The following is a 72,089-nucleotide window of genomic DNA, read 5'->3' as shown; positions in this document are numbered from 1 at the left end:
GTACCATAGATATCTCAATAAAACACATCAAAAGTAACTATCTATAGCTTGTTTTGACATGTCCACTTGTGGGTTGTATCAGCTTTAACTAAACATCATTTTTTTTCCTCTGTCAGTACAAACCATTAAAAACATTCAACAGAAAGAGCAAATAGAAATAACCCAGTCCTGTGTTTGCCTATTTTCAAATAAAAGGAGATACAGAAAGGAGTGGTCACTGCAGTTGAAAGTGCATTTTTCTGATTCATATATTTGCTGTAACTATTTGCATAGGATTTAAATGTCTAAGAAAAATGCCCAACCATTTTTTAGAGAATGCTGCATTTGAGAAACCTGAAAATGCTAATCTGATTTCATATTTACAAAGGTTTGTTTACTGTGTATGTGATCAATTCACCAAATGACGGCAAACTTTGGTAAATACAGTTTTGATGCCGAGACTCTTTGACCTTTTTATGAAGGAATAGAAAGCTTATCTGCTCTAGAACCAATCCTAAAGGAGCACATTGTGTTGATTTCATTTGAGATCTTATCCTTTCTCTCCCTTTCCTTCTCTCTCTTTTTCTCCCACCCTCCCTTCCTATGAACACTGAATGCTAAGTAATTTCCTTGTCAAGGTTGCTTATCAGGACTAGATTTACACTTGATATCATTTTGTAAGCATGTAGCAAATGGTTCATGCATTAAGAGAAAAAGGGAGCAGACAGTGTTTGTGTCTGAGGAGGAAATGAATCTCAAGAAAAAAAAAGGCTGTTAATTAATATCCTAATAAAAATAAATAAAAGATCATTCAATCATAGAACCAGAACACACCTAGGAAACAAGCAACAAAATCAAGACTAAAAATAGGCCTGCATGTTCTTTATTAATTCTGAACACTCAGAGGCACTTTCTGTTCAGTGATGGAGTGCAGGTAAATTAAATACACGATGGAGGATCTTTCCTTAACCCCCCCCCCAAAAAAAAAATTAATTGCAAAAAAAAAATCATTGCAAACATTACAGTGCATCAGCATCTGCATCAGCATTCCATAGCAATGTTTAAAATGACAATGCTTGTCTTACAAGAGAAAAACATGTTTAAGGCTTCCTTATGCCTAACCCAAGGTTATCATTTGCAAAGACTGTGGGCAAGGACATTGGAGTCAGCCAGTGGGAAGGACTGGGAGATGATCTGTACTGACGGGGCTTAAACTTTCAGTTTAAGGATTCCTATATTTTCAGTGATTTTTGCTGGAGAAAGTGGGAGCCCAAGGCTTATTCCAGGCAAGTAGAAGTCTAAGCTGTGGCCAGCACCCACAATAAAGGCAGCAATAACATCTGCTTTAGTGCCTGAAAATGAGAACCACAGATGTTTTCTGCAGAACTACATGGCCCCCAAATGAAGGATTCCAAATCCTACGTTACAAAGAGACAAATCTGTAACATATTACTACTGAATTACACTAATGTAACTCACATAACCTGTTAAAACCTATCACTGAATAAGAACACCCATAGTGTTTTTCTCATTACTGAGTCCTAAAATGCATCACAAGTATTTTGATAAAGGTATAGGAATGTATTATATTGGGTTAGGCTAAGTAATAAACATCTGGCACCTTAGGTCCTCTGCATTAAATGCCCATTGTTTTGCTCTCCTCAGGCTCCTGTACTGCCAAGCAGCCAGTTCCTCCACAGGCATGAAACCATTTAATGTGCCCATCTTTGGGGACAGCATACTTGGGAGCAATGCTCTCCTGCCCTCTGTGCTTAACCCTGGTGAGTGAGCTCACATTGTCCAAAGCCATTCAGGGCACCAGGTTCCACTGTCTTCCTTTATCAGCTTAGGTTAAACAAGCAAAAGTGCAGTGATCTCACTTTGTCTTTCAGATGTGATTGTCAGTGGGTGAGAGGGATCTAGGGACAAATGGGACCCAATTCCTGCAGCACTGGCAAAGAAATCTTTGGAGGTTTTCTTTGCTGTATAACACTGAAATCCTAATTTTTCCTAATTTATGTGCGACAGCCTGGAAGAAAGGGAAATGTAGATCTAGTTTTCACTTTTCTGATCTCTTGCTTTTCTCTGCTCCCCATTTTTTGTCCTGCAACCTGCATTATTTCCTGATTCTCATCATTACCTCTCTCTTTCAAAATGTATTTCTGTTTTCACTGACTTCTGCCTTTTATTAATTTTTCCTTCTCTTTCCACAACTGTTCTTTTAGCCAAGTCTCATCCTTTGCATCTCCTTGTGGACTGACTCAGATGGGAACCTGAGGATGAAAATTCTTTCCAAGGAAGGTACAGAAACCCAGGGATCTCACAATCTGTCAAAAAGAAGTTGCAGCAATGCAAGATTTCCAGTGTCCTCTCCATTAAATCTCCCAAGGCAATTCCACGAGTGAGGCGGAAGGAAGGTAGCCATGACAACTGAAGGCTTAATAGTATCAAGTGCCTTCTGCTGATGAGCCTCTTCCCGATCCCAGAGTGGAAACTAATGATGCCATCTCCAGGGTGATGCATATCCTCCACTATGACCCATGGACTAGAACAGACAAGGGACAAATCTGACATAAAGAGAAGCATTTTGAAAGCAAGTCAGATAAGATACAACATGAACCATAAACTGAAAAGGTGATATCATGCCCTATTCAGATCCCAGACAGAAGCAGAGGTTTAGCTTAGAGCATCTAGACTAAATATGTAACTCAGAATTTGTGCCTGTCCCTCTCAGGTGACTGAAAAGCTACCCAGTCTCTGTCAGATTGGCATCTGTGCCTCACCAGTCTCTTCAATGCAGATGACACTGAAGGTACCAATTCTCAAGCAAAGTGCCATTGCATGTGTCCTGATTCCCTCCCCCACAGCCCTTACTGAAAAGTGAATGTGATGTTGCAGAATGAGTATCTACATCTACAGTGTGGTTGCCTTAGAAGAAAAGCAGCATGAAAACTGTAGGACTGAAAGTGAGTCAAACAACAGAGCCCACCAGTGGGACACTGCTTCACAGAGACTGTGAATTCCCAGCCATTCCCCTCTTTCTTGCCAAATTTTGTTAGCCTCTAGTAACACTGTAGGGTCATATAGTGCCAGATATGACCCTAGAAATTCAAGTAATGCCTCTAGTGTGTTGCTGTGATGCAGCCTGGCTGATCAGAGCCCCAAGAAGCACACCAAGAGAAGGTGAGCAATGGTTCCATGAGGCAAACCAAGGAAAGAAGCCAAACACTCCTTAATATGATTGACTTCTAGTAGTGGACTTCAGTCACTGAGGAATGGAGAATAGACTAAGCAAGAGAAGAAACTTTATTTTTTAATAGCTTGATTAAATTGTGCATGATTTAAGGTGCTTCTGACAAGAAATGCTCTTAGGAGCTCTACTATTACATCACACCAAGCAGCAATGGGATAAAGGTTAAAGTACTTAGATTCCAAAATAGTATAAAGCCATGATCAATCAAGTGGGAACAAGCCCTGTCTAACATGTCTGCCCATCTTCTTAATAGTAGAGTGGTACATAATGCAAAACTAGATTCTCCCAGTTAATTTAGAGTGTGGCACTGGCACTGTGCCTTATACTGCCCATGGTAATTTCTGAACCTTATATGGGGAGCCAGATAAATCCATGGTTGGTCAGCTGTGATTTTAATTATGATTTCAAACTTATTCAAGTAAGAACTTAAAATATGTGCTCAGGTAGTTTCTTACCTTTCATGGAAAAAAACATGGCACAAACTCTAAATAACCCTTTGCTGCCACCTTCTTCAGGAGGCACCCACATTTCATTGATTTACTCTTCTGATATCTAGGCATTTCTTAGGGATTCAGAGGTCACCTTTCCATAGATTAAAATCCCTGAACTTACTTTTCAATAACATCTTCTACTCCACATTGAAATTCATGTTTATGAGAGAAGCCTTCAGAAGGTCCCACTCAGAGGTTTCCTTCACTCCATATTACAGGAATTTCCCTTGTGGTCAGCCATGTAACAACTGCCACACTGCCAACATCTACTCCGGCAAATTCAGGTGGATAGGGAACATTTCTGGGCCCCAAGGTTGACAGGACTGCCCATCGTGCTTTCCATGAAGGCAGAATCTTCCCTCCAAACAGCAGCCACATTGACACTAACAGATTAACAGCTCTCCTGCCTGTGTCCTGGCCTGCCTAGATCCCTAGGAAAGGGCCTAAGAAAAATAATACAACATAGTGCTACCATTTCATCTGATCTCCAGTTCTGGCAATCAGTAGATAAAGGTTTCCATTGACCAGATTTGCTCATGGATTGTCAGTTTTAATAGCCACCGCTCTCCATTTTGGCTCATTTGGAATTTTTCTAGCCTTTTTGAACCTATTGCATTTCCACGCTTCACCACATCCTGCAGCAACAGGTTAGTATGGTTCTATTGTGCAAAAAAATCACCCTCTTAGAATGTTGAATGTGCTGCCATTACAAAAATTGTGACTCATCATTTCCTCTTCTTCACAGCATTCATGTGTGTTTAGATCTCTTATCATATATCTTCTCTTGTCCAAATTAAAGGAACTTTGTCTATTCCACCTCTGTTTGTATCCAAGCTGTTTGATTGCTCCAGTAATTCTTATTCCTTTTCTTATTACCTTAGACAGGGAGCTACCAGAAGTTCATGCAGTACACAAGATACAGAACTGTCATGAATTTAAAGTGGCAGCAAGATACTCTTCATTTTTCTGTGTTTTGGGTTTGCGTGTTTTTTTTTTTTGTTTTGTTTTTTTTTTTTTTGCATTCTCTATGCTGTTGGCTTATTAAAACTAGTTGAAGATGTTAAAATCTTCATTAATTGAAACAGTCTTCAGAAACCGAGGTGAATGAATTCTGATCACAACCTTTACTAACATGCAGTGAGAGACATGATCCTAAGATGCTCTTAAAAAAGATTTCAGCACTTGCTTTATACTCTCAGCCAGTCAGATGCTATTAGGTGTTACAAGAAGAACCTCCTCCTAAAAAAGAAATGGGAAAGCTCTGACAGACTTCATTAACAGACAAACAAACCTACTTGACCTATTTTCATAGTCTTCAGATAGAAACACAGTGAGCTCTTTGCCCATATCTCTGCTCTCATCTCCATACTTTCTATTGTCTTGGGATGACTCTGAAACCATAGGAGCATGGAGTGAATCTTGTCCAGCTGGCCCCAACAGCTACATTGGCTCAAAGAGACCCAGAAAGACGCAGATGTCTTTAGCAAGTGTAAAAAGGCTTCACCCTTACAAAGAATTTAGAACATTTTCGCACCCTATTAATTAGCTCAGGGAGAAAGTATTAGGCAGACTTGTGTAATTGTGCTGGTCCACTAATGTAAGGAATAGTATTTGTTTTGACTTGTGAGTAATATATGATACATTTTTTCATAATTATGAACTTCATCATAAGGATAGGCAAAGAGATTTTAATCTCAAGTTGATAAATTTTGCAGGGCTGGGTAACAGGTGGAGCCATTTATCTCTGTACTAACTCGATCGTGTTTACAAACCAATTGACGAATGCTTCAGAGGAGCTCCTGGCCAACCTTGTTACTTATTTATTAACCACAAGGATCCATGGGAATCCAAACTGGGTTTGCAGCACAACCTGGTTATTCAAAGCTGTAGCTCTGTACAATTCCCTCTTCCTCAAAATAGAGATTTATCCCTGCATGCCTATTAGTTACAGTGAACATTGTCTCAATGGTCAGAAGTCTCAATTATCCAAACAAATCCCTCATGACATCGGGATAATTGAGCTCAGCTACTCTTGTGGATAGGTGAAATACCAACATTCCCATGTAATTTCTCATTAGGATTTAAGTGAGCTTAGATTATATCTTAGAAGTCTGTCTTTGATCATAGAGCTATAATGCAAACATAGTGATGACATTATTCCCACACAATTAGTCATTCCTCTTAAAGTGTATTTTAAATATTAAGGATGATATGTCTTCTTGTAAACTCTCCCCGGTTTACCCAGAGAGCTTAACTACTAAATCAGTACACCAGAAGACTGGGATGGTGACAATATATTTTTAATGGGAAAAATGAGGTTTCATAATACAGTGTAAATTTCAGCAAACAGTAGCTACTGTGAATGGAAGCAGGAGAGAAAATTAGTTTAGGATAATAACACATCAAGCTTCATGTGGCTGGAAGATAAGGCATTGCCTCTGTGGACACAAATAAATAGTATGGCCCCACTGGGAAAAGGCTACCAGGTTGAAAAACAATTCTGAGGAACTGTACTGTCACTGGGAGTTTCTGGGACAGTGCAACAGGCACAGGGGATGATGTTCAGGAGTGGAAGTTGCCCAGTTTTCAAATGTAGATAAAATATCTAATCTGTTCCCAAAGTGGCTCTCTGGGTGACAGCACAACTTGACCTTGGGTGCCATGAAGAGCATGAGCAGAGAGAGCCAGAGCAGGACAACAGTGGGGTTTGTTCATGGAGTCCCAGATGAAAAAGGTGCAGAGTGGGCAGTCAGGTGTAGGGCCTGGGCACTGCTAAAACACACATGCATGGCTTTAAGCTCAGCTTATGGCACTGCTAGCCACAGTTTGGATATATAGGACAGGGGGCAGAGGTCCGTGCTCACGGCAGAGGTATCAGCTCAGGAGTAAAATGGAGAACAGGTGGATGGTGGGAAAAGAGGAGAGAAAAAGAGGGGGAGGCTGGAGATGGGACCAAGGGCAGGTTAACAACCTCAAAGGACATTACTTGGTGTACCAGGGAAGCAAGCCCAGCAGAATGTCCCAGTTCATGAGCCTTCCCACAAGCTGTCCACCTGACTGCTGTGTGCCCACATTTTTGCAGAACTTTTATAGCTAGACTGGGACACCCTTGTAGAAAACACTGCTATATCTCACAAGATAGGAACACTCCTGAAAGTGCTCTGATCACTGGTTGTTTTCAGCGTGTCATTGGTCACTTGACACCCATTAGCCAGTCACTGAGCTCCCTGCACACACATAACAAACATTTCAAAGTCCTTCATGGACCTGAGGTCTTGAACCAGACAGCCCCAGAGAGAGCTGGATTCCCAGGGTGCTTGGGGGAGCATTGGAGTGTCTTTCAACCCCATGGCAGTGCCATCACACACAAACCTCTCACCAGCAGGCTCACACACACACACACACATATCCACCAGCAGCTGTGGCTGCGTCCAGCTCACAGAAAGATACCAGAGGTGCCTGGGCTCTGTCCACTTTGCAAACACCTGAGTGGACTGGAAGATTGTCAGTGGTCTGAAGGGATAGAGACTGTCTTCTGAAGCTCCATTACCACCCACCCTACTGGAGCAGGGTGTGCCCCAACCCTGCTGTTTCCTGAGGCTATGGAGCAGGCAGAAGGAGTACTCATTTTGCTCCCACCACTGCTCAGCTTGCTCAGCCATCTCCTCTAGCTGTTAGTGAAGCAATGAGGAGGCATAAACCTCTTCCCACAACAAGGAATATAAAACACCGCTGGAGTCAGCATGTCTTGGAGAGAGGAGGCAGCCATGATAACAGCACAGAGGCTGGTGAGAAGGCCGTGGGTAAGGTCTTGCCACCCTGGTTTTGAAGGGCCTAAGGAGATGATTACAAAAGGGATTGCTCCTGTGCCAGCTATCCCTGCTTCAGTGGTTGCTCTCTGGAGCTTTTCTTCACCTCATCAGTGGAGCTGTTATTTCAGAGGCTGGTGAATGACAATAGAATATCAGCTGGAAGAACCTGGGCCACCTGGCAAACATTCTCTCAGGGGCAAGAGATTACCCACTGTTTCACTGGGATTTTTTGGTCTCATACAGAAGTTTCCATATGAAGAATATGCATCACCTTTCCGCTTTGAAGCTGGTCAAACTGTCCTTTAGGATGTTTCTGTGAGGATGGCTGACAGAAGAACTTCATCTTTTGGAGATTAATAAATGGCAGAGGGCAGCAGATGCTGCAAAGAAGATAAACTAGCCATCTTAAATTGTAACCCCAAGACTGAATTTAGGTAAAAACAATCAGGAAGGGTCTGGTTTGGGAAAGCCAATGGCTGTGAAGATGAGCATGAATGGAGGTCACTTGCCTTCAGTGGCAGATTATAACTTGTCTTCTAAGGAAAAGAGTTATAGGGACTTAATGACTTTCTGGAGGCCTTCAGCAGCACCAGCTGCAGAAAGCTTCACCCATCTTCTAGGGGGGCCTTTCTTTCACTGATTTCATATGGTGGCCATCTTAGACTTGATATCTTTTAGGCAGGTGAAGTAAAATGAGCTGAATCTCATCCCAGGATCCACCACCTTAGGCACAACTCCAAGTGAGGCAGCTACACCCAGGCAAACACAACTCTGACTTTGCATCTTTTTCTGGAGCAAGGACCTGATCAAGAGGGGGGTGAGGTGCATAAAGCAGTGAGGGACCCTGCAGGTCCTCTCAGCTGTTTCCATTCACTAAGCTCCTGGAGAGCCCCAGTGGAAAATGAAAGCTGACTTTGCTCCTCTGCAGTGCCCTCCAGGGAGGGCAGGAAAGCACCTACCCTTCTTCACAGTACATCACCCCTCAGGCACAAGACCTGGCTGTCACCCAGGGATGTCGTTCACCTTTTTGGTACTTCAGATGCATCTATATTTTTGAATCGTCCAATTCTGTCAAAGTTGTGGGGAGAAATAAGAGAGGCTTAAAATAGCTAAAGCAGAAAATTCCCCAACTGTCAGTTTTATAATTCTTAAATCCATTCCAGGAGAACTAGCTTTAGCCCTATTTCCTGATCGCTTGAAAAAACTGAGACGATCAATTAAAGTTTTCCCATGCACCCTCTTGGACAGATGGTTGAACCATTTTAATTAAGTGTATGTATTGGACTGACAGAGTTGATGTATCTGACGTGACAGACATTTTCTGTGTTCATTTAGGTTTTTAATCTTTCACTCTCTTTAGTATGCCCAGAACTGTGCTATTTGCACTGTGCTCTCAGAAGAATTATTCAATACACAGTCGATCGCTTGGATTATTAGATTTTTCTTGCTTGTTATTGTTGGGTTTGGCCACAGTGAATGCTCTTCAGTAACAATTAGTTACCACTCGGACTCTAATAATGAAAGAACCTAACATTTTGAAGTCTCTGTTGGAAGATAAGTGGCCATACTTTTAAAAGATATTTAGATGTCAAGAAGCGCAAATTAAGGCATACTGAGATTTTCAAAAGTATCTAGGTACCCAGTACCTCAGATTTCAATGGCCCTGAAATGGTGTTGGTTTTCTGCAATGCTAAACTCCTAATCCCTGTGCAAGTCTGCGTTACTGCAGTAGTAAAAAGTGGCTGTTCTTCCATTAAAATATTTAAAATAAAATTAAATTAGCCTTGCTCCAAGAGATTTTGAAATGAGACACATACTTCTCTTTTCCTATATCTGTTTACATTCTGTGGCCTTGAATGGGGTGGAAGATATGGCATAATGGCACTGGTGGCCTTCAGTGTGAGAACAGGATCCCATGGAGTGTAGGATTTCCCTTTACATGACTTCAGTGGTAGGATCTGGGTTAGAGCAAGTTCCTAACACACAGAGATAATTTCACAGCTAGAGGTGTCTTCCTCGAGTTTATCAGTCCATAAGTTTATTACAGTACAATATAATAAGTTGTAATGCATATATGGAAGCAAAATCACCAGCATTTTTTATTTTCTTCTTTTGCAGTGGTATTGATATAAATATTAGACATTGCTACAGTATGTACAAGCCTTCTGACTTTCCTGGGTTTCTTCACATGACTCTGTCAGTCCTGTTTTAATATTAATAGAGATTAATAGGTAGATTTGGTATTAATAGAATCTACTCTCTCTAGGTTTCAGTGAATATCAATCAATACCTGCAAAAGTACCATATACTGGAATATTGTAGTGGCTACAAATACTCTTCTTATTTCCAGTGTCTTTACTGGCTGACATGAATGATTGTTTTCACCTAAGATAAACTCCTAGGCTCTTACACGTTTCATGGCAGAAAAAGCAATGTCTCTTGCTGGTAAGAAAACCATTCTGGAAAAGTACTTCTACAGAGACCTGGTTGACATGCTCATTATAGAAAAAACAGTACTGTCTTTATCCTCGAGACGTTCCAATGTCCCATGCCTAGGATCTATCAGTTCTAGGAAGTAAGATTTTTTGAATGGTCTTTGAAGAAAAGCAAGAGGAAAATAGTAAAAAGCATGAATGTGGTCATGCGTTTGATGGTTTTGGAAGATAAAATATTTGTGACATAGCAGACAAGTAGAAAGGGAAGAATAGGGGGAAAAAAATCTGGTTGTTCTGTTCAAGGACAGAACACAAGAAAACCTGAGGTTTAAAAATAAGCGTAGTCCTTCCTGGATAGGCAGAGTGAGAGAGAGCTCTAGGTATATCCAGCTTTTAATAACATGTATGTATAGCCCAACCAGTGCATGTACAAACCCTGCACTCCTTCACAAACTTCAAATACCTGCAGGCATAGATAAATACTTGGATAAGCACATACCTCTTTGCTTGCTTACATGGGAGATTTTGTTCATGCAATAAAGGCTGAGTGCTTTTTTTGCAAAACCTCATTCTGTATCTGCATAAGGGAGTGTTCTGGGAAATTCAAAATAGCCACGCATCAAAAGTCCCAATAATGTACACTATCTAAAGGCTTTTGGAGAGTGGGCTAATGAACTTATCAAATCACTGAGAATTGGTTTTGAGAGGTCTGGTGGCAGGGGAAGGGAAGGAGAAGGGATGGAATATCCCTTTGCTCTGCAAAAAGTGGTAAAAAGTGTGATCATAGAAAGTGCTGATTGAAAAGCAGAGAACTGAGCAAGCTGCAGCCCTTTCCTAGCAACAAATCGGGAATGTTAATATTCCACGCAATATTGCACTAGGTGTGATATCCTGTACTCTCAGATCCACAGTCAGAGGTTTGGTAAACAGATTCAGTCCTGACCAGAATCAGCAACAACACATTTGATTTTCTAAGAGCATCTGATCTGATCTAAGAATATCAAAAGGAGCCAGTAGCTCAGACTGACATTATTACACAAGCAGTCACATTTTGATATTTAAGCTTGTACATTCCTTAAGCTTCAGTTGAATGTCTTGGCATTGTCAAAAAAAAAAAAAAAAAGAAAGAAAAAAAAAGAAAGAAAGAAAAAAACAAGCTATACTTCTGATGAAAGCAGCTGTCATTCAGCACTAGGACTTGCCCTTCGAACAGCTGTACTTGATCTCAAAACTCTCACCTGCACAGCATTGTAGGCTGAATCAACTCAGCTCTTTGTCTCACTACCTCAGATAAGCCTGTCATCAAAGTGAAGAGATAAAAAAGAGACAATCATAACTCTAATGTCATATTTGACAGAGGAAGCTGTTAGTCAAGTAGCTTTAAACTGTTTCTCCTCTACACGTATCGAGTGACGTCCTGGCACAGCGACAAGAACTTATCACTGTACTTTTTAATATGAGAAAGAAGAAAAAAAAATACCGGAGCAGATGTGTCATCCTAGACACACCTTTTAGTGGACCTTCAAAGTGAAGAACTGGAGAGGCCCTTTTGTGAGACAGGTGTCACAACAACTCCATCGTCCCAGAGGTGCCTGCACAGGCCACTGCAGACAGCACATGGCAGATATTAGAGGTAACTACACTGACAAGGAATTGGCCACGAGAATGTGCCAAGAGAACAGGTTTCCTAGGGCCAGATCCTGAATTTGCTACTCAGGCAAAATGCTAAGTAGTGTAGGAACTGGTCCAAAGGCAGCTTCCTAATAAGAAACTGAAAATAGCTTGCTCATCATAGCTGGCATTCCAGGAAAGGTGAGGAGGAGAGCGAGCCCCAGATGTAAAGACTGGGCTGTAGCAAATTTAGGCTGTTGGTTACTCACAGGAGAATCATTAACTGATCCATCATATCAAATAATTATCAAACCTCTATTTCTGTGTCACTGAAGTTCTACTTTTAGTAGTGCAGCAGCTTCAATACTAGCATTCGCATTTATGCACTGCATTAAACCCAGGGATCTCAAAAAGCTTTAGAAATTATATCCATAACGTTCTGGTCAGACAGAGTTTTTGCGTACAGAAAAACGCTTATGCTGGAAAAGCATAAGCACAGCCTTGGGCCTGTGGGGCCCTATGTTGATATAAGAAGGAGATGAGTTGGACCCAATTCAAGAGATCCATAGTAATTTTACACACCTAAGCTGCCTTGTGACTTGTTTACCTGCCTGAAGCTCCCACAGTGATCTTACGCAAAACTTCAGTATCTAAAAGTTTGCCTTGACTGGGAGTTTTTGTTTTTAACACCAAGTGTCTCTTCTATTAGTTTCAGCTGCATCAAGGTCAAGGAGAAGAATAAAAGTGACTGACTCCTAATCCTTTAAATTTAAACTTTAAAAGTGCCTAAAATCTGCGTGCAGGCAGCTTTATCTACTAGTTACATGTGCCTGTAACAGTATTGTACAGATAACTCCAGTACCACATCTCACCCTAGTGTTGCATCAATGTCCCATAAATTAGGTCTCTAAAATTTATGTGTCTCATATAATCCATGGATCTCAGCTGCACCTGGGGTCAGTGGAAAGAGTCAGAAACCTCCATGAAATGACAAACAGTGCCTTTTGCAGGGAGGATGCCTTGCCCTCTGCCAGGGCTGAGCTCCCCTTTGGGATGCGAGACGGCTCACTTAGGTTAGATATGTGCCATTTTGGTAGCTGGTGTTAGATGTGATGAGTCCCATCCATATTGCCAGATATTTAAATGTCTTGAGGTCCTTTCAGTGAACTTTTTTTAAAATTTTACAAACCTCACACATCATAATGGTACATAAGATACCATGTTATTATGTCCCCATAAAATTTAATTAAGCACCTGGGAATAACAAAAGATTAGAAAAGAAGTATTATTCCACCACCAGAGTATTTTCAAATTGGAAACCATGTAATGCAGCGCTGCAGAAATTTGAGCACAGCTCCTGAAATAAATATTCTCTGAAGCACCATCACTTGTCATTCTGATGAGACTCAAACTATTGTGGCCAAGCCAGGGTGGTAGTTCAATGACTTAGTTTTACATGAGGCTGTGATGGAAACACTACACAAACAGAAAAATTTAATGCTGAGGTTCATGCTGATTTTTCTGAGTCACCTATTAATTGAATGCACTGAGCCCCAGGAGTGGCTGCCCTTGCTGCCATCAATAGACACAAGTCAAAGCAAGAGCCACAGTTAGGAACAGAAGCTTTTCCCCCCAGAATACTGCTGGCAGGCTGTGTCCCATGTGGAGCAGGAGGTCTGGCTGGCTCATTCTCTGCACCACTTTGGCTGATCCAAAGGGAAGGCAAGAGCTCCTCTTTCTCCAGGTGTTGGATCTGGATGTCCTCTTGGCCAGCAGTTAGGCACATGGGGAACTGGACAGCTCTGGGAACAAGGAGGGGCAAATGGGTACCAGGTGCCAGGTACATCCTGCACCAGCCATCATTTCTAATGAACCCTCAACATGCTGAGAACTGAGTCTTGGATAATTTTTACATCTGACCTGTGAAATGCAGGTCACTCAGCAAGGATGAAACACAATACTTCCTAAGATCCAGACAGAAAAAAGGTTATTTCTACTGTGTCATAGCAGCTAAGCCACAGGAAGCTGTTGAATCACTCTGCTAGCTTTTCTGAAATAAAATAGTTTTACTTTCATGCATGTAGTGAATTTTTACCTTACACTTGTGAATTTGAGCCACAGTTATCTTATCTGCAGGGTGATTAAACAGCTTATTCTCTCCCCCCTTTTCTGCTCCTCAGTCAGAGCTTTGCTATCCTGCAAGGGTTCTAGATGCCCAGGAGCATCCTGCCTTTTCTTGATGCTGGTGGCTTTGCATACATGAGATGGACAGGAGCATGTTTGGGAGAGTTTGCTATTTGGTCTGGGACCCATCCAGGTATTGAGTTTTCATTGACAGCACCGTCACCGAAACTGGCTGTTTTATACCATACATCATGTTCTTCTGTGGATTTACTCCCTCTGCATTTATACCAGCTTACCTCCATGGTGCTATTTTTGAAATCACACTAGATCAAATTCTCCACTCAGTTTCTCTTGCATAATCACTGTGGGGCAGTGTGCATATAAATGAGGGCACGGTTTAGCACACTGTGTATAAATTAATGTGAACTTAAATATTAAGCACAGGTGACTTGCAGTTTCCCTCCTATATAGGCAGACTCTGCTTGAAATGCCAGTGAAATAATTACCTTTAGGGTGGTGCAGAACTCAGCAGTTTTCCCACCTGCTGGTGCAAGAGAGCGACTTCTTTTTATGTCATCTTTACTGTTGCCATCTATGGCCAGCATAGCAGAAGACAGTGATGATGCAGACAAAGGGTTTACCCACCTGCTAAAAGGAAGAGCATTCCTGTGGATATAAGAAAATTGATGTAATGAGTGTGTTTGACAGATATTTTTCAGCCTTTCCTTTCTGATACACCTTTATGGTGGGTTGTTGGGCTGAAAATAGTAACTGAGGAAAGCGAAACGAGGGCCAGATAACCCAGCATGTGTACACAAACATTCCCAGTGTGATTAATATCTGTGTGTAACAGATCTTGGGCAGACAGGGGCCAGTCACAAGTAGGACTTTTTCCTCATCCTGCCCTGAGCCAGTCAATCTTTCCTGAAGCCTTGGACTGCACTGACGGAGCCGTCAGTCCACCACCAGGTTTTGACTTCCTTTCCCTCAAGTCATTCTCCTGCCAGGCTGTTGCTTTGTCTGTTATGATACAGCAAAGAGATCCTTTCTAGATCCGTTTGTCTTCCTTAAGCCTTGATTCATCAAAACATGTATTATGTAGGGAGTGTTTTATCCTGTATTTCCAAAACATGACAGAAGCATGGCTACTTTCTCATCTGTGCTGTTTGAAAGCTGTGAGTGACTCTGCCAGCCCAGAGATTGCCATAGCCTGCTTTGTAACATCAGAAAGAACTGGAGAGTGTGGCATACCCTTACTGCTCCCTGAAATACATGACTCATCTGATGTTTGAACTTTAAACTTCTTAGCCCAGAAATAACACACGTAATGTAAAACATAATTTGCAGCTCAAGGCCTGGGCATATAAACATTGAGAGTACTGACAGCCTTGTGGCTGCTGCTGCTTACAACCAGATCAACAGCCAGGAAAGGACCTGTGGCTCCCTGGGCCCCATCAGAAGCTTCCTTCAGTGCTACATGTCTCTGAAAAAGCCAGTTTTATTATACCCCATTACCTGTGTCTGTGAGTGATACAAACTGTTCATGATCGACACTGACTTTGCTGTCTGGTGTTTCTACCTTGACCAGATCCTCCTGCAGGCCTGAGACTATATAAAGAGTTTGCAAGGTCTTAGCATCCAATCACTAAAATCTACCCAAAGACTGTCTGGACTCAAGTCTACCTTTGGTATTGAGCAAATTGCTCTACAGTTAAGACAGCTAGACACTGAGGGGGCTGGTGGTGACCCCTCTATTTGAGTCCCTCAAATCCTCACAATGTGGCATAAAATGCTACCTTCCTGGTCCGAGAGTGATCCAAACCCACTTGCACTACACAAGATGTGATCCAGTGATGAATCAGATCAACATTCCTCCACTCAGATGCAAGAGATACACAAGCCAAGTTCTGCCCATGAAAACTTTGAATGCTAGCTATTTGGCGGGGAGAGCTAAAGAAGTCAGAACATCAAGAAGTCAGAACCACAAATTCAAGCTCTCTGGCATTTGGAACTACTTCACAGAAAGCTACATTCTCACCACCCACTCTCCAAACACACTCAGGTGCTGGCATTTTCACCCAGACTAATTAACAAATAGTGTGGCAATTAAATCACATGGCCTCACCATTGAGTTCAGAAAACTCCCTTACATCGCCGCAGAGTATAGCAACATAACTCATAAAATTATTTTATAACAACAATTTAAGTGAAGCAAATATCATGAAAATACAACACAAATGTGATAATTATTCTAATTTATGTGATAACAATGTTACGTGTAAACTAAATTGTCTTCCCAAGTCCATCCAACTTTGAACAGCTTCCCTGCTCCACAGATGTGCCTCGAGTATCAGCAGTGTGTGTAGAGATGCATTGGGTGACTTTTCTAAATCTGACTTTGCAAAGCTTCCCATGGCAGTCTGTGGGGAAGCAGCATTTTGAGAAGATCTTCCAAGGAGAGATTTAGCTCCCAAAAGGCCCTTCCTGTCTCCCCAAAGAGCAAGGAAGAGTGAGAACAAGGTGGTCTTTACACAATCCTATCTGTCCTTTCTGGCTGGCCCAGCTGTTCCATTAATTTCGGCACTGCCAGATTTCATGGTCTGCTTCCCTATGTTGTGTTGGTTGGTAAGAGCCAGGAGGGATAGAGCAGCCTTTGGGTGGTTCACAACCCCAGGACCCTGCATGTAATGCTATATTTGGTTTGCCTTCCTGTTCCTCAGATCTTGACTCTTGGACAGCTGCAATGAAGATAAGAAAAGCCTCAGGAAACTAGAAGATGCTCATTTGGAGAAGGTATCTAGAGGGGGAGGTTAATACACAAACAGATTGAAGGAAAGCAGAAGAGTAAATGAGAAAGGCTTGGGGTCATTTTTTTCTTCTTTTTAAAGTAGGATTAGTTAGTGGTGAAGAGATATCATTTCTATGAAGCGAAAATGAAAAAGTCCACTAATTACATACTATACGAACATGAGTAAGCCCAGCATTTTCTGAGTCACAACAAGCAGTTATAGAGTGACAGGGAAAACTTTTAAAGTGATGATTCAAAAATAAAAAAGGCATTTGGAGTCATTGAGCGTGCCGAGTTAGCCCAGGTAACCACATGATCTTATCATTACTACCCTTCATCTGTCTGCCGCCCTCTTCCCACCTAGCGTTTGATACACTCACTTGTTGCATCTTGTCTTGCAAGTGGCATGACTTCAATTGCACTAATTGTGTGCATAAAGTTAAACATGCATGTAAATGTTTGCAAGATTGGAACCTCAGACTATAAACACTGGGAGAGGGCTCATCTCCTCTAATGTAATCATGGAGGGCTAGATGCAAGGGGGATTCAGACACAGAAGAATTTGTGTGTGTGATACAGGAGAAATCACTTCATTATTACACTTTACTATTTTTTGTTTGATTCCTTTTGCATTTGGTTATTTATGTCACCCTCACTTCCCTTTTGTGCTCCTACTCTTCTTTAAAACACACGGTGGCAGAAAAGGAGCTGCAGGCATTTAAACAATTCCATTTGCTTTCAAATGGAAGGGTTAATACTGTATATTCTCTTATCTGAATAGTAGCTACCGTGCTAATATTATACCAAATTACGTAGGTGTTGCATGAGGCTGTAATTTGCACTAGAGGTTTAAAGGTTGTTATTATTTATTACCTGCACTACAGCAGTATCTGAGAGTCTGGTGGGGAACCAGGGTGCTGCGTTCTGCACAAACACCTAGCAGGAGGAAAGTCCCTGACCTAATACCAACCAGGAGCTCCACAGGCAGATCAGAGAGCATCCAGGTGGGGCCCAGGGCAGCGAGCCAGATTGGATTGGGCTGCCCTTTTGTGGGAGACTGGGGACGTCGGGGTCTGAGTCTCCTTGGGCAGAGGAGAAGTAGCCAGCTGCCAGAACAGGCTCAGGTGACAAACTTCCCAGCAAAGGGGGAAGCAGTGGTAAGGAGTGAAACTTGCTGAAACCAATTTTTAGAAAAATATTCTCAATACCCAAGGGAAATTTCCTCTCAAAAAGCCCAGTCCCTGACCATGGAGCTTGCCCTACAGGATTAAGGGCGACACAAGAATTAAGACAGAGGAAAGGCTGCAGGAGACAGCAGGACAAGACTGGTCAGCACCACAGACACGGTGAAGGTCATGATATAAAACGCTGTAAAAGAGACCCCTCTGCCTTAAATTCACAAAATGACTCACTAACCTATAATAACATTACCTAAAAGTCATAGTGAGCTCTTCATCTTCAAAGCACTTTACAAAGATTAACTAATTAATTTCACTGTCAAATCTTTTGGAGATCTAGTAATGGTATTTGGCTCTACCTCAGAGAGCAATTTTTTCCAGGTACTGGCAGGGTAAACATTCATAATAATATAACCAGTGGGAAGAACGTTTTTAGCACTTGAATGGTATTTTAATGAGAGACAAAGGTTAGGAATTGACCCTGGACCAAAGGGCTTCACTGGGCCACTCACTTGGAAGTTGGGACTCCCTGTTGTTCCCACAGTGGTGCCAACCCATGTGGCTTATGCACACTGTATTTTAGAAAAACCCAACAAAAATGGCAGCTATTTTTAGATGTGCACATGGGTAAGGGCGTTCTCAGGTTTCTGCCCTGTGCTCTCACGTGTTGCCATGCTGGTGACATGGGCTGTGGGATTGAGCACTCCCTCAGCCATGACGTTTAACAAGGCCAGGGGCACCTGGGTCAGGGCAACCCCAAGAGCAAACACAGTCTGGGCAGAGAATGGATTGACAGCAGCCCTGGGAGGAAGGACTTGGGGGTGTTCATGGGCAGGAAGCTCAACATGACCCAGCAAAGCAAACCCACAGCCCAGAAAAAAACCCAACCACATCCTGGGCTGCATCACAAGCAGCGTGATCAGCAGGTTGAGGGAGGGGATTCTGCTCCTCTGCTACACTTGGATGGGATCCAACTTGGATCTGGAGACCTCAAAATAAGAAAAACATGAACCTGTTGGAGGGAGTCCAGAGGCAGCCATGAAGAGGGCTGGAGAAGCTCTCCTATGGAGACTCCTCTCCTATGGATGAGAGAGATGCAGTTGTTCATCCTGGAGAAGAGAAGGCTCCAGAGACACCTTAAAGCACCTTCTAGTACCTAAAAGGGGCTACAAGTGAGCTGGAGAGGGACTTTTTATAAGGGCATGGACTGGTAGGACAAGGGGAAATGGCTTTTAACTGAATGAAGGTAGATTTAGCTTAGGTATTAGAAAGAAATTTTTTACTCAGAGAGTGGTGAGGCACTGGCACCAGTTGCCCAGAGAAGTTGTGGCTGTTCCATTCCTGGAAGTGTTCAAGGCCAGGTTAGAAGGGGTTTTGAGCAACCTGGTCTAGTGGGAGGTGTCCCTGTAGGCAGGAGGGGTAGAAGTCTCTTTCAACCAAAGCCATTTCATTATTTTATGATTTTCCCTTGTGGGGAGTCACTACCTTTGTCTGTCACTCTTCTTCCTACCATGGATCCAGCTTGGACGCTCTGCCAGCCCCGCACTCTGCCAACTAAGAGTAAAAACACGGTGAGAGTGCAGCTCCCACAAAGAAGTTTCACTTTCAGTCTCCTGGCTACCTTGCAAAGAGACAGAGTAACTCCCAAAGGCATCTCCTGCCTCCCCCTCCAGATGCTCAGCTAACGTGGGCTCGGCATGCTTTGATTTATGGAGGCTGGGTCTGGCTCACAGTGTTCTTCCAGAACAGCTATATTGGCTGCAGTATGAAAAATTCACAGCAGCAGCCAAAATTAGGCTGAAAAAAAGTCTTCCATGTGGACACTGACAGGAGAGTGATTTTATCACTGTAGGTTATGCTGCCCAAAGAGGTTGTGTGTCTACAGAAGTAGAAAATCTCCTACTGCTACATGCTGCATCAGTATTGTGAGGACCTGCTGGCATTGCTCTGGGGACAGGCACAGGTATAAAAACTGGTGACTTTCTGTGTGCTAAACCAGATTTCCAGATTTGTTTGTCACAGACTGAGAGCTGCTGTTCTAAACTAGTTCCTTTGTTTAAAAATAATACTTGACAGAAACTCTCAAAAATTGAAAAATGTCAATACTAGATGTGTTTCCAGTCTTAGTCAACAAACTGTTAGGTATGTACAATAATGGCAGTTTCCCTCAGACTGCTTCCCCTGGAGTAAACTATTTCTCTTAGACTAAAAATTAACAGGAAATGAAAAAGTTGTTGGTGCAAAAAAAAAAAAAAAAAATACAGTTTCAGGTCTGGAAAGGAATGGAAAAATTATCTGTCTCATTTCTCTGCAGGGAAGCAATAACACAATATTGTCACAGATAACTTGGAAATGCAATCTTTGATTTCTAGTAATGGAAATGGGTAAATAGAAATGTCATTGTGTCATGGTCATTCCATTTGATATGACCAGGGTTATATGCTGTGACTGAAAAGGAGCTGCATGGGCTACTTGTAAAAGTTTGACACTTGTGAAAAAAAAAAAAGCCTGAAAGCTGGTGACAACTCCTCAGACCAAGGGTATGTCAGCTATTCACACTTCACATCTCAGATGTAACAATATAAAAATGTTGCAGGAGTTCAAAATATCTTGCCAAAACACCTTGATCTCTCCTTTTTCACCTTGATCTCAGTATTGTTTATATTATCCATGGCCCAGTACAGACCTAATTTACAACTGTGAATCTCATTCATCAGGTTAACAGAAACAAAATCCAGGGCAGAATTTCACACAGCTGAAGGTGTATACTGCTAAAAGTTCTCACTTTCATTTTCCCAGTTGCTACAGGGGTAAGGTGTTTTGGGAACAATTTTTTGTAAATGCCATTACACACCACACTTTAGGCCTGCTGTCAGCTTTTCCTTAGTCTAACAGTGGCACAAAGATGCCATTACCAATCAAAAAACCAAAGATGCCCAGTATGAATTCAAGACCCCCAGTGAGCTCAGTGAGACTTTTCAGTGCCAAGAAGGGACAATTTGGGCACAGAATATTTGACAACAGCTGTCTGTGTCTCCCTGGGTTGCCTAGGAACAAAGAGCAAATGACATCCATTTTGGGACAGAGAAGGTAAAACTTCAGGGCATTCCCAAACTCTGAAAACCTCTTTGCTGCAATTAATGAGGTTGTGCTGCTGGATGAGGAGCTGTTGACCCTTGTGTGTCCCCTGTTGCCGGTGCTATCTTGGAATGCAGGGAGACTCCAAAATAAGAGTGTAGTGTTTCTTGGTGGCTAAGAGAACAAATCTTTCAGCTTCAGGAATGTGAAGTGCGGTTGGAGAAAGCCGTCAAGTAGCGATAGTAACAAAAACACCAATGGCATCTGTTATGGATTGTGGCAAAGAAGATCCAGCTAAAACACACAGGATCATTCTTTCAGTCAAGACAACCAGGATACTGCTGCACATGTCACCGAAATCTGAATGAAAGAGCAGAGTTAGAGCTATACAGGGAGTTACAGCAGGGCATCCACAAACCAGTCCTTGTTCTAGTCTACATAATGCCTGTGTGGCAATTCATATCGAAAGACAGCCTCTGCACCCCTAACTCACCTGCCAGACCCCTCAAAGGAGCAAAACCTAAAGTGGAGGCATCAGCTATTAATTTTCAACAGAGTTAGTAGCCAGTGTGTGCTAATACCCTTGAGTTTCAGCTCCCTGAGCTCCCCTCCTTCACCTGCCTTTCTGTATGAATTCTGCACTTCTCTGCTTCAAAAGGACTTCAGTTTTGTGCTGCTTGATGCCCAGACTGTCAGCCTTGGTGCCACTGCTGAGGATTGTCAGGTAGATGAAAAGCCACAAACCCTGGGAGGAAAGCCATCACTGTCTCTGTGTCCTTGCAGTCCTAGTTCAGCAAGCCAGGTAAGAACAGACATCACCCTATGGCCATTCTGTCTGCTTTGCTGGGGTGCTAATTGCACTGTAAATTATGAAAGTGCTTATGCTCCTTGCTGAATCAGGCCCCAATTCACCAGATTACCTGTCAACCCCACATTATGGATCAAGATGGAAAAAAATGGAGTTTCCTTACTGACTTTGATGGCCCTGGGACTTGACACAGTATTCTGCTGCTTTAACAACCCAGAATTTTGTCATGGCAGAAAGGTGATGCCTTGTAGTGGATAGCTACAGGTGCACCCTTCTAATCACCCACAGGGCCACTGTGTGTGAGAGCTAAAGAACAATGTCACCCTCGAACCTCCTCCTCCCTCTTATTCCCAGCCCTGCGTTCACTGAGCTGCTCAGTCCAGCAGAAATTGGGCTCAGGAATTGCCTTATTTCTATATTCAAGACACTGTTTCACTCACTGCTCCCTTTCTGGAGAAAGCAGAGCAAAGTGCATTAGGAGGTGGACTAAAGAGAGGAGGAGAGAAAAATAAATAAAAACTACGTATTTTCATAAGATCTTTTTCAGTATGATTCTTAAAAAATGTGCTGAATAAGTGATTTACATCCTGTCTTAGAACTGTGAGGTTTAATGAAGCTGACATTTCTTCCTCTCCAATGTTATGTCAGACTAAAAACCTTTTCAACTTATAGTAGATACGTATGGTAATAGATATCTGAATGAAAGATCAAACAGACATTAAGTACTGCAGAAATAGCCTGGTAAAAAGATGAAGTCACCCTCTAATGACACTATTATGACATGCAGATTAAAAGAAGAACCAGTAAAAAAGAAGGATGATAATGCTATTGTGTTACTCCACTAAGGTATTTTACCAGTAAAATGAAGTTACTCACTTTCTGCATCTATCCACTCATCTGACTGATGTTTTAAGGGAAAAAAATGTGCAGGAGAAAAGACCTGTACTTGAAGGAGAAAAAAGCCCACCAAGCAAACCCTACCTGTATTTGGGGTTGGTATGTAGTATCAGATGAATATTGCATTTCAAGCGTTTGATCCTGTGCCTCCAAAAACTACAAACATCATAAACCAAAATTAAAAACTTTGCCAGCAGTCTAGTACACATAGTAGGTTCAAACTGAACCCCCTTGAGGAAAGGATAATTACTACCTTGTTGTAAAGCAGATGCATTTTTGGAAGCAGATGCGTGCAAGGTGACCATACTTTGGGAAACCACATTTGAAGTAAATATTTATTTGCATAACAAATAGAATACTTTCTACCAGCCCATTATGCAGCTAAGATTAGCTTAGACCTTTATAGTGACACTACATAGGCAATAAACTAAAAGCAAATTTGAGCTGGTGCAGTTTTGCTGGTTCCTCAGCTGTCCAGCCCCGTGTGGGTCGAATGGGTGGAGAGGCCTGTGGCTTTGTGCCTGCCAGCAGTAAAACCTCTGAGACAAGGGGTCAGGGGGCGGTTCCAAAGCACAGGATCAGCAGGATAACTCCTCATCACAAGGGGAATATCTTGGAAGTTTGCTTGAGAAGGCTGAGGCTTCTCTACTTTGTGTGCTTGTAGATAAGACCATCTCCTGAGGAGAGAAATGCTCATGGACACAGCCCACCTCTACTGCAACCTATTTATATCTGCCACACAGACAGAGGACAACGTGATTCAGATGTTAATCAGTTCCTGGCAGCATTACAGAGCCTCCTTGAGTAAAAAGCAATCCAGTTCTGCAGATGAGACAGAAGCACACGGGGCTTCATTGTACCCTCCTACTGCAAGTGCCTAACTTAGGCACAGTGACTGCTCCCATCCAGCATCTGCACTGGGAGCTAAGATCCAGCTGACCTGGATTTTAGGAGTCTGGTGTCTCCCTTCTTTATTGAACTGAATTGCCATAATAGTCATGGCAACTGAGTGAGGCCTCTTATAGGTGGTCTGAACACATTGCCAGGCTCTGCCTTCATCTACTCCTCCCCAAGCCATGAAACCCGAACACCATCAATTTACTACTGTCTGCTAAGAAATGAGAAGCTGTTTCCCTTCTGCTTGCTTCAACATGGACTTTAAATGCAATTTCTTTCTTAGAAGAACCTGCAGAAATGGCACTGCAGAGTTGCATGTGGGCTCTGTCCCAAAGAGTACAGGCTGCAGGTTCTCACTCTGTGTGGAAATGGTTATTTTTTTTCAGGCTGTCCATGCTGTCTGGCCAGTCTAGGATGGAAACCAGCAATACATCCTGTCCTAGGTGCCTAGGACTTGAAATGCAAATTCTACACTGTGGCCTCTCACAGCCACATTTGTGTGTGTGCCCAGGAGTGCAAGGAGGTGACATTTTTTTAAATGAATTTTTAGAACAAAGTGTCACTGCTAGACAGCAGCAAGACATGTTCTGCTATGTTCACAAAGCGTTTCTCCCTGTGCAGCACATTAATGAAACAGTCAATACATGGCTGCTTTTTTTCCTGCCCTTGACTGCTACCAGAGGCTGAACTGGCTGAGTGAGCTGGGTCTCTGTAGCTTCCCTGGTTTCCTTTGAAGAGGTTTGTCTCTGTGATACAGCAGCACTGCTACATCCACAGAACAGTTAGTATTGCTTCCCTTGATGTAGTCCCTTTATGCCTACTTGCTGCTCCTGGGCTTAACCCATCTCTCTTTGTATTTGCCTAAGTAAAATACAATCATAAAAAATGACCATATAATTGGCATGACAGAAATACTGTCTTTTAAACTCAAAATGAAAATCTGTTTACCTATATACAGTTTTATGAAAAGCAAAGAGGGATTATTGAGTATAAAGGAGACTGACCTCAAAACCAAGCAGCAAGGCCTAACTTAACCCACACAATTGACTCTAAGTCTCCTTTGGGCTTGTTTTCTGCCTCCCTGGCCCTGGGATATCATATTTTTTCAGTTGCAAGTGTTTGAAATTCTATGAGGGCTGTGCTGCAGCCTGTCAGACAGATACCTTCACGGTAGGAAAGGGAGGTTGTAGGTATACTGCATGGCAGTAGTGAAGAATTCATGGTGATGAACCAATACCTGGCAGAGCTGTGTCCCAGGACAGACTTATGGGTCATTTTTCCCTGGCAAGATGCCCAAGCAATGTCTAAGGGAGTGCTGGTTGGCACATACACAAACCCTTTCAGGGAACTGGCCAACAATTTACATGTGGATGGTCAGCAGTCCAGTGCCTGGGCTCACTCCTTGGGGATGCCTGACATATCTTAGATGTCCAGCACAATGTGTAGTTAACTGTTCTTAGCTGGTTCCTACTTACTTGGTTCCTCCATTGACTAAAATGAATTTGAAGATTGACTTGCTTGGATTTAGATTCCTTAAATTTCAGATGGCAAAGGAGAGCAGATGAAGAACAATCTTTTACTGCTTCACTGATACCCAGTAGCTGATGCTAAATAAGAAACCACAATACATGTGGAATCTGGCATTGCAAATTATCTGTGTCACAATGGGTGTTGCAGAGCATTGCAAGGCAAAGTTGTATGATCCTTATCCTGAAGAGCTCAGCATCTAAGTGAGCAGCATATATACATATTCCTTGATGGATTTTATAACCATAAATTTGTACATAATGGTCTAAATGAAGTCTTTCTCAAGAAGTAATTAAGTCAATATATGAAAATCAAAATATTTTATTTCCCTATATGAAATGAGTAGAAATGTAAATGAAAGTTGGTCAGGAAATACTGATTGTCAAAATTGTCACAAGAATTTCAGTGGGCCAAATTTGCCAACATAGCAATAAAATTTATGTTAGCATCAGCAAAAAAAGAGCAGGAATCTGATGCAACCGCTTTCTGATGCAGCAGTCTGTGGGGCCCAACTCCCTCAGGAGCCTTGGCCACTGCATCCTCATTTATATGAGTGCGTATTGATTGTACAATGGCACAAAATGGAAAAGTGGTGATTCATACCAGACCTTCATCCATTTGACAAACTGGAGGGCACTAGCACACTGTGGTCCGTAGATCTCTGGCAGAATTTAAATACTTCTGCAGCTTCCAGGGAAGATTGCTAAGAAGAATGAAAGAGTCCTGTGGGCTTACCTTGCACTTTGAAAGCAAATTGAGAGGAATCTACTCTTTTATTAGGAGGCATAATGAAGCTGACAAGACAAAACAAAGTCCAAATGCCACTGCAGTAGAAGTTGCTGGAGGCCTGATGCCCTTGCTCATGACAGAAGGGTACAAAAGAAGCCTCTCCACAGTGGGCAGACAGGTTATGCCAATTGTTTCTCAATTGCCCCAAAACATAACCCTTGATCATGACCCCTGGATTTATCTGGATTTTTCCAACCACTGGAGGGCTCATATTTTTTTGTGGTTTAGACGCCTCTAACTGGGGAAAGGGATGATGAAAAAAATTCATCTGTTCTTGAGGATAAAGGCTTTAAACTGAAAGCTAGTAGGTTTAGATTAGATATTGGGAAGAAATTCTTTCCTGTGAGGGTGGCGAGGCACAGGAACAGGTTGCCCAAAGAAGCTGTGGATGCCCCATACCTGGAAGTGTTGATGGCCAGGTTGGATGGGGCTTGGAGCAACCTGGGATAGTGGGAGGTGTCCCTGCTCATGGCAGGGTGTTGGAATGAGATGACCTTTAAGGTGTCTCCCAACCCAAACCATTCTGTGATTCTATGATTCTGTCAGCTTTAAGCATTCTCACATCTGGACTGACCTGCACAGGGCTCCGTGATAGGCAGACCTGATTACTCTTTAATCCATTTCTTCACAACTTGATTGTTATGAAATGCCCCAATCACTGGGCATGTGATCAGCAATTAAAGACCAATAGACCTTCAACCATAATAAAAAACATGTTGTTTAAATTATCTAGATAAATGCAGGGCATTTCATGTAAGAGGCAATGACATACAGGCTATGTACCAAAGTACATGGACAGAAGAAGAAAAAGGTGATGAAACATATTAATAATGCAACTCCAACAGAGTTTGACCCTGCCACTAGATCTTGCTCAGGTGCTTAAGGCTGACTGGGATTTACAGATACTATTTTGGCCACCAGAGGGTTCCCATATTTTTCCATTTGTGCAACTGAAGCAGTTGCAAAAAGAGAGAGTAAAGAACATAGAAAAGCCACTTTAAAAAAATGTGTGAAAGCAATAAAGATAAAAAAATGCAACCTCAAAGTAATGCAAATAACCTACATGCAGGTCCGATTTTGTTACTGTAAAATTCAATGACTGCATTTTGCAAAACAAAACCAGACATTTCTGCACTGGTTGCAGCACCCTCATTCTTATTTGCACCATTGCACACGAGATCAGGATTCAAGCAGCTGACGATAAATTCCGTGTATGTAGGACACCTATTAAAGGTTTCATGTGATGTTAGAGTGAGTAGGTTAGTACAAAAGAAACCCCACAAAGTAAATAAGATTTCAAACGTTGTGGTATTGTCAGGGCAAAACCCCAGATTCCAAGTCAAGTTCAATCCTGCAAAGCCAGTAATGGCAGCGCTATTTTCCTAACTTGGCTTCAGTCACTACCGTGACTCTCAATTCTCAAATAATAGGTGATTCATCTTAATGTTATTTAGGGAAGGAGTCACAATGGCTTTGATAAGTCAAATGATGGTCAGATATTTTTCTCACAGCTCATTAATTTTCCCAGGAAACAATGGGCCAAATCCTGCTGTCAGTTATGCTACCAAAGTCAGTGTACTGGAGATGCTTTTTAATCCAGGTTAGATCCAGATCCCTCTCTGACATGTACAGGATGGGCTCCTGTGTTTTCTGATACGCTTCATCAGACCTCTGGGGGCTCTCGTGAAAACGTCAACCAGAAATATACTCACTGCAGCAACCCCATAAAATCTCTCTGGATGGTGTGATCAGGGATAAACCTCGGTCTGAGCAGGTTCCTTGGAAACTTTATCCCAGGTTTCATGGTTCCACCAGAAGATTCAAACTTTGGTGGGGGAAAAAGGCTCCATGTTGCCTGAAACGGGAGCTTATAGAGCTGCAGTGCCTTTTCCCCTGGAGGACAGATATAAGGTGCTCTCTCACCCTTTGTTGGGGAGTTTGATGGCCGGAGAAGCAGCCCATGAAATTGTGTTTGTGGCCTTCCTTTGGTGTCCTCTTGCAGAAGGAGGTTGAATGGGCTGTGAGGCCCAAAGAACAACTCCCAAAAGGGACTGAGCATTCTGCTTCTTCCTGAGATAACTCAGATGTCTTCACTGCTGTGCAGGATTCTCCTCTGTCAGCATACCCGGAACTCCATCACCTTGTGCAATATGGTCCAAAGGTTTGGCAAAATCAAAATCTCTTTCCTTATTTGAGGTTAGAGCCTGGTGCCTTCAATCACAGCAAACAGAGACTTACTGCACAGTCCACTGACTTCAAGGAAGCTTCTCATGAAGAAATGTATTTATTCAGCTTGAATAATGGGCACAGGAATCTGGCTTTTGCTAATACAGGCATGGCTGCTTTGCAGATGCTACAGCATTCAGTTTTATTCCAAAGTTTTAATTTTTAGTTCTAATAAGATGCTGACCTTCTAGATATTATAATTAGAAGACTTATTGGGAAGCCTAATATAATATTATACCCACAGGGGAGTCAAAAGTGCAAATAGTAAAAATATCAAATCTCAATATTTAATTAATTGAAACAGATTAAATTTCAACCTATTTCTCATTTCTGTCAGCTACTGAGAGTTTTGTATGATCTTTAGAATTTATGTAGATTTTCCCACAAACTTTCTGAGCTGGAATTTCAAACTAACATCTATGTTTTTAGACACACTGTGCAGCTTTTTTAAGACCTTCTCAACAAAGAGCTTCCAGGGCTGTGTGTGGGAGGAATTAATTGCATATGATTGCTCTGGTCAGGTGCCTAAATGGGATTCAGACACTTGAGAAAGCCTGGCCTTTCTTCTTGGTGAAGAAGGCTTCTGGAAGACCATCTATTACAGCTCCCCAGTCAGGCTGTTCTCGGGGAGCACCTTTGTCCCAAAACACTCTTGGAAGACTAGAATGTAAAAACACAGATTGTTTCAGCGACACAGTGAAGAGCAAAAGGCAAATAGAAACATCTTTCACAAGAATTGGGATGACTTCCATTTTTGTGTCACTTCTGACCTTAATCCAGCATACAGAAGGCCTTTCGTGCAGACAAATGGAATTGTGGAAAAATAACTGAAGAACAGGTGCTTTATCAAATCACAACAGGCTATTTGTCCTTATTCCTAATAATGATATCCTTACAGGGATTGCCTTCACTGGTCTACTGCATAGTAGTGATTTCTTGTCAAAAATATGTGAATAAATGAAAATGGGCACTCGGTAAATGAACCACCAGTGAGGGACCAGGAGTTCCTCTAAGAAATTTATTATTGCTAGACAATCCACATGACTTCAGTTCATCTGTGGGACCACTGTTCTGCAGTTTCATTTCTCCATGGTAAAGAAAATTTACAGTTCTCAATCATATGCCATGGGTCCTTTGATTAAATGTGGATTTACTGTACTTGATAGCCCACAGCAGCTTAAGTACCATAGAGTGTGTTACATAAATGCATGTTCAGGATTATTACACATACCAAAATAGGCATGTACTTGATGGAGGTTGTTATGGCTTACAATTCCCTTTTCCCTTTCCCTCTCTGTGGTAATAACTGTACATGTATTGGCCTTAAACACCTATATGTCTTAAGCACAGGTTAAATTATAAAAGAGATTGCAACATCTTCTTTGTTCATCATCATCTAATAAATCAACAGGTCCATTTCTGTGGATTGATGTAATGGCATTTATGAGCATTGGCAAAGTCATATCCACTTAACTGATGCAATTAAGTAGTGCCATGCTCTTATTATAATAATAATGGATTGACTGATGAGTAATTTATTTCTTTCCAATGTAACTGACAAAAATAGGCTATATTCATAGACAACGCAATGTATTTGGATCATAAAACTGCTGTCTTATCAAATCTACCATTAGCTTAGATTTATCCTCACCAGAGAGTGGTGAAAAACACTTTAAACCATGGACCAAGCTTAATGAGATATCCTGGCCCTGATGTGTAAAGTCCCACAGAGAAGGTGAATATTTTACTAGCTATTTCTCATAAGAGAAGTGCTGCTAACAGTGTCATAAAGAACTAACTCTCAGAGCTGCCAGCTGAACTCTCTAGTCTAAAGAAGGAGATGGCTTTGTTTGGTTTAATTTTAATTGAGTTTCCAGGAAAAATATTTCCTTATTGCCACTTGTTACTCCATACACTCTCCCTGACACTCCTTTCCTATCAATATTGCCTGGAGACGTGGCAATAAGTGAGATCAGTGCTTTTATCACCCTCAACGTGACATTTTGGAGTATCTTGCTATTTCCTGTGTTTATGATTATGATTGCATTGAATCATAGAAGGGTTTAGGTTGGAAGGTGCTCTCTCAACTTCTTTGGGTTATGCAAATAATCTCTATGTAGATTATTTGCATTACTTTGCGTTACATTTTTTTTAAATCTTGATTACTTTCACACAGGCCCAGTTCTAATTGCCCTCTCTCTTCATAGCTCCAGTTTTCCGATCATGACCCTCCTCTGGACTCACCCAAAAAGGTCCATGTCCTTATTTTGGGTGCCCCAGAGCTGGATGCAGCACTGCACGTGGGGTCTCACAAGGGCAGAGCAGAGAGGCACAATCCCCTCCCTCAACCTGCTGGTCACACTGCTGGCCATGCAGTACACCCTTGTCCTTCTGGGCAGCCAGCACACACTGCTGGCTCGTGTTCTGATTCTCATTCACCAACACCCCTTGGGGGTTCTTCTCCCTTGGGCTGCTCTCAGTCCATTCTCTGCCCAGCCTTTGTTTGTGTTTGAGATCACCCCAGCACAGTTCCAGACCTTGTACTTGGCCTTGTTGAACTTCAGGAGGTTCACCCAGTCCCACCTCTCCAGCCTGTCCAGGTCCCTCTGGATGCCATCCCTTTCCTCCAGAGTGTTGACTGCATCACTCAGCTTGGTGTCATTGCCAAACTTGCTGATGGTGCCTCAGTCCCACTGCCCATGTCTCTGAAAAAAATATGAAGCAAACCCAAACCCAATTCCAACCCCTGAGGACCAGGACTCTTCCCTGGCATCCACCATTCCTTAACCACTGAGGGCTCCACCCATCAAACCCACATCTCTCCAGTTTAGAGACAAGGATGTTGTGTGGGACAGTGTCAAAAGCTTTGCACTAGCTCAGTTAGATGACGCCTGTTGCTCTTCCCATTGCTGTAAGCCTGGCATAGAAGGCCATCAAATTTGTCATGCACAACTACACATGTGGGGACCAAGGGCCAAATTATCTGCTGGCTGGGGATGGACATGGCTGTGCCAACTGCAGCAGAGCTGCTCCAGTTTACAGGCTGCAGGAGTCTGTAGGTGGGCAAGGGCAAACAATACTTCCAGACACCCCAGAATTTCTGCACTGCATCCTGGTTTTGCTCATTGCCCTTACCTCTATCATTTGGTTTGGGTATAAAAGCTCATCATTCGCAAGGGCATATTACATCCATTTCCATCATCATTCTCTTTAAATTATGGCAGGAACAGCTCTGTCTTTCACTGAGTACAAGCCAAATGTGCCAAATTCCAATTTCACACTATTTTATTGTTCAAGAACAAAAGAATCCACCAAATTATCTCATTTGACCTCCTGTATAAGACTCAAAGAACAGAAAACAGAGCTTGAGATTCCTGCAATGACAGGGAACTGATTAACTGGGATAAGCCCAAATGATCCCCACAATTTTTGGGGAACAATGGAAGAAGAATGATCCTGACTTTTGCAGTTTGACCTCATGGAAAGTACCTACCCAATCCCAAAATCTGAAAATCAGCATGACCTGACCCATGAACCAGGAATGCTGGTCAACACTCAGGCAAGGATGATTGTACATGACACTATGCTGTCCCATCTGGGGATTTCTCTTAATCTGTGGGGTATATTCTTTACATTCCACATGTGTTTTTGCGGGCTTTTCGTGTGTGCGCACAATTCTTTACCAAAGAGAAATTCCTTCCTTGGTGCTTGAAGCCTGAGGTCCAGTGCTTGTTGTTGTTTGAAATAGTTTCATTTGTCTGAGATAACACTGGGGACAACCAAAGCTTGTCTTCTGCATGGATCATGGATGGAAAACAGGGAATTACATAAACTCAAGGCCAGCAGAGATCACCACAACCACTCCATATTTCTGACTGTGCTGTCTGTGACACCCTGATGAGAAGGGGAACAGCTCTGTGATTGGGGAGGAGGCCTTCACTGCTAAAAAAAGAGATGAGACTTCTATTTCTTCTCATCAAATGGTGGTAAATATCATAAGCTTCCCCAGCACTAACAGACTCATCCTAAATGTTACACCAGGAAGCTAAAAAAGATCTTTCAAATGCACTGCATGAGCACTAACATAAAAATAGAAGATGTGGTTAATGGTATTGGCTGGCCTAAGAGGGAGAGATCTACAGAGGTTTATTTACTGCTCTAAGTGTTAACAAAGTTTGACATCAAGGTGGTTTATAATTAAAGACAACAAATAGGTTAATTTTTGCTCACTGGATCCAACTATCTAATGCAAGGTTAATTCATTGACCTCACTCCAAAGGCATTATGTATTTAATTTTCAAGGCACAACTGCATGCTGCATGATGACCAGTAAGATCATCAATGCTGTCTTTTATTTCTGGACTGAAACTTTTAAAAGAAGAGAAACATCTGATCTCTGAGAAGGTGTGATCTATGCCTGCACTCATGCACTCATATATTATTTATCTTGATCTACAAGTGAAGTCTTATAAAGGGGCCCATGGCAGAAAATAAGAGCCATTTGTGCTACCTTTCATCAGAAATGTTTATATAGAGTCGTCTCTCTGACCACAGAGCAGACATCTCATTCCTGAAACTACAGGAACTCCTCTCAGGAAGAAGCAGTAATCATTCTCACCGCTGCAGAATGTCTGGTTCTTGTTGTGACCTAAACTTGCTGCTTCAAACTCTCCAAACTCTCTTCAAACTCTTCTTCCTCCTCACAGATAATGTAGCCACTACCCCTGTCCAGCTACTGGTGTTAGATCCTGAAGCATAAGCTTCCCAATCCCTGCTCTGAGCTGATCCACACAAACAGGACACAGGATCTTTGTTGTTGAATAGCTGTTAAAAATCTGCTTACAGGTCTTTGATAAAGCCCTTTGGCACAGGAGAAAAGCAAAGATGAAATAATGTCCCAGTGACAAAGGTTGAGTGCTGAATCGTGAGAAATTCCCATGTAATGAAAAACCCAAGCCTGCCTCTTCCAGGTGTAGTACCAAGATGCTGGCCTCTGAAAATTCAGCAGAATGGATTCACTGTACTGATGACCAATATTAAACAGGGAAATTGTAAGAAAATCAAGAATAAGGACACTGATGGACAGGCATGTGATGCAATGAAGAGAAGGTTTCAGCTTCTTCCTAATTTGTAGGCCAATATATTTCACTGTTCTGCCTGAAAGCTGAAGAGCTGTTGTGACACCACAGTCACCATACAGTTAAGGTCTGGAATGTGATGTTCTGGTGAGTTAAGAGAAACTTTTTGATTACCCATGCTTTGCACCTGGAATTTAAACCAGGGACTGGATATGAAATACTGCTGGATGTGCTTTGGAGATAAGGACTCACTCACCATGCCAATAGGGTTCTTTTTGTTGCTGTTGTTACTTTTTTTGTCTTGTGGCATTTATTCCAATGCAATTAAAATAATAGAAGTTAATTTTAAAGACATATCTATCTTATTGAAACTTGAGAGACAAAAAGATTGGCAAAGAGTTTCAGATTTTTCTGAAAAAAGAATTATCAATTTGCAGTAATGAAGCAGTTCTGTACCCTGTGGTCAAAGGGAGGACAAAAAAATGGCAATGCCTGAAGAAGAAAAGGACAGCTGTATTTGAAAAAAGAGGATGACATGCAGAAATGTAGCAAAGCTATTTTCATGATCAGTGTCAAAGGACAATCATGTTTGTAGCCTGGGAAGATGGGCAGCATGAAAAACTAATGTTTTTCACAGATGGATAGGCACACCATAGCAGAACATTCATGATTTTCTGTCTACTTCTAAAATTCTGTCCCTAGTTTTTCAGCTTAGCCAATGTCTCTAAGAAGGCCTCAGGGATGAAAAATCAAGACAGCTGTTGCCAAGAGCTATGTGCAGAAATGGGCAGGCCTGAAGGATCAGGAGACACTGAGCCTGCCAGAAGGTGTGCTGTGCTGTGAGATGCCACATACCTGCCTGTGGCCTCTGGAAATGACAGCAAGCCAGACAAGAATGAGTAAGTGGTGGCACACAGAAGAAGGCAAGGAATTTAGAGGGATTTTTTACCTCTTTTGGGAGTGAGGGAGCTCTGTTGAGATACAACATGCAGGTTTGGTCTATTATGTGCATAGCTGGAGTGTATTGACACAAGACTCATAGAATCATCCACCTGGATTGTGGCTATGCTGCATATTCTCTGTACTCATGGAGCCCAGCACAGATAATCAAGGCCTGTCTGAGGATTTGAGAGAAGCCCAGAATTCCTCTAGACCTGATGTGAAGTCTGGCCTTTGATTCACTCGGAACAAGATGCTGGAAGCTCAGGAAAAGGTGAAACACCGAAGTCCACCCCCACCATCTGCATCACTGCAGCTGACAACCTGCCATGTCTTTTGGAGGCTGTCCAGAAGAGGTGTGCACAGCAGGACCCAGTCCCACAGGCCACTTTAATGCAGCCTATCTCTGCCAGTCCTCACTCCCAGTGTGCAAGAGAAACACAGGAAGCCATTTCCACTTACATATAAAGAGAAGGCACTGCTACACACTCCCAAAAAAGCTAATTCTTGGGCCCATGTTGTCTCTGCAGTATTCCCTTCCCTTCTTCTCTGAAGAGCTCTCCTCCTCCCCTGGCCCATACCTCACTCCCTTTTTCTCCCACTGGAATATTCTCCTGCACCATCCCAAAGTCTGTGAGGAGCAGGTGCTGCACTGCTGCCTGACATGTTTTTTAGGAGGCTCCTTTCAACCCTGGTATATTCCTTCATCATGACTACACAACGTATCTAACAACAATCCCTTTTCATACCCACTGTCTTTTCAGGGAAGTTACTCTGAATATCCAGACAACAAACAGCCTGGACCTGAAAACAGTTTCTGTAGAAGACCAAAATCTATTGGGAGATGAAGGAGAGCTTATTGCTTTGATTATAAATCCATTTTGTTTCTGAAGTGAGAACTAAACAGGCTTGGCTGTACTAGCAAACCAGAAATTCTAAGCAAGCATGCAATATGAGTATAGGAAAAAGGAAAAAGAATAGCCCAAAGGCATGATGTGCAGCAAGAATACCTAGAAAGTGGAACAAGAGTATGTCTTTGCATGTGGCCAAGTTAGACCCACTCTGGCTGTTCCTACATTGCACTTAGGTCCCTAATGTTTCCTACATGGTTCTTCAGTGACTGTCTAGGGAAAGTGAACACCTGTGGGTAAAGAAATTCTTGTGTGAACCAGTAACTAGAGAAAATGGGGAAAGGAGAGTAGAAATGTATGGTCATATTTTACCATGGTGGGGGTTGTCAGTGGAGTTTCACAGAGAGCCATCCTGGGACCTCTGCTCTTCAAAATATTAATAAACAAGTTGGAAAAGGACCTGATAAGTAACATGACCAAAAAAACCCAACAACCAAAAAAAAAAAAACAAAACAAACAAACAAAAAAAAAAAAACCCACCACCAAAAATAAAAGCAAAACCTCATTATGACGTATGGCTGAAGGTTTTCATGTTAATTAGTGACCAGTTGATGAAAACAGTCAAATGAACTTTATTTGATAAATGCAGGATAGTAGATATAAAGAGAAACCATTCTAAATATAAGAAAAGTATAGTGTGTTGTAAATTAGTTATTACTATTCAAGAAAGGGGGGATCAAGGAAGGGTATCACATAAAAATATAAAGATGCAGATTTAAAGCAAAATTTTTTTTTTTTTTCACATGCTGCATAATTAAACTGCAGAACTCAATGCCACAGGATGTTGTAGGGGCCAAAAGTATAAATGGGCTCAAAAAGCAATTAGACAAATTCCTGGCTGAAAAATTCATCGAGCGTTACAAAACGCAAAGATGCAGATACAATCTCTGGCTCACAGTGCCCCTAAGGCACAGACTGCTGGGAAGGTGTGCCAGAATAAAGTATCCCTCTACAGTTGCTCTGCTTTTACATTGTTCCCCAAAATACCTGCTACAGGCCCGTGTCAGCAGCACTGGGCTGAGGAGGGATTTCTGCAGCTGCTGCTACGGGAATAGGTAGTTACTCATAAAGGTAAGGAAAGAAAAATAGGAACTGAATCCAGCAGCATTTGTGATTGCTGGAAAAAAAATGAGTCAGAGAGGATTTGTCAGTCATAAGGTAAAAAGATATTGCAGTAGAAGAAGTATCAGTTTTAGTGTGTGTTGATCAGTGTAAAGTAAAGGGTCTCAAGCAGAAAGGAGGCTGAACACTCACTGGCTCATGAGGCTTCTGGGGCCATAAACCACATTAAGAAACTAAATCCACACAGAAATGCTTTCTAAGATATCATTTAGTAAAAGACATAAACCCAATCTGTGGGGCTGTATATGTCATTGATGTATTTCTAGCAGCTTACCTTGTTTTTCACTAGAACCCAAGAAAAGCCATTTGTATTTAAATGATGGTAGAAACGGTAAATTGTTTCATCTAGGAGTTTAATAAATGGTTTGCCCTAGTTTGTCAGAGTTTGCTGTAATTTTACGTGACTGGCCAGATAAATTTGCTGGAAATGATCAGATAGCAGGAGATTGGCACAGCAGAGGAATTCCAACAGAAGCACAGAGTTAATGAATCTCCGCCCGTGTCCAGACACGCGGATGGGGAGAAGGGCAGGCAGGAGCACCCAGCTGGGACCCTCTGAGCTGAGCACACCAGCTCTGATCATCCCCTTCCCTCTGGTGGCTGCATCCACAGGGGAGTACCTGAGGAGGAACAATCTGTGTCCAGCCCCTCTGAGCACTTGAGACATTAAAAGACATATCCCAAAGCAAATTATTATGATGCAAAAAATCATTTGTGTAGTGGATAAGCTACACAAATGTCCTAGTGTTAAAAACCAACTTAATTCTGGGAATGAATCCACTGCAGAAGACTCCACCCATTTTGGAGGAGCTGAGGTCCTGCTAAAAACTCAAATGCACCCTCAGAGGTGCAGGGACCACGGTGGTGGGTTGAGAAGATGTCCTGGACTCTGCAGAGACACCACCTCCTGTGCTGGGGCTGGACAAGGTGCACATCAGCTCTCCATGGGCCATGGCTTCGTGTGGTGGGACCCTTCTTCTCCCTGTTACACTCAATCCAAACTGAAAGCAGTTGCTCAGCTCCTGGGTTTTAAAGCACCTCACTAACTGCCTCAGTGAGGAGGTCACTTCTTTTTAAGTTCACAAGTCTATTATTCCCCTGAAGTTACCCACCTAGAAAGTCTTCCTAAAGTTCATGGATTTGAAGGGGAAACTATGCCCTGAAGTGCAGACAATTTCTGGTTATCCTGATTGTCTGTGCTCTGCAAATCAATGCTCTGGAATTTGGTGGAATCTACAGCCAGATAGGCTGAAAAAAAAAATAAATCCAGCGGGGGTTTCAACATTTTTCATATATCTTAATAGGGACATTATGCCTAAACTGCTTCGTGACCATTTAGTGATAAGACCATTAGAACTAAAGAGTGGCAAAAACAGCTCTCATAAGGAAAATACATCTTAAGTAGCAAGTGGATACAGTGTCGATCTTAAATACAAGTATCCTTCGACAAAAATTCACAAAAATCAGGAAAAATTAATTGCTTGTCCCAGATTGCTATCTGGGCATAATTCATTGGTTTTTCCTAGTGAGTTTTGGTGAGTGAAAAAAACTTCTACAAGGACAAGAATCTTATGTTTACAGAAAAAACAGAGTATAATAGATTTTTTTTTTTTCTCCTGCATATTTGGATTTCTCCTGCACATAGTCTATGACTTTCAGCTACAGGCTATGACTGATCCCTTGACAACTCTAGTCTCTGCGATAAATTGTTCAAAGTCAGACCTGGGGCTGTGTCAGTTCCTAGAATATCAGGGTTTTATATCTTCTCTAGCCTCATTTTAAATTTAAATGATAACAAATGCAATCTGACCCCAGATGGAACAGAACATTTTTTTATATCAGATTGGTGTTTTTACTAATACGACTTTGGTAAGGATCTCAAATCCCAAACAGTCTTGAACAATCTCAAATCTCAAAAAATAATTTTTGCTGAATCCCCACATGCTTCCTAAGAGGAAGATGGAAAGGTGGATGATTTCCATCAGCCGCCATGGAAATGATGCACAAAGCCAACAAAAGACTGGCATTTCCCTGCAAGGAAGCAGTGCCGTGGTCTTCTGGGCACATCTTTTCCCATTTCTGTCCCCTGTTCTTCTGGTTCTTTCTGAGTTGGTTTTAGCAAATGCTTTATATGTTTATATTGTGTTGACACAGGGATTTAAATTTGTGATTTTATTGTTTTATTTGCACATCTACTTACTGCATTTTCAAAACAATGTATACCCTGCTCTTCCTCGAATTTCCATGTGACAGGACTCAAACCCAAAAAGTAAGCTATTCCTTTGTTCTTCCCCCCACACTCTTTTTTTTTTTTTTTTTTTTTAATGGGAGTTTTTTTTTAAAAAAAAAAAAAAGGTCTGTAACATATTTTATAGCAGGCTGGACCTACACCTCTGTTGGCAGAAGAAAATGTCTTGTGGCTTGTGCTCCACAGTGGCATGGCTGATGGTCTGAGCTGGCAAAACATTTCTATCAAACACTGTTTGAATTCACAGACCTTTTTCTCTGGTCTTTAAATGTAGTTCTTGTCTGTCAGTAATCCCTTTCCTGTTTGCAACCAAAGGAAAGCCTTGTGCCATGAACAAAGGGGAAAGAGATGCCACATATTAGTAGCCAAGATAAGGTACCAGTATTTAAACAACATAAAATGCTCAGTCCAGACAAAGAGAGATATCTCTGATGGGTCCAGTGCAAATACACACCCTCACATCTACTGTGGTCATCTAGAGAGCCATTTTGGTAGATTTTTTTCCTTCTCTGACCCCTCATCACCTCTCTATTCAGCCTCTCCCAAGCAGAGCATGATGTCTGACTCAAGCTTTTGAACTCTTTGCATGTAAGTAGGTTTCAAAGTAAGCAAACAAGCTCCTACATCCCTTGCCTGTGTAGGTGTGTTCAGATATTTTTATTTATTAAAAACAAAATAAAAACATAATCTGATACGATTAAAGATGTGTTTCAGAGAGTGGTCTGTGCAGAGAAATGCTTGCACCTGGTATCATAATTTATAATGTTTAAGAAACAAGTTGACATTAAAAAAAATGAAATGACAACAGAGATAATAGGATCCAAAAGTCTCTTCCAAATTACTGAACAATAGAGAATTGGTTAAGATCACTCAGGCTATTTTTCTAATATTTTAGAGTAGTAGTTGCCTGTTCAAGCCTTTGATCTCATAACTTTGCCAGCTGACAATAGATAAATAAGTGTAACAGACAATACAGCAAGGATGAAAATAGGTGCCTTTTCTAGGGAGGCACTGAGATGTGAAGTGATAGGAGATTAAAGTGTATGTGAAGGGCAAATTTTGCTCTCAGCTGTCTGATGTACATGCAGACTTCTGAATATGGCCTGTTGCAGGAGGATCAGCTAAAACTGTTGATTCAATAAACAGAGAAAAAAGCAGTTCTCCAGAGTGGGTTTTGTTGTTTTTTTTAATTCTCTGAGCTGATGGGACACTTATTTGTTAGTCAGGATATATAGTTATTAATGCTGAAGGAAAAGAACAACTGTATAACAAAGCAACTGAAAAACTATCCCCTCCAGGAAGAAAAAGATGGAAAAAGATACTCCCATTTTATATCTGTTCTTCTGGATTGAGTGAAATAAAAGCTCATCAGGTCTATAAGGCACCTTCTCAGAGTCTGGAAGGACTCTGTGAGGCACAGGGCCTGGTGAAGGCTTGGGGGTCCCGAGCCCTCCAGACTCCAGTGGCACAGCCACAAGTGTGCCCAAAGGGACCATGGAGGCTGCAGGTGGGTGTGCAACTACCTCAGCATCCTCTCCAGAAATATTAAGAGCCACAGATGAAGCAAATGGGAGATGGCTGCAAAAGGCCACAGGTGGCCACTCCCAAAGCCACCATAATTTTGTAAAAAAGAGAGATGGGAATCAGCAAGACAACAGCTGGTAAACCAGCTCTGCTTTCCTGTTTCACTGGCTGGTATATGAACTGCAGGCATTGGGCTAAAATAACAGTTATTACTGACTTCTTGGCTTGGTCAGTGCAGAAATACATTCTCCTGATGAACCTGCTCAGAGTTTTCTGTAGGCAGTACTGTGTGTATTGAGGTGAATTAAATAGGCTGAAAGGAATACACCCATACATTTTAGCAGTAGTATAGGAAAACAAATTTTCCTTTTCCTCACACCAAATAAACACCAATAACACCCAGAAATAATATTCAACAAAGGCAGAGTGAGCTCTGGATACCAAGGCCCTGGTTTGTCACCCCTGTGGGATTTTGCTGTGTGACTGAAGTCCAACATAGAACTTGGCTCTGGACCAAACCCAAGGCCAGCAGAGCCTGAGTTTGTATTTTTTAAAGAGATGCAATCCTGCCATATGTTTACCAGCGATATCATAATTGTCTGTGCATCCTCAGTCTGCTATGGATTTTGCAGCAGCTGTCAATAGCACTCATTCATCACGGGCCCAAGATAATTGAAGCACTCCATCTGCTGCAGGGCCACTATTACCAACACTGATACTTGTGTCAGTAACTTACTGAAGAAGGGCCTGAACTTGCTCCTAGTGGAAAATCAATGGGAGGACTCCTGTTGGCAGAAGTGGAGGCAGCCCTAACCCTTTCTGTACTGGAAACCTGAGCGGCTGCTCAGCGTCCGATTCCACGGCACCATCCCGACCCGCTGTGCCCCTGGATCTCCGGATGGAAGCAAACACAGGCACAGCTCTGCTGTGACCACACAGCCTTTGCAAACTGGTCCTGCAAGGCACTTGGGAGCACAAATCCCCACTGAGGGAAAGGGCAGGTACAGCTGAAAAAAGAACTGGGCTGAAGGAACACATGATGTCGGCTCTCATGGACAAGAGAGGCAGAATTCAAGTTATGCACTCAGTTTAAAGCCTCTGCCTGCATAAACAACAGGCACGTTTCTGGGAAAATGCTAAAGGAATTAATCTGTTACTCAGCAACACTAATCAAGACTCTTACCCCATGCAGTTCACAAAGTCCTACATCTGTGCATACCTTTATATTCCTGTTCACAGTCAGCCCCATTCCATCTTCTGTCTGCTGTACAAACAGAAGGAAAAAAGCAAGGTCTGCAAAAGAAAACTGGCTGTTGTGATAAAGCATTATTTTCTCTCACATAAAACTAATATTTTCTATCATTTGCAGTTTTCTCCTATTTTTATCTACTTATTTTCTTGCAAGAACAAACTTTTGAAAACCAAGGCAAATTATGACCTTTTTAACAGAGGGGAAAACAGAAGTTGTTGTCCTGCTGTTGTGAGTGCAGATGAGATCAAACTAGAACTTTAAATCAGGGCACCCTTGAACTTTCAAGGTCAGGTTCACCTCTAAAGTTTGCTGCTAAAACAAGTCAAAGCCTGTGCTCAGATGGATGTGGATAGCTCCCACTGAGCTCAGGCTGTCCTCCTTGATTGTCACGGTAATATTTTTGTTGTGTTTGTTTACTCCAGTGCAGGTTCTCAAGGATCTGACTTCATTTTCATTCTTTCCTGTTCATACTCAGTATAAGAAAGGCCACTTTCTCAAATATATTTAGGTTCTCTTTGTGCACACAATGATGTAATAGTAGGAAAATGAGACCTTTAGTGAGGACAGCTGTCCCTGAAGTGTCACTTCAATGGCAAAAAACAAAGAGTGCTGAAGGTTCAAAGAAGATAACACTACAAGGTCTCAAAATACAAAGCAAAACCCAGTGATTTCTCTTTTCATCACAGGAGCAGAAAAAGTGAGGCCCCCTTCTTCTGGGCAGCGATTTAGATGGTTTTTTTTTAAATGTTTTGTTGTTTGGTACATTCTAGACCTGAAAGGTTTCAACAGATAGATAGCACTTTTTAAATTGGATCAATGGGAATAGCAGAAAAGGGCAGCACTTGTTTGAATTTCCTGCCAGTGAAGTCCTCCAGAGTATTTTATAGTACCACAAGATGGAGGAAATCATATAGGATCTCTGTATTGAGATGACTGGAAAAACTGTAAAGGAAATTTCCTTTGCAGTTGTCTTTGTCTTCTGTGGATGTCTCCTTATTTCCTCCAATACACCAGGAGTCAAGGTAGCTTTGTTTTTTTAAGCAAAATGGGCAGGGACAAAAGAGAGAAGAAAAATCAACAATGAGGAATAGTTCAATGAGTGGCTGAAGTCAAAATAGAGACAACCTAAAAAATCATAGACATATTCCACTGGTAAAGAGAATCATTTCATATCAGAAGGAAGACATAAGATTATTTTTTATAAAAATTAATTTTTAGAAGAGACATAAAGAATCTGACTAAAAAAAAGATACCTTTCTTTTCAATATTTAATGAGCCTTTATTTTTGTCCATCTACTTTCAGGACATGAAAACAAGCCTCTAACACAGGAACACACTCTCCAGCTGCAGTGTAACAGATGTGCAAACCATTAGTATCTGCCACCCATTCCAAGTCATTAAATCCGAAACCCTGCAGGAGGAGTCAAAGGTACCATCAGGGGACCTGTGGCAGTTATGGTGTTTCTACTTAGCTGATTTCACTGGAAAGGGACAGTGCTTTACCTTGAGGCACAGAGGAGAGTAAGGAACCCAGATCTGGATTAAACATGGATGAAATGACTGTAAAAATGTACAGCTGGAGTCATAAGATGCATTTTCTGATCCTCTTAGCATGGTGAAGGGGCGATGAATGGTGTGTCACTGATGAGGGAGGGTGCAAAGAGCATCCAGTGGTCTCAAAAACAGAGTTAAAACAGAGAAGACCCTGGGCTAAAATGCTGCAGTGTCTGGGGAAAAGGGCAGAGGCAGGATTTGTTTCCTGAGAGCTCAGCTCCAACAGAGAAATGGATGGTCCAAGTTGGACTCCAGAGAGTGTTACTGTCCAGGCAGAGTCTGTGCCCACTGGCTGACCCAGGATTTGGGAACCACCTTGTCATTTGCATTCAGTGCCTCTGAGAAAAACCGTCATCACAAGATAACCAGCACTGAAGAGGGACAGTCCAAAGATTGAATAGGAAGATGGATCTGCCCACAAGGGCAACAAAAGTGCAGGCTGGGGAGCTGAATCTTCAGAAATACCCCTGGGCCCCTATCCATTGAGAATACAGCCCTGGTGTGCACTGAGACTGGACCTCAGCAGAACCTGACCAGAACAAGACCAAACACCTCAGGCACCTCCCAGAAAGCCAGACATCTTGGTTTGTCTCAAGCACATCCAGATCTCCTTCCCTCCTCAGAAGACACTGCTCCTCCTGGGATAGAATTCCTCGATCTTCAGACGCCCAAATTCACAGCATTTTTGTAGGCTGCATGGCATTCCAGCCTGCTGGCTTTCTGATGTCGCATGTGGGTGAGCTTTTGCTCACTCTCTTGCCATCTCTCTGCGAGCAGTGGGAGCCAGAGTGGGCCAAGTGTCACAGGCAATAAGCAGAAGCAATTCCGGAAACTTTATTGCTCAGAAGTGGCACTCAGCCAGGAGAGGAGAAAGAGAAGAGCTCATAGTTGTGTGCTTGCACACACTGACAAAACTGCTACTGATGAATCAGAGAGAAATCTGGAGAGGTGACCTTGGGAGGTCACAGAAGACTCGTTTTTGCCAACAAATATGAACATTTGCAATCATGCTGTGGCCTGATGCCAGTCACTGTTTTATGTGCTATCTCATCAAAACATATGAATTTTCAATAGCTGTTTTAGAGTCCTACTTGCTGCGGCGTTATATCTCTCCCACTCCTACAGGTTTTGGATTGTACAGATACAAAAGCAGGGTATTGAGGAAAGCTGGCACTTGGGTTGGCATTGTTTCCCATGAACACTTTCCTGCATTCTGAAAATCGCCGACTGGTCAAGTGCCGGAAGGTCACTAAGCAACGTGGCAAAACTGATGACAGAAGGGAGGCAAAAAATCTCTGGAAAAATGAAACTCCTCCATTGTCCGGCCTGGAAGGTCAGAAATTGCCATTTTAAGATTGCTTGTGTTAAGGGAGGCTCACCCACCCTAGGTGTCAGCCCTTCAGAGAGAACTACTGTAAATATCGCCATCTGTGATGTTCCTGGTGAAGGACTCTGCTGATGTAAAGGTTATTACTCATTTATAAACATATGGCTGCTGTAATCCTTCATTCCTCTATTCATAGTGGGATTTGGGTTTGATTGAGCTCAGTTTCAAAACAAAGATTTTTTTTTTCCCTACTCAGCACTAAGGGGACATTATCATTTTGATTTATATTAATAAAAATAACAGCAACCCACTGTGGCAAATTCTTAAATCAATAGATGTGATTTGACTTTAAAAAATCCCATTGAAAGCAGTTAGTCTGAAGGAGCACCACCCAGTGCAGCCTGAAATCAAATCTGCAGTGCCTGAAAAAGATTGTGAACAAAAAGGCAGAGGATTCTGCTATTCATCATTGTCCCAACTAAACAAAATAATACAATCTAACAGCAAATGTATGCTTTTCTGGCATTATTTCCATTTTGTAAATCCAGAGAGATAAAACTTTGAGGTTTATAGTACGTGAGCTGACAGCATCTTTCAGTGATACTGTGATGGCGAAGGCTCTGAAAATGTGTTTTCAAACTATGGATTTTATTGCCTGTGTGTGTGATGTGTGAATACTTGAGCATATACATGCCTTTCAAATGAGCCCTTTAGATCTAAGATCCCATTTCCTCCATATAGTCAACAAAGACCATAAAGCAATTTCTGTAGGATCAAGAGTTCACATAGAAGACCTGAAAGCTAAAAATTCCCACCAAACCAGTTCAGACACAATGCACAGCTTACCTGTTGTCTGTCTGCTTCCAGGAGCAAAGGGACCAGTTCATCTGGCTTATTATAAATGTCCAGCTCAGGCTGAGATGAACTGCTTCCTAAACTCCTTTGTCTTTGGGGAGAGTTTTATAAGGCCTTTGATTAAGAGTTTTGATGGCAATGGAGCCTGTGTTTGCATGGCTATCCATGATATTATGCAAACTCTGGGGGAAAAAGTATTTTATTAATTGTTGCATTGAAATACCTTGCAGCAAGCCACACCCCATCCTCAAATGGGCATGGCTGGATTCCACATAACAAGCCGTCTCTCTCTATGCTTTTGACCAGAAGATTGAATAAAATCAGAGCTACCAATAGATGATCCTGTCTCCTGAGAAACATTTTTCCTGATGGGGAACTCATCTGCCATATTTTAGATAGTGTCTAAAAAACCTTATCACTGATATTGCCTTGGATTACTCTAAAAGAATACTTTAGCACCCAGCCCACATTTCATCATTAATAATATTTATGTAATGCAGCTGCAAGGCTGAGCAGCACATTACGTCACCTCAGCTGAATGAAGAGCAAGTTGCACTTTCTAGATCACAGCACTGCCATGTTTGCATTATGTATGCTGGAATTCAGTAATGAAAAAATTTAAATGATGGGATCAATTAATCTGGCTTTGGGACTTTTAAAATTAAGGTTGCAGGATGAAGATGAAAATGTACTTCAGCATTTCAGGGGTTTTAACTTTTTAATTTTTAAATCAACTTAGAAAGGATTTCCTTTTTTGGAATGCTGAGCTAATTCTTTTTATATGTAATCTTTTGTTAAAACTAATTTGTGAGTCCCTGAAATACAGTTTAAAAAGTAATGGAATTTATTGAGGGATCCTCACGTCCATGAGAAAGATTCAAATACAGAGATCTGAATTATTTTTGTATGTGAAAGTGTGTGAATATTCCTGATTTATGGCATCTGAACACCAAACTGCCAGTCCTTCCTGCATTGCTGTGAGATGGCATTTGCACTACAACAGAGCTCTCGGCACTTTCTTGCAGCAGAATTAAACATATCCATGCAGCTGGCAACTTCAGTTTCTGACAGAGTGTGTTAGATGTCCAGGTTTTGGAATGCTTTAGATGGTAACACTTAGTATGCTGAAAAAATTCACCTCTACGTGTTTGTGTTTTTCCTCTAATCCACATCATGTAGTCTTTGAGCACACAGGGTTTCACCCTTGCTACATGCCTGGAAGAGATCTATTAATTGCAGCTACTTGAATGGAACAGAATAGAAGCACAGAGAGAATAAATGACTTGGCAGAGCCAGAAATAGAATCAAGATTTCCTAAAACCCATTCCAGTGCCTCAACCACAAACTCATTCCTGGGAAAAGACCAGGAAGTGTACCATACCTTTTTTCCCCCAAATTTATTCCATTAAATTATTGCAAAAAGGTCTGTGGACATTCTTGCTTCAGTTAAAATAGTAGCATAATTCAGTTTATCTTGAACCTGTTCCCAACAGGCTGGAGACAAATCAAAACATCTGTGCAGAGCAGGTATTAGTTTTATTTTTAAGCCCAGTGTTTAACTGTTGATGATTTCTCATGCCCAGAGTTATAAGTCAGAAGAATTCAGACCTGCTTCTCACACCTTATAAAATTCAGAGATACTCAGATTTAGGGACTTTTATTCAATTAATAATTACAAGCAGACCATTTCTTGCAGTTTTGCTTCTCTATGAATTTTAGCATTAAACTTCTAGCTACAATCACTCTCCACAAAGCTCAGAAAATTGTCTGTTGTTTTAAACTCACTGTGTAAGAGTTTTTACAAAACAGCTCCAGAGGCAGTTTGACCATTCCAAGGCACCACGACTGGCAAAAATACCTGAAGTACTTCTTTTTGTTTTCTCCCCCAAAATTCCCTAATAAACACTAGAAGTGAGTTTGCCAAGTCTGTACTTACAGGCGTAATCTCCTATTGACACATGTATAAATTACAAGGGCAGAAGCACTATCCAGTCACAGGGTAACGCTCTATCAGTGAGATTTCTGGGATTTTTGAGCAGTGTACTCTGTATATGGCAACTGCTGGCTAGTGTTTGCCTATTCTTCACTTGCTTAAAACCTCTGGTTTTGTCTTGAGGGTCCACGTAAGGTCAACTTCCCACCCCCCAACAGTGGCATAGAAAAGTGCTCTGAAGGTGGAAGAAAATGCCTCTCCTCACTGAGCAGCCAGTGTTGATAAAACAGCTCTCTGTTGGAATAGCTCTAAGGGCAAACAGTGAGGAGGTTTACCCATTCAAACAAAGTTAAGAGTGAGCAAATTCTCTTAAAGATGTACCTATGTCTGAGATCTTTGTTTCGTTTTCAGTTACTTGATAGAAAATAAAGATAAAGCCAAGAGCAGGCTGCATTGAAAAAATCCTCTGTGCTCCTGAAAACATTTCTTTTGTGTTCAAGAGAGAAACATAAGAGAAGGCCACTTTAGCTAAACTTGTAATAATATTTTTTAAAAATAAATAACAAACTCTTAAATGTACATATATACATACTGAGCCCTTTTTAACCTTTGCTTTCTCACTGTTTCTAGAAAAGAGCAAGAATGAGGAAAGTACATGTTTTGCCATGTCTAATTTACTCCCTTTTATGGGGTCAGGTCTCAAGAGAAAACAATCCAAGATGAAGCTGTGTGATTTGTAAACACAAGATAGTGGTTGTATCATGAAATCTGCATATAATTCTGTCACCTGTTTCCACTTGCTTGTCCTCTCCTGGGGTGTCTGGTGGCATCTCTGGCAACATGTCCACAAGGACTTTCCTAAAAACATGTCCACTGATAAAGTAGCACTGCGGGGTTTTCTTAGAGTTTGGGGATGAGATTTGACAGGTTGGTCCAGTTTCAAATTTAGACAAGGGTCAAACTGGAAATTCAAGATGCTGTTGGGAGAGGACCACAAACGAGAAACGAGTTGAGCCTGAAACATGGGGGCAACTCAGAACCGCCTCTGCCACACACACCAGGATCAAATAATTACTCAGAGTTCCCTGAAAGAGATGCAACTCAGGAGCCTGCCCCACACAAACACACCTCCTCCTGCTTCCAGGGACGTGTCCTTTGAAGTAGAAGTCCTGAAATTCATGTGTCGATCCCCAGGGATGTGAACAATGGCTCAACATGCAGCACTTGTTTAAAGGGGAGGAAGAGAAATCCTGAAATCCCCTGTAACTCCTCCAGCCTCAGCTTCAGCTGGCTTGACATTTTCTGCTGTTTGAAGCTGTAGGGCTTCTCTCTGCTGCCCATCAGCAGACTGGCCTTATGGCCTCCTCCATGCAGCCATCTCACACTGAGGTGCTGCTCTTCTCCCAGGCGCTGCTCTGGGCTGACTCAACAGGCGAGGCGTGCTCAGCAGAACCATGCTGTAGACTACACATCTTGCTATCTGCGGGGTAAATCATCCAGTGCATGGAAAGGCAAACAGGATTTTGTGAATGTTTCTGGGGTGGCCTAGGGGCTGTCAGGACAGCATCCTCCTCCATCGTGTTCCCCAGTCGCTGCCAGGCCACAGGCAGGGAGTAGATTCTGCTGCCTCAGCCCAAACCCAGCAAACCTATGGTGATAGACAGTGTGGAGATGTGCTCTGTATTGGGTACCTGGGCTCACTCTGACCCTGCAGTCCTCCAGTGTATTTCCATGGATGGGCCCTGCATCATGAGCTGCACCTCTTGCACCAAGATCTCTTCAGTGAAGCCTTTCCACATCTGCCTGGCTGACCCTGCTCTCCCTCGGCAAGAAAGCATCCTGGTGTCCTTCCAGTGCATATTCTCAATTTAACAGGTTCTTACACAACCTGACTATTTCTTTGCTTGCCTCCCAGGTGGCATTTGCCATGGTGAGGAGTTCAGACCTATTCAGTGAGAGCATCAGAAGAGGCAGCTCAGACAGAAAACTTCACCTTCTCCAGAGCTATGAGCTCATTCGCAGAGATAGAGTACTTAAAATGAATTAGTGTATTCCAACACAGCAAAAGCTATAAATAGAGTGCTTATAAATAAACCAGTTTTGTCCCTTGCTCAGGCACCAATTCAGCAGTCTCTTCCTCCTTGTCTAGCACAAGCACATACTTACATCCCGCTGATTGCAATGGGATAAGGCACTTGCTTTCAATTAGGCATGTTTTGCTTAATGTAAGCCATAATGCTAAATCTATCCAGGTACCAGCCCTTCTTTCCTGTTAAATCAATAGTGCTTAGAAGCCTAACTCCCCACTGTGAATCCGGATTTTACATTTTAGGACAACTTGTATGTTTTATGAATAAGAGGTAGATATTTCCTGTTTCGAATGCTTCTGTTTGCCATTCCTGAGGGACTACCCTTCCCTGCATAAGGGAGCCACTATTTGCATAGACCTTCTTTCTTATTCCAGCACATGAGCGGCCTCCTGATGTTGTGAAAGAGAAAACATCACAACTGTTAGCAAATCTGCTGAAACAAGGTTTAATTTGAAAGCAAATGCGTGCAGTTATCACATATATGTAAGCAACTCTAAACAGAGGACGCTATCGTGCCAAACACATTTTGATGGGCCAAATCTAAAAATCCTGAATCTTTCAGAGATGTGCATTTCTGGATTGGCAAGAAGAGCCAGAACATATGGCTCAAACACATCTGCTTGGCCAGATGCCCTGAGGACAGTGTAGGCATACCCAAGGAAGTGGCCAAATGTTTGATATTATCCCATGCAAACTTGGACACAGGTTCATGCCACCACCCAGACCAACTAGGCCCAGAGTGAAAATATCCACCAGACATCATTATGCAGGGATGCTTAACATCCCCAAATTGTATTCTCTGAGCCTATAAACAGTTTTTTTATAGTGACTCAGTGACTCAGGCAGGGAGCCTGGTGTGAGTGGACAGAACCATAATTTGCACGATAATTTCAGTTCTAACACACCAGCTCTACTGATCTGATTTTGCAGTTTAAGTCTAGCTTGAAATCTTATACTGACACACAGAAATACCTGAGGTAAGAAATTGCCTTAAATACAGCCGTTATTTACCTGCAAATTGCAAACATGGTTTTGCCCTTGCTGTGTTTGCTAGCTCAAGAAATGTCATGTGGATATGTGAGACGCCTCTGAGCGCCTGTCATCAGGTCACTGTCCTCTCCAATGAGTCTCGCTGCTTCTTTAACCATTTTCTCCTTGGCTGCTCTTTACATCAGAGTGCAAAGCTTTTTCTTCACAGAAGTGCTGTGTGTTCCTGCTTACCACCCTCTGAGCATTTTATTTTCTTTAAACTTAGCTGCAAGCTCATTTTCTTTGCTTATTTTACACATGCTTTCTGTACATGCACTGAAAATACAATCATCAATGCTTGTTTGTTTTTAAATACAGCAGCTAGTTCCAGAATAAGCTGGTGCAAGCAAATGAAAAATCTCACACATTTACATCAGCTGTGCAACAGACCCACAGGCTGAAAGCAGAGCAATACCCATCACCAAGATAAGACATTGGCTTTTGAAATGGCCTTTTTCTCCAGCCTTAACAACTAGTTCTTCTAATTCAACCTTAGCACTGGGAAGAATGTCATTGTTTTAAGGAATTCTGACACAAATAATACCATATATTAAGCTTAATGCTGGGGCTGAATTTATACACAATTAAGTCACACATTTGAAAAAAAAAATCCCTCTTCCTACTGAGGTGCCAGGATGATTCAATCTTCAGGTTGCAGAGCAAGACTTTTGCCAGGGCAAGTGAAGCAAATTCTTTTTTATTTCAATCTCTTTAAATGACAGAGGTCTCTGTATTTGCATGAACACAGGGTAGGAATGGTTTCAGTATCCTGTGGGCTGTCAAATGACAACTGTTGGACTCTTCCACCCTCCCTCTGAAACTTTCTGAACACAAAAATCTCCAAGCACAAAGCATTCTGCAGAGCCCCCTTGTCTTCTGTAGGGTTTGAGGGAGCTGTTAGGTTCAACTGTGCACCCCACCAGGCAAAATCAACCCCATTTCTTGCTGAAGGTTTCTCCTGTCTCTTGTTAGAAAGTGGGACAGAAAGCAGTTTTAGGTTGTTCACATCTGAGTCGTTTCAGAGAAATCCAACCTACAACTGCATTTCTGAGTCCATTCTGGTGTCCCAGGATCTTGTTCTGTACTTATGGTCACTTTAAGAACACAAGGCCTTCATATTTGTTCTCACAAGGGAAATAATTTCTTTTGTAGCTTTTTTTTTTTTTTTTAAGGAGAATGGTAAGAACATTGAAAACAGCAGAAAATTTCATTTTATCTTGGTCAATGCTCAAAAAAAATCTTATCCTTTAAAACAAATTTGTAGTGTCTTCCAGCCATGGTGTCTGGAGATGCCTAAAGAATCTGCCAATGTCACCTGGACCTTAAGAACAAACACATTCATCTTGAAAGAAGACAGATTAAAATAAAGGGGCAAACTCTACTCCCACAGAAATCTACCCAGCAGAAACATTTCTAAAGCACCAAACAAACACTGCAGTGGCTGAGTCCTCAAATATTCTGTATTAAGTACTGTCTCTGGAGAGGTGCTTAAAAATTCATAATATGGTGTATCTATTGATGTATTTAACGGAGCTCTGGAGTAAGGAAGTAGAACTCTCCACCACTGTCAAGATAACACTGCCAAATTTTCCTTTGGATCTGTACACCTCCAGATGAAAACCTGAGTTCCCTAGGGGCCCAGATATTATAGTTGGAGCTGACAGCTTGGATCTCTATTGTGAGAAATTATTCATGATATTAGCAGTTCTTTCCTCTTAAGGCAAGCATGTGAAATATTACATCTTCACTCAGATTTCCTGCAATAACCTGATACATAACTCAATATTAGGAGACATTCATCAGCAAAAACAAACGTGTAAGTGTTAGTGCAGCAGTATAATATAACAGAACTCGATACCAGGATGTAGCTGCTGAAATGAACTTGCAAAAAATAGCAACTATATAGACATTACATCAAGTGAGGAGCCTCTTAGGGAAAGCAGAGAGATACATGCACTGTGAGCCTTTCTTGCTATATATCACATCTTTCCTTTCCATGAGAGAAGTTCAGCTTCAGAATAGAACTGCACTCTGTATTGCACTGTGAAAATATTTGCCCTTTTCTTATCTGTTACCCCAGTCTAACACTGTCAATAACCTAATTGTTGAATATATGGGAGTAAGCTGTGGGTTGCTATTGAAATGCTTCCCCTGAAGATCTGATATCAAACATGCAAGAAGAGGGAGCTTGAGTCCTGCTTTGGAACAGGGCAAAGCTTCTCCTTGGGTCATGGTTTTCTGCTTATATGACTCCTAGCTCAGAATTTACCCCTCAGGAGTAGTGAGGCTTGAGGAGAGAACACGTGCAGGGGACATGCACTACACACACCTAAAATGAAAGCAAGTTTTAGTCATAAGGGAGTCTCAGCTTGAATAAAGTGCAAATTAAATCAACTGCCATTATTCTCTGCATTTAACCAAAACCTGACTGTACCTAAAAGGCTCTGAATGAGCTACATTCTTATATGGTAAATCCATATTCTTATATGTTAAATCATGTTCTTATCATATGCTTATGTTAAATCCATATTCTTATATGCTAAATATGTTAATTACTTTACCCTGAGCAAATGGACAAGGTTGCAGTTGATGATTTGACTTCAAAACTTTTGATTCAGGTTTTCACTGTGTAATCATCTTACAGAGCGTAGGCTCTTTCTGCTTGCTCAGGCCCACATTATGCAGGCTTTGAAACACAAAGAGCAGTAAAGACTGAGTGAAAACCCTTCTTACTTCAACATCTGAGTGACCCTGTTCTTCTTCTGAAAAGGATATTGAGGTTTAAAAGCAAATTCTGCCCTGTGGTCTATACAATTTTAAGTAATCATAGGCACATATAATGAGCAGCTGTAAAATCCTAACAAATTAAGCCTCTTTTCCCAGCAAAAGAGGAACAGTTCTACCGTGCTATTTAATTTATACTTTTCTAGATATGTTTGAAAATAAGGGTTATAGTCTATAGCTCCTACCTGCACTGGATAACTTTATGTGGCATCTGCTTTTCCAGAATGCAACAATCCCTGAAATACCCAAGGAAGTCTAAAGTCTCAAGAGGTCACAATACAAAAGAGTTTGACCAGAATTAGCACAAGGTTCTGCAGCACCACCTGTAAAATCACATATTCCTGGAACTAGCATGAAAGGCAGGAGCGTAAGGTAGGCAGGGATGCTTTTGCATGGTAAATAATGCTCCAGAAAAGGTGGATGCACCAGGGATGGGGGCAGATCTGGACTTGTTGATCTGCAATGGTGAAAGGAGATGGGGACTTGTGCCTCCTTCTTCCTAAGAGGGATATTTCCCTTTCCCAGCAGGAAAGCTGCTACTGCTCCATCCTGCCAGGAACAGCAGCACCCAGCACTTTGTGACTCTGGCACAAGAAAAGTGGACAGTGGGGCCCTGGCAGCCCTTGGCAGCCCTGCCATAGGCAAGTGGATGCTTTGTTGACCCCAGATGAATTCACAATACTGCTCTGAAGAGGGTAAGATTTTTTCACAAAATTACAAATGGAAAGATTGAAGAAATTCCTTATGACTTATCTTGTGGCTAGTGGCAGGAATAAAATGTGCACTTCCTGCCTGAAAGCCATGCCTTTACCCATAAGGCCACCCTCACGTCCCACTGACATAGCTGAAGAATTACATTGGATGAGTCACCAGTAACTATTTATATTTGAGGGCTTAGAGCACTTGCTGTTAACCAGAACACAGAAGTTGTGCTGGGCTGATGCAGGGAACAACTTGTGGATGCCCAGGGAAGGTCTCACTTGCATTTCCAATCTGTCCTCCCACACTATCTTTGTCATAGGGCAACAAGTAGCACAGTGGCATTTTATGTGTTGATTTTTTTTCCCCACCCACTCTGATTTCCGCCTCCAATTTGACCTTTTGTTTGCCAGAGATGTCCACTGAAAAGGCAACTGGGTCACCACACCGCGAGAGGCAACTGGGTTGCCACATCATGGAAGACCAAACATTTTGATGGGCAGAAGTTCAGTGGTCCCCAAGACACTTTTCTACATATTTTCAGCTCAAAAGGGGACCTGAAATATTTGCATGGTCCATCGTATTCAAAAAGATCTCATGGATTCTTGCAACATTTTGGTCTACAAAGAATTAAACTGGCAAAATATGTATTTGCACAGACTACACCTTTGGGTGCTGTAAACCTGAATAATATTCTGTAATTCCCAATACAATCCTCTCCCAGTGGGGAATTTACTATGGCCTCTGTAGATTAGGTTAAAAAGTCCATATTCAAATGTAAGAATAAATAATTGAGCATTATTTTAAAAGCTATAATAAGGCTATAATCGATTATTAAGGTAGGTTTAATACATGGTGATTCAGTTGTTAGAGTCCAACAGGTTTCATTTAACCAGAGCTCACAAACATCTATTTCATTTCCTTTTGACGTGCTTATAACCATCTATAATAATTATGTATGTAACACACTCATAAATCCACTGACTCTGTATTAAACCTCTCTGAACCCTTTCTAAGTGGAATCTTAATACAAAGGGTGAGAAAGGTACTCCATTATGGAAATAGACCCAGGTGTTAGGAAGCATCCAACATTAACAATTTCAAGCGCACGCGAAAGAACAGTGTTTTTCCAGTTGTGTGCAACTATGTGTGCAAATGAAATTGGGAGAGAAATCAATACCTATATTCTGAAAACAGTGAACTGTAGAGCAGTTGATAGCTACTTGCTGCCCTATTAATATCTGCCTCACTGCATATGCCTATTAGTTCTTATTTTTGTTCTTTCAAAGAAATTATCTTTTCTAGGTTTTTTTTAACTTCAAAATAATAATGAAAACATAGATATGTATCTCTAAACATATGTCAAGAATTAGGCCAAATCTTGCTCTTCACTGCAGCCATTATCCTGAGAGTGAAATTTGAGCACTGTGTAGTAAAAGCACAGTACAATTTTGGAAAGTAGTTTGCATGGCAGCAACCACACTGCCTTAATAAAATGCAAGTTTTGTCTCTCCCACATGCAAATTTTTTTTTCCCATAGACTTCAGTGGCCAAAAACTCTAACACAATTTGAGTATTTTGAAAAGAAACTAAAAGATGGATTAATGCAAAAGTGAAGTGCTCAGATCCTTTTGCATGGGCTTGCACACTGGATTGTCTGCAGAAGCATTACTCAACCTTTCTGACTCCCTGAGGAAGGAAAACAAGGAGGCATTTTCATTTTTCAGACATGTATTTATGCTGTATAATCCTGGGCAAGGATCACTCCACCATGATTGTTTAATCATTTCTTTAAAACAATGCAAATGGAAGGCAAAGTTATTTTGATTCACCACAAGCTGAAAGGCCTTGGCTGAGATTTCATAGCAGACAATAGAAGAAAGACTGCAAAGAGATAACAAGGAAAACATGATTAAATCACAGAAGTGACATAAAATCAATAGAAGGAGGCAAGGATCAATAATTCTTTGCTCTGAGTAACAGTCAGTAGCACTTGTACTATTTTTCAGATTTTTCTAAGATTATTTCCTGTTTGATTTGTGCAGACAGAGACTTTCTTTGCAATATTGCTCTTTTAGCATTTTTATTAAGACTATTTTATAGGTATTTATTGCCTATTCATTTGGGCTGGCCTATACAGGAGCCTATGACTAATCACAAAATAACAAGATAGAGCAATTATTTAAGAAAAGTTAATGTGACTTCACAGCCATAAAAGAGAGTAAAAGAGAATTTTCAGCTGTTCATAGCTGTATAGGGGATTTCATCTAGTTCTTCATTTATTGTGTCAGTTCACAGTATTTGTTGCTAAATGTCCAGATGACAGCAAGAATTCATTAAATCCAGGCATTCCAAAACAGAGCAGATGAAGCAGAGATTCACCACCATGGAGTCAGAAGGATCCACTGCATTTATGCTGGGTTGAAGGAGAAAGAGGACCAGACAAATGGCATTCTGCAAATTGCCTGCATTTTAGAAGCCCATCACAGACCTGGAAGCCTATTTCTCAAGTTTTCCTAAAAATAATGTCTGTTACAAAGCAGCCCAAGCCTATACAATATTCCTGAAATAGCAGAATAAAATAGCAGAAATAAAACCTGTAGAGATGCAGACCCACAGCACCATCGATTCAAAATATTTATATTTGCACATCAGACCCCAGTGCAGTTTCACTGGTTTGACCACAGTGGAATCAGGAATTTGTCCCAAATACTTGGTAAAGTCAGAGTAGTTGGTAAGATCAAATTGCTTTATGTCCTAGGAGGATTTTAGCTCTTATATTTAAAACCTGTGAAGAACCAGCTCAGTTCATTTTGATGTCCTTCTCCCACAACAATAACGGAAAGAGCTTCACTTCACATAGAGCAGTTTGAAGTGGGAAAAACACCATGACCAAGAGGTCCCCCCAGAAGCAGTGAGGTGTACAAAGATATTGCCTTCAAGTATATCCTTCCTATAATTATCTCCCAACTCTTGTGTTCATTCCCTCAGGTGCTTTGACTTCAACTACTTTCAAATACACCTGATTGTATAATGATAAATTTATTAAAATTGCAATTTATGGAGTTCTTCAAAATCTGCCCTTGTTCCTCTGGCCAGATGAAGCAGAAAACTACTCAACAGAGCACACTCTGATTTTTCTGGAGATGGCAGAAATTTAGAAACAAAGATATTGTAAGGACAAACAGAAAAAAAAAAAAAGAAAACCCACAGCTCTGAGTGATGAAACTGTTCATCTTTAAGTATAAGGAATGGGAAATCTTAACAGCACACTCCACATATGCTCTGGGTGACTTCTACATAAGCAGAGTGCAGAAAACATGGATCCCTCCTGGCTCAGTGATCATCAGGGAAAAAAGAGACAATCAGTTGAACTATTTGATCGCTAAAACACCCTACCAAGGTGGAGAAAACAGCTGGAATAAAGCTGTGATGGCAGGAGTTTCAGCCATGTGTTAGTGCTGCATATTTTGGTAATAATTACATCCTCAAGGAAATTCAGATTTCTGCATGTACACAGGACTGGGAAAGTCCTTGAACACTCCACCAGTAATTGGTCAATATCCAAGTACACACCAGTTAATCTGAGTGCCTTAGGTAAATGAGGTAGGTACCAGAATTATGCAAAGCAGCATTCTCCAAAAAATATCTTCATTGCAAACTACTCACCCTCAGTGGAATTTGGTTCATTATAGACTATATCATGACAATATTATATGTCATATGTTATATATAATATTACACTGAAAAACATTTCGTTAGATCTTGTAATCATCTCACTACATTTCCTTTCAAGGTCATGTCCAGTGCTAAATATGGTTCAGAAAGAGTTAACAGGAGACACCAACAACTGTCAAATTTTGTTCTTTGGAAGCTCCCCAAAAAAGAGATCACAGGTTGCCAAGGTTCAGAGGAGCTGAGCAACCATTAACTTCATAGATCCTTCCCATTCAAGCCTATTCTACAAATTAAAAAGGCTTCTGAGAATGGATAATAGAAATACAGTATAAATATGATACAGGGAATACTTTAAAAAGCACCTATGTTAGAATCAGGGATGCATCTTTAAAAGCACAGTTGCTTGGCTTTGATTTTCTTACCTTGGAAATAAAGTGGAAGAATCATGTATGTATTTTGAGCTATATAAAGCTCCTTCTAGTGGTCCTCTAAAAACAGAAAGGAAAGAGACATGACTCCAGCATCGCCACTGTTTAGACAGGACATTAGTATTTGGCAGGGATATAACAAATTACACCAACCTGTGTGAAATCCCTATTGCAAGGGAAAATATAGAATTATGAGATTTCAGCAGCAGTCAGCTAATGGAAAACTCAGCCTATTTGTGTGTTTTTGGTCTGTCTGCAGATCAGAAATGTCCATAAGCCCTAGAATTAGCTCATCACTTGCTGCTGTAACTGCCAGGGCTAAAAATTGATCCCTGTAGATGACATGGCTGGAATAATGTTGGGTGAACAATATGGGACTGGGTGCTGGCAGTAGCCTATCAGGACTTACAGGATACACCAGCAAAGGGTTAAGCAAAATCTGAATTCAGCCTGGCACACCAGCCCTCTCACCTGTGGTCCTCTCCATCAGTGTCAATATTATTCCGTGGCCAGCACAGCTGGACCCATGAGACAGAAAGAAGATGATGAGTAAGATGATGGATTGTCTTTAAACTCAGAAAATTCTAAATTATTTCACTTTTGAAGTGTGCAACAGACAACATGCAATTATATGAAGAGCTGTACACAACTTCATGTCACTGACAGTGGAACAATTCCTGAACAGAGTGGATTCAAACACCCTCATAAGCCAGAGAGGTGTGATGGTGTAACACCACTGTGCAAACACAGAGGTTCAAATGGCATCCCTGGACTGTTTGCACTTGCTTGCTCTGCTCACACCTTGCAAATGCAACGAAAATTGCTTCTATGTTGGCAATCTAGTCTATAACAATGCCAAAAAAATCAGGGGAATTTTGAAGGCAATATTTTTCACGTGGAGGCAGCAACATCTCAGGCCAATGCCATACTGGGAAATGCAGCTAAATGGTAAAAATGGAAATAGAGTATTCGAGGAAAGTAGCTTGGAAAACCTTAAAATGGAAGGAGATGTTTTCATTGTGGATCAAAGTTATTCTCTCCTTCATGAGGACCCACAGGATTTACATTGCTACTTCAGTAAGGAGCACTCTGAAGCACCCCAGGTTGTTCTCTTGGTCCACAGTTCTGACAAAACACAAGACAAAAGTCTCTTTCTCTCACCTGAGCACACTCTGGGCATATAAATAATGGAAAAAGCAATCTGAAGTTGTTCAGGAGTGCTAGGGTAGTATATTCTAAATTTTTCCTCCTGGAAAATATGCTGAAAATATGCATTTCTAGATGTTTCTTTTGCTTTGAAAAGAGCAAAATAAACCCAACTATTTATTGATTTTTTTTTCAAAAATATCACATTTTAGTCTTTTATAGTTTTTGGTGATAAGCAAATACTGCCTTCAAGCTGGAAGTTTTCATTTAACTTGTTTTTAATTGCAATCAGCAGCTTATAGTACAACTATATATAACCCCATAAATCATCATTAAAATGCCTCCAGTCATGAAACAATGACCAGAACAATAATCACAAAAGTGAGAGATTTACACTCCAGCTGAGACAATAGCACAAGAAAGCAAATGTTTGCACTCTTCAAGAATATCAGTGTCGTTTATAAAGTATGAGTAATAAAATCAATACAGTTGATATTAATCAGTATCTGGGTGGACCTTGTTCTTGTACTTAAGATAGGCCTTCTGATAAGATAGTTAGCTATTCATATTCCTTTTCAGTAAATTAAAATATATTTCCTTGAAGATATAACTTGCCAGCTATAATAATGTGCCATTACACTGATGATTTACAAACATATTGTAAAACACAGCAATGCAACAGCTGTGGAAATAAAATAATCAGCCTTCCACCTCTCTGCTACATTGGGTCAAACCTCTTATTTGCCTGTAATGACAATAAGGAATAAATAAATACCCCAGAACGTGATGAGGGGGGTGAGGCTGGCTATTCTTGAGAATGTGCTTTGCATGGCAATCAATGATGTGTACTGAGGGAGCACATTTAACCACTCACTATTTTTAGCACATGGAAAGGCTGTCTGTTCCAGAGACTCTTACCTAAGCTGAACTAGAGAGGCACTTATAAAATTGAATCTGCTGCTCAGAGCTTGAGCTCTGCTGTAAATTACAATCCATAGTCCTGTCTGACTGCTGAGCCATGGTGAGCTCACCAAGCTGCTCTGAGGCTGTCTGTGTGCTTTTTATGCAACTGAGTCAGGTGCACACAGGAAATAATAATCAGGAGGCAGAGAAACACATCACAGAGAAAGAAAATATTGAGCAAGAGCGGCTTCTGAAAGGATGTATTACTTTGTCTTTACAGTGCACTCCTGGCTCAGCAGCCAGCTGCAGTCTCATATTAATGCTGGTAATATTAATCCAAACTCATGCCATTGTTATAAAGGAAAGAGAGGAACTGATTCTTTGCAGGTCACAATCTTTCTCTCTGTTTTCCCTCTGATTTGTACCTCTTTTATGGGGCTCTGTCGCACTGTGACATTTGCAGGTCACAGTAGCAGTCACTGGGTGTAACACCTATTTAAGCTTATCTGCAGAAAAGAACCTGGCAATGATCTACCTGGAGCTTTTTACTGCTGGAGATGATCCAGGTTTTCCTTTCCTTCCTTACCACCCCCCTTCTCATCGCACGAAGTAAATACTAAACCTGCCTTGCTGAGCCTGTGTTTTGCAGGAAAGGGGCTGAAGGTCCAAGGTCAACAGAACATAACTTCCTTCAAAACAATGGAATTATTTGGGCCTTTCCATTGGCTTACAAGAGAGCAGGTTTTGATCCCCAGTCAGCACCACAAACAAATCTGAATCACTGGGCTGTACAGTCAGACACCCAGCACATTGGGTAATTCAGCTGGCTGACGAGCTGCAGCAAATTATACAGGTTTGGGTCCAAAATTAAATTTGCATTATTGCTGTTAAAATTGATCAGATAATGCTTTATTCGATTCAATTCAGTTAAAAGTTCCATAATAGTCCTTGCATACTTCCTACCTTTTGATTAAAGTCACTAAGAACTACCCCCATTGTGCAGGGACCAGCAAAGTAAAATTAAAATATTAAAAACTGTTTTGCCTGCCAAGCACAAAGAAGTGTTAAGCTGGCAGAGCTTGGAGCCTGCCAGAACCTCATGATTTCAGTGCTTGTGTTTGTCCAATAAAAATAATTTTGAACATTTTAGATCTCAACACAGCAACTCGCAGCATAAAAATAGAATGCTTTGGGATATCAGTTGTGCAGGCAGACATGCACTTTCACAGAAATCAGCTACATCCCACAGAGCTGGGACTGCTCCTGGAAAAAGTTCATGCTCATCTGAGTCCAGCAATCCCGAACAGAGGCTGCTAAAGCACTGACCTCAGTAGCAAGATTGTCTCATCTCAACCCACCAAAATGGAAAATATTGTAGATCTGGGGAAGCACTGATTCAAAGTATGAGCTGGCATGGGTGATTTAGAAAGAAAAGAGAATGGTCAGCCTTTGTTTATTTCTCAGAACTATAAATCTTAGAACAGGGCATGTTTATTGCTATACACACGTGTACATACACACGCAAAATGCATCTAGAGGTGCTCAGGTGTCCAAAGTCTTTCAAGACAGAAAGATCTGCTCTTGAAGACAGATAGATTTATTGTTGTGATTGTTGTTGCTGTTGTTTTTCTCTGTAGACAAAGATGTGCTTATCTTGGACCACATTTTTCTATATACACAAGTCAAGTCTTGTCCAGGTAAGGTAATCAAAATAAGATCAAAAGGATGAGAAGTTATAATCTGGCTGAAAAATCAGCTTTGACAAATCCGGCATTATGTCTATGAATCGGAGAAAAGACCTCAGAGGCCTTTCCACCAGAGGTACTTTCTCTGGAATAATTTTGTAGCAGGAACACCATGATCATGATGAGACCGACAGGTTTCTTCTGAGCTCCCTCTAGTGAACCCAGTGACCAGCTCCTGCTCCCTCCCACTGAGACACCCTCAGCCCAGGCCAGGATTTATAACAAATTGATATTTTCCTTTAGTGTAGACACTCCTTGCTTGTAGACATGGTTATTATTTTTCTCCTGAGTCACTGATGGAAGGAGATGAGGCTTTGGGAAATCGGGGGTGGGATCCACTTATCACATCTCTGTCTGTAGCCCATGAGAAGTTCAGCATTTACTATAAACCAGTCGTCTGGGCTCCACCTATAGTCAGCACAGAGAGACATAAATACCTCCAGAAGGCCATTCTTTGCTGTCTATCTCTTTTCACTGGCAACAGGGGACTCCAGATAGCCCTTTTAGATTAGATAACTAAGTGTCAAAGGGATAAATTAGGTGAGATTAATCCCTTGTGAGTTGATTTCTCCATTATAAGGCCCTTGTGTTACTCTTGTTTAAATGTGTTCTTTAAAAAAAAAAAAAACAGTTGTTCCTAGCTTCAGTCTAGAATGGTAACCACTTCCATTGAACAGAGCAGAGGCAGAGAAACCTTCTGAGAATGATGAGCCCAGCACCATTCCAAAGTAGGCAGTAGGGTACCCACAACTGTCTCCAATGGAAAATAACTCCTGGATGCAAATGCTGAACATTTGAGTTCACTGCAAGTTCAGACAACCTTTGAACCATTGACGTAGAAGCGTAAATTCCCCAAGAACTAAGCAAATAGTTGCTGGGGTGAGTTCATCCTTTCTTCTTCTGTGAGACATCCATAGGAAAACATTTTCCTGAATACTTTTACACTGTCACAGATTGGGTTTCTACATGAAGAGATTATTCATTAAAATGTGACTCTGAGAATTGAAACAAACTGATTATTAAAGGCTGAAATGCAGCATCACCCAAAGGCACTGAGTGAAACTGAGGTGCCATTGAGCCAGGGAATGTGTAAATACCTTGGGGCCAGACTCATGTAGTTTTGATCCCATTGGATAATCCCAAATAGCCTCACAGAAGCCGATGGGATTGCTCAAGGAGTATGTTACTCAATGGGAATAGAACCAAATTTGGTTTACCCTGAGGATCTTACAAGAGCAAAGAATATGAATTAAATACTTGGTCCTATTACAGACAGGAGTAAAGAAAACAAAACAAAACAATTAATTTCAAAGAGACATATTTGACCCAAAGCATAGGCAAAGAGAGCACACATCATCTGTCTGCTTGATGCTACATGTTTGTCATTCCCAATGAAAGAAACAGAAATGTGCAAAATTTGTGGGGAAACATGCAATCAAAATGTCTATAAACATTATTCTTGGCAACCATATAGATGGACACATACCTCCATTGTACACTTCTCCTTCATTTTGCTTTCTAATTTGAAAATATGAATTACATTGTCTGGTTAGGTCACATGACATGGCATTATTCTCTTTCTTGATGGCATAAACCTAGTGAGAAATGGTTTTGATCTCAATATTTTTCCATTGAAAACCTTCAGTTACATGAAAACAGTGGTTGTAAAGAAGTCCCACTTATTTAGTGACAGCACAAGGCCAGAGAGGAGGTTCTGGTCAAAAGAAAACATGTTTGCGTGAGAAAGAGATGGAAGAAGTCTTAATACCCCAATGGCTAAGACATAATGAGGGATTATTTAAAAAAAAAAAAAAAAAAAAAAAAAGCGGATACTGTCCCTGTGGTGATAAATTATTTATTCAAATGATCAAGTTCTCATAGGAACAACTTGGAAAATTCACTCCCCACAGGGTACAGTGATTAGGACACATGCTGGAAACATGGGAAACCCCATCCTCAGTCTCCATTCTCCGGCACCAAAGACCATCCTGAAGTCTTCTGCATCTCAGGTGCAAGTGAAGACTGCTGTCAAGTATATTTTTCTGCTGAATTTTTTATTTTGTTTTGTATTTGTGGAAAATCTGCTGGCCCTTTATTTCACCCTAATGCTTAAAGGGGTTAAAGTTCATTTTACACTTAATGGTGGAAAAAATCCAGTCCAAGTCCAGCCACTGAGGACTCACATCATTCAGGTATTTGGGTTCACATCTGTTCAGGGAGCCAGCAAAATTACTAAATTTTGGAAGAAAATCAGGGAATTTTTAGTATCATTCATTTCAGAAAATACAGCTCTAAACTCATCTGTGTAGAGACAATTTCCTCATTTAAACCTTCACCAGAGCAGGTAGAAGCAGGGCCCAGGAGTGAGCAATACCCACTCTAGGTCACAGGGTGGGGAAAGGACAGAAGTGCACTACTCCAGGAAATGCCTGGAAATGCTGGAACTCTTTGAATCTCATCACTGCCTGATTGCACCACTGCACACACCAAAAACCACCCTGGCTCTCAAAGAGAATGATGCAACTCTGTGTGAGAGCTACAAAGGCACCCTCTAATCCTTCCCTAGGTTAAGATGTCAGGGTTCTTAAAGGAATTTTGCTGAATATTATCATTCTAATGGCCTCTGTCCCCTGTGAAATAGACCATTCAATGTGGAGATAGATAGACAGGTGTCGGGAAAAAACAGCTTTCCACATCCTATATAAAATCCCCTTCACTGAAAATCAACCAAATAATTGTGGGTAAATATAAATGGAACACAAATAGCTCTTCTTCTATTTCAATCTTCCTGAGTTTTGCAGCATTCACACAATATTCTGCAGGTCATTAAGAAGATACAGGTGTGTGAACACCAACAAGCAGCTGGGGATAAGCTGGGGTTGAGTTGCAGATTTGAACCCTGTGTGTATGAGTGCATCTACACACATTACACAGCTAAATCTCATAGGGTTTGGACACAGATAAAGAATTTCAGTCAATGGTGGGGTAAAAATTATAACAGATTGCAGATTTTGATTCATAAACTGGGAAGTTACTGGAAACATTAATCAGGAACGCAGCAGGGGAACGCCTAGAAAGCAATTGTTTAATTAAAGATAGTCATAACTTCAGAGAAATCATGTAAGGACATCAGAATTCTCGACTTCTGGATATAGCACCATGCAAAAGCATAAACTCATACACAAATGGTTGAAGGGCAGGTCACTCTGTTCATAAGGAACTGGTCTATAGTTTAAGTTAATGTGAAATCAGGGCAGGATAGGACGGGAAAACTCAAAAGGATTAGTGTATGGGTGATCATTGCTCATATTGTTATGCTAGTGACCTGAAAGAAACAATGAACCAGGAGATTAAATTAGCCAGGTTGTACCTGCACAGAAAGACAGTCATTAATGAGGACTCCAAAGCTGGGCTTCATTCACTGGATTAAGAACATGTGATGAATGAGAGTGACACTACAGATGATACAGACTAAATAATAGAAAATAATACTACAAACAAGAAAGAAGTATTAAGGAGAAGCAGAACTCTTTAACCCAGGTGAATTTTAGTGCACGTAACTCCACGTAAATCCACGTAACTCCAAGACCGCAAATCAATCTGACTTTCAGACAGAACAAATTATCTACAATAGTAGAGTTTGTAGAGACACAGACACAGTAGTGACCACTAAAGTGGATGACAAAGCCTCAAATCAAAGGGAAAGTTGTCATATCTATTTTGCAAATCACTTCTGTACTTGAGTTGTAGTAACACCCTTTCCCTGTTGTGTTTGTTTCAATAAGAAGGTAGAGAGCTGTTTGTGATTTCACATTTAAACACAGCTCAAAAAACTGGGACCATGATTTCAATGATAGTTTGTGGTTGCCATTATAATAGAAATAATAATCATAATAATAGAAATAATAATAGTAATAACGACAATAATAATAATAATAGTTATTTTCATTTTGAAAGGGTGCAACAGAAAGAGAAGCAATCCAAGGCACTCAGAGCAATACTTAGATTCAGGAAGTTCATCTGCATCAACATGTTCAGAGAGGATTATTCACATTCAGTATAAAGAAAAGCACACCTATGGCACATGAGAGCCTGGTTCTGTGTCTTTTAAACTGGCAACATTCTTTTGATATATTTAATGTAAGGTTTTGATGATGAGAGAGAGTATTAGAAAGGTCTAAGCATACTGGGGATGACACATGTCAAGAGAGTGTCTCCACTGTTGATAAACCTTTCTTGAAGACAAAAAACTTGAGAAGACAAGGCTGACAGTGACTACAGAAGGCATCCTCACCTAGACTTCATTTTGCAGAGCAGTTGTAAACAGGAGCTATAACTCACAACTCAGACAGGACAGATCCAGATGGGCCCTTTGGCTTCCTTCCATAACAAAATCTTTAATTTTCCTAAAGAAAATAACAACTCCATGCACATGCTGCTTACTTCAGAGCAAAACTTGGTTTACAAACTCAAGCAGTTTAAGGATTAAAAAGTATAGTCTATCTCAGCAAATGAACTTTATCAAAGTGCAGGGAAAATCAAGCCTTCAGGTAAACAGGAGCATTTGCCAAGTGGAAATCCCAGCTCTTTGTATATTTAGTAATGAGTGAAGATAAGATTTCTTTTTTTGACAGCATGATGGATACAATCATAAAAGGAATCATGCTGCTGTAACAGAGTATACTTGAAGAGTGAATTTGAAGGCTCTGTCTTTATTCCCAAACACATCTTACCTTTCTTTTATTTAGAGTACATGAAAGCTAGTTTTTCTGGCATGTGAAAATATTAAAGTTTTGTTGGTTTTTATTTTTTTTCTTTACTTCCCACACCCCAATATAGATGTGTTACATTTAATTGTCAAACTCAGATCTGCTTCCCAGTTCAATAATCACTGACTCATTTAAGCATATTTATTTAAATTTTTTATAGATAGAAAGGTACAGTAAGCAAAGAAACACAAGGTCTCAGATGAACACAAGCTCATAAATTGCTACATGTGATTCTGCTACTGTGGGTTAAAGGAGGGGGCAACACCAAGAATGTGGTGAAACCAGCTGCTTTGAACCCTGGTATTTCAGCATAAAAGCCACAAATCTTCCACATATTAAAATGAAATTAGTTTATTGGTCTCAGCCTGTTACATTTTGGATGCCTAGCCATGTCACAAAATGAATCAGATCTGATGTGATTGACAGTCTCTGCTCTGAGAAAAACCTCATAGCTGCTGGCCACTCATGACTGAAATCTAATGACCCAGCTCATGCAAAGAGAAATTCTGCTGTACTTCACTCAAGAGACAGAGCATCAAGATGACTATCTTATTTGTCTTAGCATTTGCCTTGAAGGTGCTTGAAACCCTCACAAGGAGGACAAGACTAAGCACAGGTTCCAAATGTGTGGTGGGCATTCAACTCAAGTGACATTTTAATAATTCTTATGAGATTCTCTTTTCCTCAAAAATGTGCTGAGGAAAGCCCAAGGCACATTACTTCATAAAATTAAGCTCAAAAATTGCTTAAATAACAAAGGCATATTCCAGCTCATCTCCTCCTTGGATCCAGGATGCATCAAGACATTCCAGCAGAAAGGAGATCAAAGTGTGAAAACAGCTTACTCCACAGCGCATTCGCTGTGATAGTCTCTTGTTCCATGATTGGCCTCAAAATGAGATAGTGAAGATGAAATTATAATTGTAGCTGATGTCACCAGGCCAAGAGTCCAACTTACCTACCTGGGAAAAGATTCCTGGGCTCACTGACAGCTGTGCCTGGCTGCCTGTCCATAGAGGGAAGGATGCCTCACCTGAGACAAGCCATGTCCTTCCACACTACTTGGATCATGCAACAGACATTTGCAAGGTTGAACTTTCACGTGTTTAACCTCTTATCAAAAGTAGATACAGGAGCCCAACGTAAAATCAGATAATAAAATCATTTAGGTTGGAAAATAACTCAAAGATCATCAAGTCCAAAAATGAAGAAAATGTTGCTATATAGAAGGGGTAAATGTTCCTTCTCACTCTTCAACAGAGAATGAGTAAGTAAAGTGTACCATTCTGAAAGAAAAACCAGACATTTTTGATCATATTACTTTTTAAAAGGTCTTAAGTTGAAATTCTCTGCATTTCTCAGTAAGAAAGAATAGAGCAGTGTTCTCAGGAAAAAAAAAAAATCCACAAAATACCTGGGCAAGCTGGACAGTAGATTTTCATTCATAAATCCATGAGAAATCATCCACAAAGGTACTCATTGCAAAGGTTGCTGCCTGCAGACCTCTGTTTCCCCAGGAGCAATGGTAAAGGAGAGAAAGCCAGTTATGATCAGAGCTGAGAATACTGGTGGCATATCCAGGACTAGCAAGAAGATGGCTTCTAGTTGACTCCTAGGTGCAAATTTTCTTGCCTAAAATGTGATGGATTGGGAGATTTCAGTCATTCCAATAACAATTTGAGAGAGGAAGGACTGAAGATTTACTTCTTCATTTAATCTAGAATGAAAAATTTCCTGTCACAAGAATTTTTAATTATGTTTTTAAAAAAAAATTCAGAGAAAAGTTGTTAGGATTCTATGTCAAGACAAAAAGTGCAGATTTTGATCAAAAATGTCAGTGACTTTGCTTCTTAGAAACATGTCTTTATAGTTTATGCCTGCATTTTAGAAGGATTATCTATTTGTTCTGGGAACTCTATCAAATTCAAAAATAAATTGAGGTCTTTGGAGAGGAGATATTTATGATCTCTCATAAACAATATTAGACTTCAACAACTCTCTTGAGGCATTCTTTGGGCTGCACACATATAGAAAACCTGGTCTAATAGAGTCCTACTCAAACAGGTTTCTTCAGAGAGTTTTGTTCACTCCTGTATATATTCCCACAAAGTGGTCTGCTCACAGTGAGATGAGTGGTTTGAATAAAACACTGGATTTTCTTTCCAATCTGGAGAGAAACAGGTTCCCTGATATTTTTATTTTCATCTCCCTTGCTCTCAGCCCATGAACCTTTTTTGTTTTGTAGAAAATCATGAATAACTTATATCTTAAATACTTTAGCATAGACCTCAGAAACCATGCAGTGTTTTAAGAAGGCCTCTCCAAAGTCATGGGGATATTTTACAGAAATAGAGAGTACAGATGTTTTCTCAAGACAACCTCTGCATTCTTTGAGCTTGTCAATGCATTGCACTGACATAATCAGAGGCAAATATTTGAAATCATATAGTCTGTGAATATGCCAGATTAGGATATTACTCTTATAATTATTGACAGTATATGAAGCAAACATGACTTTTATGGAGTCACTCCAGTGCATTCTGCCAATACAGATCAGGAATAGTGTTTGCAATAATTTCTTTTGAAAAACATGGGTCTATAACCCTCAACAGGAAATTGCATACCTTCCTTAGGGAAGAAAAAGATTGTACAGGAACTCCAAAAGTCTGAGGAGGATACTTCAATCCTCCTCTAAGAGGACTGCGTGGTCAGCAGTTACCTGTGAAGTACCTGCTGCTGGGGAATCTGCAAAGGGCAGAAAGGGGAGTTGCAGTTCCCTCTTGATGAAGCACAGCAGATGATGTACAGTGTTGTAGCCAGTGCCTCTAATATGTACTTGCTCCAAAATCTGCATTTTTGATAGTGAAGCCATGAATAAGTGTAACTATGCTGTGATCCTGATCACATCATAGGTAAAGATGAATGTGATTGTGATCTGGGATCAGGAACCAAAGTTAGATAGACTTCCTGGGATTATTTCTTATTCTATCCCATGTGTTAAGCAGAGTATAAGAGGTTTTTAAAGAGCAAGTTTGAGGGTTCTAACATTTTTAAACTTTAGGGGACAAAAAAATCACACAAAACCTCTATCTTAAATGCAGGGTGTGAGAGTGATTTAATGCATTAAAAGGACTAGGATTAGAACTAGCAGCACAGGGCTTTTCAGCATCCCAGCCAGCTGGACATGGTCTCAGTCTGCGTGGATCACAACAGGAGTACACAATAGGTATAAACAAAGGCAGAATTTAATTACAAGTGCACATTTTCTATTGCACAATGGTCTTTCAAAAATGCCGATGTGAAGTAGAACCATGACGCTGAGTTTGATCATTTGTTGGAGGTTCTTTGTTAAACAGAATGAGTGCAGTGTAACCCACGGAATACGCTGACATCTTATGGGCCTGACATTTACTAAGGTAATAAATTAAAGCAATTATGTTAATGTATAATAAATGCATTCAACAGGAAATAAAAACTGCACAGTGCAAGAACAAAAAAATCTTGTTTTTCTAAGCGGCTGTCATGTACAGAACATTAAGATCTTAGCAGAGGTTTTTTGGAGGCTGATAATCTAAGCATAGATTGAAATAATCCTTATTTCTAGGGAAAATAATAGTGAGTTTTAAGACATCAGGTTAGAAAATGTGAATACAAATTAAAGATATCCATTATCTATGTTGTGTTTGTGACTTGAAAAATGAAAGGTGTGGAGTTCTTTTGCTTTTTCCTCTGCAGGACTTGTCATTCACAGCCTGATTCTTGATTCACCAAACAACTTGGGCAACATTATGCTACCTGAGTGACATTTTCAAAAGCCACTTGTGGGTCTGTAGGATTCAAGGAAGCACTGTGGTGGCAAGGCTGAATTAGTCACCACAATGCATCTCACCTACCATAACGAGCCACTCAGGCTCTCCTAGCTTCCTGCACCTACAAGAAACACGAGCTTGCCTAGACTGATCCACAACATCCAGCTGGGCTGCTGGATGAGAGGCTGGACATGACCCAGCACTGTGCCCTCGCAGCCCAGAAAGCCAATTGTGTTCTGGGAAGCCTCAAATTTATTAGATTGGATGTTAGGAAAAGGTTCTTCACCCAGAGGGTGGCTGGGCACGGAACAGGCTCTCCAGGCAGTGGTCACAGCACCAGCCTGGCAGAGCTCAAGAAGCATTTGGACAAAGCTCTCAAGGCATTTGGTGGGATTCTTGGGGCTACCCAGTGCAGGGCCAGAGACTGGACTTTGATCATCCTTGTGGTTCTCTCTGAACTCAGAACATTCTGGGATTCTATGATTCTATGGAAAAGAAGGGTGTCCAGCTGGCTGAGGAAAGTTGAGGGAGGTGATTCTGCCCCTCTGTTCTGACCTCATGAGACCCCACCTGCAGTGCTGTGTCTAGCTCTGGGGTCCCCAACATAAGAAAGGCATGAATTTGCTGAAGCAAGTCCAGAGGAGACCACAAAGATGCTCAGAAGGCTGGAACATTTCTCCCATAAAGACAGAGTGAGAGAGTTGAAGTTATCCAGCCTGGACACTTGAAGGCTCCAGGGACACCTTATAGCACCTTCCATTACCTCAAGGGACCACATGAGAGCTGGAGAGGGACTTTTGACAGAGGCATGGAGGCATAGGGCAAGGGGGAATGGCTTCAATCTGAGAGAAGGGAGGTTTAAATCCTAGGAGGAAATTCTTTCCTGTGAGTGGGGTGAGGTGCTGACACAAGTTGCCCTGAAAGGGTTGCAGATGCTCCATCCCTGGCAGTGTCCAAGGCCAGGTGTGACGAGGCTTTGAGCAACCTGGTCTAGTGGAAGGTGTCCCTGCACAGGGCAGGGGAGTCAGAACTAGGTGGTCTCGAACGTCTCTTCCTCCCCAAACCATTCTGTGATTCTGTGATAAAGCTATCCTGTACACTTGCCATGAGTGAGGATGCCCTCTCACAGTGATATGTGAGGCTGTCACGATTCAGTTTTGTGCCAGAGACTGCAGATGCACAACTCATTGCTTAAGAAGGACCACTGTGCTGCCAAATCACCAGGAGTCCTTAAAATCTTTTCTCCTTTGGCTCCAGCCAAGTTCAGAGAATACTGCTGGCAGAACCTCAAAATGGTTATTTACACAAAAAGGTGTTTAAAGGGAGATTTTCCTCCTGGCTCCAAATAATTAATGAAACTTTCTTTCAAAATTACTAAAGCTCACACGTAATTTAAAACTGTCTACTCAGCATAGATACTCCAATTATGTAAGTATCCAGTCCTGTTTGAATCACTCTGAATATAATTGCCGCAGCAATATCTAGAGATGAGTTTGGCCAGAAAGCTTTAAAATGTATGGATGACACCTTCAGCTAAGGCAAGAGAGGCATTTCTCCCACTGCACCCTATCAGTAGCAGCTGAGAACTCCATAAAAGTTTCATTTTGCTACATCAAATTGGAAATCATAATATGCCTCATTCTGTAAATTGTTCCACTTACTTCAATGGGTCTTAGTACAGATAAAGTGAAGTACAAACAGTACAAATAAAAGGGCTGACTCTTTGAAGAAGAGATGTTCTTATATTTGTTTGGGTAGAGCCGAGTAAGGTGGTTCTCTCTTGGCTTCTAAGCTTTGCTGCAATAAACAGAAATGAATAAAAATAGCAGTATCAAGCTGCACCAATATCTGCAGCTTGTTTGGCTTGCCCTGAGATTCAACTGGATACTAGTGCACAAAAATACTGATTAAAGTTGAGCAGTTTTGCCCCAAATTGAATTCATTTTAACAGCATAAAGAAAAGGGAAATATTATCCTGCTCTTTGCTCAGCATATTTAGATATAATGACATAATATGCACACATTCCAAAAAATTGCCTGTCTTCAGGTAGTGCATTTTGGAGTGATTTCAAATTCCCTTAGGTTATATTAGCAAAATGCTTTCCCCTGCCTCAAAAATCACTAAGCTCTCAGTGCCCAATTGTCTGTGTCACCTTGTTTACACGGTGGGTAATCTTCTAGCCTACGGTCTGTGCCTTATTTTGTCAGGCTGCCCTTATGCTACTTTGTGACGATTTTCAAGTCTCCATGCATAAATTATGATTTATTTTGCTTTCCGAAAGAAAGGCTGAGTGAAGTAATACAGTGTGGGGTTTTTTGGTTTTGGTTTTTTTTATGATGAATATTTAAAGAGTATGCTTTTTCCTTCTGAAG

Source organism: Vidua macroura, chromosome 1 (assembly GCF_024509145.1).
Source record: "Vidua macroura isolate BioBank_ID:100142 chromosome 1, ASM2450914v1, whole genome shotgun sequence".
NCBI lineage: Eukaryota > Metazoa > Chordata > Aves > Passeriformes > Viduidae > Vidua > Vidua macroura.
The sequence above is the reverse complement of the archived record's forward strand: the minus strand, read 5'-3'. Positions refer to the sequence as shown.